The 66664-nt window shown below is 41.4% G+C and overlaps 1 protein-coding gene and 1 pseudogene across 3 annotated transcripts; one reads left to right on the top strand and one right to left on the bottom strand.

Moving 5' to 3' along the window:
• Positions 1-41206: 41206 nt before the first annotated feature.
• On the bottom strand, positions 41207-41750 carry LOC101720355 (polyadenylate-binding protein-interacting protein 2 pseudogene; annotated as a pseudogene).
• Positions 41751-43583: 1833 nt separating this feature from the next.
• On the top strand, positions 43584-61088 carry Sec11c (SEC11 homolog C, signal peptidase complex subunit). Of its 3 annotated transcripts, none has more exons than XM_004858418.3 (7): positions 43711-43893; positions 51089-51224; positions 52186-52295; positions 55676-55825; positions 58341-58460; positions 60224-60281; positions 60888-61088. In XM_004858418.3, exons 3-7 carry the CDS (start codon positions 52213-52215, stop codon positions 60939-60941), a joined length of 465 nt encoding a protein of 154 aa, XP_004858475.1. In that variant the 5' UTR covers positions 43711-43893; positions 51089-51224; positions 52186-52212; the 3' UTR covers positions 60942-61088. The 3 variants fall into 3 exon arrangements, with proteins under 3 accessions (XP_004858474.1, XP_004858475.1, XP_004858476.1); XM_004858419.3 differs by having other exon boundaries at positions 51089-51228; XM_004858417.4 differs by lacking the exon at positions 51089-51224 and having other exon boundaries at positions 43584-43893.
• Positions 61089-66664: the final 5576 nt, after the last annotated feature.

The following is a 66664-nucleotide window of genomic DNA, read 5'->3' as shown; positions in this document are numbered from 1 at the left end:
AGAGTATCATCTCAATGTGCATCCATTTAGCTATAAATGTCTCTAATTTCTCATTTTTTATGGCTGAGTAGTACTCCATTTTATAAAAAAACCATTTTCTTTATCCAGTCTCCAGTTGATGGGCAATTGGGCTGTTCCCAAGTTTTAGTTATTACAAATTGTGCTGCTATGAACATGAGTGCACAAATATAGATGTGCTATGATTCTTTCAATTTTGGGGGGAAGATACCAAGCAGGGTCAAATGAGACTTCCAATTTTAGTTCTCTGAGGTATCTCCATACTGATTTCCACAGTGGTTGCACCAGTCTACACTCCCACCAGCAGTGGAGCAGGGTTCCTCTTTTCCCACATCCCCACCAGCATTTGTTATTGGTTGATTTCATGATAGCAGCCATTCTTTCTGCAGTGAGGTGGAATCTCAGCATTGTTTTCATTTGCATCTCTCAAATGACCAGTGGATGTTGAACCAGTGGATTTTCATTTTCTCATATGTTTATTTGCTATTTCTACTTCTTTGTCTGAGAAATATCTGTTCATTTCAGATGCCCATTTTTGGATTGGGTCTTTAAATTTGGGAGGGCTGATTTTTTAAAGTTCTTTATAGATTCTAGATAATAGACCTTTGTGTGAGGAAGAGCAGGTGAAGATTTTTTCCCACATTGTGGGTTGTCTCTTCACACTCCTGGTAGTTTCTCTTGATGTGCAGAAGCCTTTTAATAAGAAGAGATCCCACTTCTTGATTGTTTGTGCTAGTTCACAGGCAACTGAGGTTTTGTTCATAAAATCTTTTCCTACACCAATGTCTTCAAGGGTTCTACCTAACCTCTCTTCCAACTGGTTCAGAGTTTCTATTTTAATATTTAGATCTTTAATCCATTTTGATTTTAGTTTAGTGCATGGTGAGAGATACAGGTCTAGTTTTAATCTTTGGCAACTTGAAGCCCAATTTTTCCAGCACCATTTATTAAAGAGGCTATCTTTCCTCCAGTGAGGGTGTTTGACTCTTTTATTGAAGATGAGATGGCTGAGTGTGTCTGGAGTTGTTTCTGCATCTTCTAATCTGTTCCATTGGTCCTCAGGTCTGTTTCTTTGCCAGTAAAGTACTGCTTTTATCACAGTAGCTTTGTAGTATGGTTTCAAGTTGGGGATTGTGATACCCCCTGCCATGTCTCTGTTACCTAGAATTGCTTTTGCTCTTCTGGGTCTCTTCTTGTTCCAAATGAATTTTTGGATTGTTTTCTCAAGGTTCATGAAGTATGCTTCTGGGATTTCAATTGGGATTGCATTGAATCTATATAGCCATTTTGGAAGTATGGCCATTTTCACTATGTTGATCCTTCCTACCCAGGAGCAGGGGATGTCTTTCCATTTTCTGATATCATCTTCAATCTCTTTTCAGAGTGCTATAGTTTTCAGAGAAGAGGTCTTTGATTTCTTTTGTTAGGTTGATTCCTAGGTATTTCAGTTTTTTGGATGCTATTGTGAAAGGAATTGTTTGCTCTATTTCTGTCTCAGTGAATCTGTTGTTCCTGTAGAGGAAAGCTATTGATTTTTGTGTGTTGAGCTTGTATCCAGGTACTGTACTGAATTTGGTTATTAAGTCTAGAAGACTTTCGGTGGAGTTCTTGGGGTCTTCTATATAGAGTATCATGTCATCTGCAAATAATGACAATTTGACTTCTTCATTTCCTATCTTTATTCCTTTTCTTTCTTTCTCTTGTCTAATTGCTGTGGCTAATGTTTCCAAAACTATATTGAACAAGAGTGGTGATAGTGGACATCCTTGTCTTGTTCCTGATTTTAGGGTGAAGGACTTCAGTTTTTGACCATTTAGTATGATATTGGCTGTTGGTTTTTCATAGATGGCTTTTATCAGATTGAGGTAGAGACCAACTATTCCAATTTTTGGTAGGGTTTTTATGATAAATGCCTATTGGATTTTGTCAAATGCTTTTTCTGCATCTATTGAGATGATCATATGGTTTTTGTCCCTGGCTCTATTGATATAGTGTATTACATTGATTGATTTGCATATGCTGACCATCCCTGCATCCTTGGGATGAATCCCACTTGGTCAGGGTGTATGATCTTCCTGATGATCTTCTGCATTCTATTTGCCAGTATCTTATTAAGGATTTTTACATCCAAGTTCATTAGTTAGATTGGCCTATAGTTCTCTTTTTCGTTTGGGTATTTCTCTGCTTTGGGGATCAAGGTGATGCTTGCTTCCAGGAATGAATTTGGGAGTATTGCTTCCCTTTCAATTTCATTGTAGTGTTTAAACTGTAGTGGCAGTAGCTCCTCTCTAAATGTCTTGTAGAATTCAGCAGTGAAGCCATCAGGATTTTTTCATTTTTTAGTTGTTAAGTTTTTAATTACATTTTCAATTTCATTGATTGATATTGGGTTGTTCAGAATTTTTAGGTCTTCTTTGTTCAACTTTGGTAATTCATATGTATCTAGGAATCTGTCCATTTCTTCTGTGTTTTCCATCTTATTGGCCCATAGATTCTCCAAGTAGGTATTGATGATCCTCTGGATTTCTGCTGGGTCCATTGTAATTTCACCCTTTTCATTCCTAATTGGATGGATTTGGGCCTTTGCTTTCCTTTTTCTGGCTAAGGATTTGTCAATTTTGTTTATTCTTTCAAAGAACTAACTCTTGGCTTCATTGATTTTTGTGTGTCATTCTCTTAGTCTGCATTGCATTGATTTCTCCTCTGATCTTTATAATTTCCTCCCTTGTATGAGCTTTGGGGTTGTCCTGTTCTTCTTTTTCTAGAAGCTTGAGGTTCAGCATCAGGTTGTTTAATTGGCCTTGCTCTGTTTTCCTAATATGAGTATTCACTGCTATGAATTTCCCTTGTAAGACTGCTTTCATTGTATCCCATAGATTCCGATATGTTGTATTGTCATTGTCATTTAATTGAAGGAACTGTCTGATTTCTTCTTTAATTTCCTCTGTGACTCATTGGTTATTCAGAAGTGTGTTGTTCAATTTCCATGTGTTTATGAAGTTTTTGTGGTTTCTTTTGCTATTGATCTCCAATTTCATCACACTATGGTCTGATAATATACAAGGGATAACTTCTATTCCTTTGCACTTACTTAAACATGTTCTATGTGTGAGTATGTGGTCTATTTTGGAGAATGGCCTGTGTGCAAGTGAAAAGAATGTGTTTTCTGATTTTGTGGGGTGGAAAACTCTGTAAACATCTGTTAAGTTCATTTGTTCAACAGTTTGATGGAGTTCTAGACTTAGCTTTTGTCTAGTTGATCTATCTATTTGTGACAGTGCGGCATTGAGGTCCCCCACTACTATTGTATCAGTGCATATGTGACTTTTCATGTCTGTTAGTATTTGTTTTATATAGTTGGGCTCACTAGTGTTTGGTGCATATATGTTTATGATTGTCATCTCTTCCTCTTGGATTGTTCCCTTTAGTAGGATGTAGTGTCCTTCTTTGTCTCTGTTAGTGTTGGTTTGAAATCCACTTGATCTTCAAAAAGGATAGCTACTCCTGCTTTTTTTGGGTTCCCGTTGCATGGTGTATTGTTTTTCACCCTTTAACTTTCAGTCTATGAGTTTCTTTTTAAATTAAGTGTGTTTCTTGTGTGCAGCATATTGTTGGATTTTGCTTCTTGACCCCTTCTGCCAGTCTATTTCTTTTGATTGGTGAATTGAGACCATTAACATTGATGGTTATAACTGATACATATTGACTTATCATTGTCATGACTTTTTCTTTTTGTTGGATTCTCCCCATTTGCATTTAATTTCTTGTCGCACTCAGTGGATTCATTCTGCTGTGCTTCCTGAGGTAGTGATCCTCATTGTCTTTTCCTAGAATATTGTCTAAAACTTTTTGGAGTGCTGGTTTGATATTCGTGAAGTTCCTAAGGTTCTCTTTTTCATGAAAGTATCTTATGTCTCCATCAATTTTGAAAGATAGTTTTGCAGAGCACATCAATCTGGGTTGGAGGGTGTTTTCCTTTAGTGCTTGGAATACATCACTCCAAGCTCTTCTTGCATTGAGAAATCTGCTGTGATTCTGAGGAGCTTTCCTTTATATGTGATTTGTTTCTTTTCTGCAACTGCTTGTAGAATTTTGTTCTTCTGCTGGGTTTCTCGAATCTTACCAATTATATGCCTATGTGTAGATTTTTTTTGATTAAGGCTAGTTGGAGTCATATATGCCTCACTTATCTGTATGTCAAGTTCTTTTCCCCTGCTTGGGAAGTTTTCTGCCATCACTTCTATGCACAGCTTTTTTATGTCATCTTCACTCTCTCCTGTTTCTTCATTGACTCCAATCAGTCTTATGTTATTCTTCTTTGCATTGTCTAGCTGCTGCTGGATTGATTTCTCATGGTCCCTTACAATTTTGAAGCAATTTTTCTTTTCCTTGTCACTAATTGCAATCTTAGCTTCTATATCTGAAATTCTGTCCTCACATTGGCTCATTCTGCTGCGTAGACTTTCATTGGAGTTTTTAATTTCCTGGAAATCTGTTTCATCTGTTTTATGAATTCCATTTGTTTCCTATGTTGAGATTTCATCATGTTCCTCAGATCCTCTATTTTTTTTATCTGTGTCCTCTCTAGATTTATTAATCATGTCTTGCACTATGGGGACAATCTCTGCTGTTATCTGAGAAACTATTTCTGATTTCATTTTTTCCAGATCCTCTTTTGTTGCCATTTCAGGGACTCCAGGTGGTTGAGTATCAGAGTGTTCCATCTCATTTCCCTTTGGGGTTGCTGTAGGTGATCTGGAAGTCTGGTTTTGAAACTTGTTTACATGTCTTCTCATTTCAACGGGTGTGGGGGGGTGCTGTTGCCTCCCATGTGGCTCACCTCCTCTGGGCTGGGAGTGGTGGAACGGCAGCCTGGAAGCCCCTTCCTCTGGGCTGGGAGTGGTGGTACAGTGCCCCAGAAGCCCCTTCCTCTATGCTGGGAGCAGTGGTATGGCACCTCGAAGTCCCTACCTCTGTGCTGGGAGCAGTGGTTCAGTACCCTGGAAGCCCCTTCCTCTGAGCTGGGAGAAGTGGTATGGTGCCCCAGAAGTCCCTGCCTCTGTGCTCAATTTCACTAGTTTCCACTCTGATGTTTATACTTTTTTTCCTTCTGTTAGTTTCAGATTTGGATTGTTCTTTTCCTTCTAGGACCTGGAGATGCATCGTTAGGTTATTTATTTAGGATCACTTTAAGTGTTAATTTATAGCTGTAACCTTCCTCCTTAGAACTGCTTTCATTGTGTACCATACATTTTGATATATTGTGTTGCCATTGTCCTTTATTATTGGTACATGGTTGTAGTACAGTATTATTATATTCATCATGGGAAGTTGGTACATACTCATGACATTTCTCAATTCCCTTTTTGGGGGGCAGGTACTGGGGATTGAACTCGGGTCCTTGCACTTGTGAGGCAGGCAGTGGAACCACTGAGCTAAATCCCCAGTCCCTCTCAATTGCTTTTTTAAAACCCCCTCTCCTTCCCTTTTTCTCCCTCCCTGCACCTCTCAGACTCCTTACATTATTCATGTTTGTAGTACATGATGATCACATTACTCCTCAGGACTTGATGCAAGTACACAGCACATCACAATCCCCTTGTATCAGTCAGTGGTTACTAGAGAAACAGATTTAATGCAAGATATACAAATACATAAGAATTTACAAGATTGGCTTATAATGGCTGCCCACATAGTCAGGCGTGGAAAAGTGCAAAAGGGCTGTCTGTATGCTAGAGATCCAAAGGATCCCATTGAAGGCCTGGAGCTCAGTGTAGTGTCCTGTGTGAGTCTCTGCCAGGAGGCCAAAGGTTCTGGGCCAGAAGGCTGAAGGGTATGTGGTGGAGACTGAAGAATCACCACTGGAAGCCAGGAGATGGCATCTAACGTGAACGTGATGATTAGAGCTCCTCTGAAGAAAAAGAAGTGAGCCTTCCTTCTTCATTTCCATTTTATTCCATTCAGGTGACCACCTATTGGTTGTCACTCACATCCAGGGTGGGTCTCTTGTCTTCAGTAATCCCTTCAGTCACACCCTGAACTATGCTGATCCAATTTAGTTCGGCATTTCTTATTCAATTTGACTCAATCAGTTAACTGTCACATCCACTTTAAAAAATTTTCTTTCCCTCCTCTCCTTCTCCCCTTCCCATTGTCCTTTGATTCTAGAAATTTTTTTATTTCTTCTGTAATCCATTGTTTAGTCAATAATGTATTACTTAGTCTCCATGTATTTTTGTAGCTTCTGTGGCTTTTACTATTAATTTCTAGCTTCATTCCACTATGATCCAATAGTACACAGGGGATTATTTCAATTCTTTTGTATTTATTTAAGCATTTTTATGGCCTAAGATATAGTTTATTTGGAAAAAGTTCTGTGTGCTGTTGATAAAAAATGTGTATTCTGTTGTTGGATGAAACACTACATGCTTGTTAAGTCCATTTGTTCAGTGGTGTGGTTTAACTCTGATGGTTCTGTGTTGATTTGTCTGGTTGACTTGTGTAATTGTGAGAATGGGAGACTGAAGTCCCCCACCATGATTGTATTGGGGTCTCTCTGTCCTTTGTTTTATGAAATTGAGTGCACTGACACACTTGGTGAATAGATATTTACAATTGTTATCTCTTCCTGTTAATTGTTCCCTTTACTAGTATATAGTGACCACTTTTGTCTCTTCTGACAAGTTCTGGCCTGGAGTCTTCTCTGTCTAAAAATAAGACAGCTACTCCTGCTTGTTTTCAGCCTCCAGTTGAATGAAGTAGCATTTTTCATCCTTTTGCTTTCAGTCTTTGTACTTCATTTTGGATAAGGTGTGTCTCCTCTAGGTTCTATATGCCTCTTGTACTTGAGTATTGAATTATTTCCCTAGATTTGGAAAACTTTCCTCTATAATTTCATTGAATAAATGTTTTATACCTTTGAGCCATCTCTTAATTTTTCTTTTATTACTATAAGTCTGAGGTTTTTTTGTTTTGTTTTGCTTTGGTACCGGGGGTCAAACTCGGGACCTTGCTCTTTTGAGGAAGGTGACAGCACCATTGAGCTAAATCCCCAGCCCTGTTTTTTTTTTTTTTTTTTAAGTCATCTAGCAGCTGTTAGATCCAGCCTGCATGGTGTCTTGTCATTTTTAGGTTAATGTTGAGTTTATTGTTTGAGTTATTGTTTTATCAGTTTGTGACCCACCTTGTCTCCTATTTCTGACACCCTGTTCTCACATTGGTCAAGTCTGCTACTCAGGATTTTCATTGAATATTTTCTACCATCTATCTTTGCTTGTTTTCTTTTTATGCTTTCTAATTCTTTTCTGAGGTGGTCATTCATGTATTGTCTTGCTTAACTCAGTTAGTTTATTGTTTATTTCTTCTTTAAGCTCCTCAAACATTTGACTGGTAAGATTCTTTAATAAAATCCTCTTTGAGCTTATTAAACATCTTATACATTTGCTTTTATGTTTCTTCTTTTATCTCTTCAAACATTTTGACCATTTGTTTTTGAGTTCTTTGCCTAGAACTTCCTCTACATCAGTGTCCATGAGGTCAGCTTTGCGGGGCCATCTTGTTGTCTTGCTTTCTCATGTTTCTAATGTTTTTGACCTGTGGGTTAAAGATCAGTTAGGGCCAAGAAACTCTGTCACTACTGTGGAGAGCTCTTTAGTTATCTGCCTCCCTGTGATTTGTCCTTGGGTTTGGTTATGTTTTGGTGTTTATTCCTCTCACCAGACTATTCAGGGTAATAGTTCAGGGTCTTCTTCTAGGGGCTTGATCCCCAGCATCACTCAGAGAGGAGAAAACAGATCACAGTAATGGTGACGACACAAAGACAAACCAGATACTCATATACAGTAAAAACCAATTAAAAGCAACAATTATGCCACCATTAACAATAGAAATTAGCAATAATAATAGAGTCAAAGACAAACTGGTAGTAACATACCATATGAACCAATAATAGCTGCAACTATACTATCCTTAAAATAGAAATCTGCAATAATAACGTAGGTACAAAGACAAAACAAGTATTGACATTCAGTAAATATCTACTAAAAGCAACAACTATACAACATTAACTATAGAAAAGAATTCAGTAATAATATCATTGTCAAATAAATAGATAAAAATTAACAAAGCTTAATAGTAATAATAAAAATGGAGGCATTGGAGGAAGGGCAAAATGAAAGAAGTAAAATTTGAAAAAGAAAGAAAAGAATGATGAGAAGGAAAGAAAAGTCAGATAAAAAAATCTTTACTCTTTTTTTTTTTGGTACTGGGGATCGAACTCAGGTCCTTGCGCTTGCACAGCAGCCTACGAAATCACTGAGCTAAATCCCTGGCCCTAAAAAATTTGATTAAAGGATAAAAGAAAGTTAAGTGAATTAGGTAAAAGTAACAAAAAGACAAATAAGAAAAAGAAAAAGAGCAAAAGACGGGGTGGGGGGAAGAAAGGGAGAAATGAATCCTCAAAACTCCTTTGCATGTTTGAGTGAGTGGTTTATTTCTAGGCCCTAACCTATTGGAATCCAACAGATATGAGTAGGGGACAGTGAGTCACAACCTGGCCCCATTTTGTTTCCATGTTCACTTTTTACTGTGTGAATACTGAGTCCTGCCCTGGCTTTCCCACTGGTCAAGGTCAGTCGATGGTGTGGAGCCTGCCTCAGGGCTACATTCACTCCAGCGGCTTCATGTTTTCGCCCTTAGGGTGGCCCAAGTCACTAGGCTCTCCAACTGCAGTATACCTTCACAAAGTCAAGCTTCAGAGTTTGTGCCCTCAGTCTTTTGTGGATTTTTCCTTAGAACCTAACTAATAATTATTCACGGAAAGACCTGCAAATTCGTGGAAACTGCAAATATCCTCTGCAACTGTTTTTTTGGTGGGAGATTTGCTAGTAGCCAATCTGAGAGTGTTATTCAGTTCTCCTTGCTGCTGATTTGCTGCTGCCCTGTAACCCATGGCAGATGCACCAGCATTCCCGCATCACAATAGGTTGCCCTCTTGACTCTCAGTTTTGTTCTTCTTGAAGCCCTAAGATCCCTAAGATGCCTCCAAAATGCCCTGTACCTTCTAAGGCTTTATTAATACAGTATTTTCTTAAATTAAATTACATAACTTTGGGAGACATAGCATATTTAGGATTTAAACTATGAAAATAGGCATTTATAGCCATTTTGGACCATGATCTGAAATTCATGGTTTTTCACAATTCATGGGTGCTTAAGGAACATAACCCCCATGAATTTTAGAAGTCCACTCTAACTTTATGATCTGTTGGCTCATGAAGTGCCTCCCTTTCTCCAGAGGCCCCTCGGTCCATTCACCCCAGGATGTGGCAACCCTTCAAGCCAAGGAATAGCCATGATCACACTGGTAGATGGGAAAACAGACCCTGAGCTCTGTGCTGAAAGTAGGCAGCAATGGGGGCCAAGCAGTCCACTGGACTTAATGTTAGCACTTTCAAACCCAGCCCCCCCAGAAAACCACATGATCAGCCTGCCTTCTCACCACAGAGAGTGGGACTGTCATGTAAGTGGATACAATCTGAGCTCGCAGAGGCTTAAACTTCTTAAGGGATCTTCGACTAGCCCATCCCCTCTCTGCTACTGTCTCTTGTAGCTGTCTCCCACACAGTCATTGGCAGGGTGTCCCCAGAGATTCTGAAGTGTAGTTGTTTTGTGACTTCTGATTCCCAGAGCAGCTCGGAATTAAACAAAAACTCTTTCCAAAGTGCATTCTGATTATTTCACTCAAATATGGCAGACAATACAGTGAACTTCTTCTCCAACTCAGGTCTGCCATGTGGAAGAGCAAAATCCAGTGTTGTATTTTCAAGCTTACGATAACCGTGGGCTAATGCTGCCACTCTGTTGTTTCTCCTTTGGGCTGCTGCCCCTTTCCAGACTTACCCTGTATTTGCAGAAATGGGTCCCCTGTCGGGGAGCTAGACTAAGCACTTGAGACTGCTTTGTTCTTTTCTCTGCATTATCTTCAGCTTCTCCAGTTGCTCTACAGTTTCTAGTTTTCCTGTTGGCTCTTGATTCCTGGAACTCTATTTCTTTTTCTTTTCCCCAAGTTGCTGTTTTGCAGGTATCTCAATTCCAGGTAGCAGAGAGGCTATATTTTGTTTTCAGTCTTTATTCTGCCTTTTTTCTATCTTTTTATTATTGATTCTGAGATATTCCTTATGTTTTCTAAAAATGAACCTTTGGTCAATGATTTGTGTTGCAAATATTTTCTGCTGGTCTGCGGCAACTTAGTACAGAAGTTTCTCATAGAGAAGTTTTACATTTTAATACAGCAAAAATACCAATCCTTTCTTTTTGCTTTGTTCTTTTTTTGGATTTTGTTCATGGACTCCATAGAAATATTTTAAAAACATTTTCTCTATGGAGAAAAATGCTCCAGTGACAACTCCTGATCTCATATTGCAGTACTTGGAGATCTTAATAATGTGGATTTTAAGGTTAGAACCATTCTCAATGGGGAAGGTGGGGAGAGAAGGATTCTATTCTTCCTATAGGAGATTTGCCAAGGTCTGAAAGCATTTTTTATTGTTCTTTACCAAGCAGAGGCCATGGGTGAGTACAGTAAAACATTTTAGTAAAACATTCTATAGTGCACAGGACAACTCACTCTCTAATCCCCAAAGAATTATTGAATCAAACAAATGTCAGTAGTATTCAGGGTGAGAAGCCAGGGTTAGAGAGTGATGGTGCTGATTGCTGTGTTCACATGAGCCAGGAATACCCAGGTGCCCAGCTCCTAGGTGAGGAAGACTTAGCTTGTGTCTGGGGCTCTCAGCACTTGGATACATAATGCTGGGCCATACTGTGGCAAATATGCCCTGGCCAAGTGTGACAAGTCTATTGGAGGAAATTTGACTGAGTTTGCCAAACAATCTAATATTTGCCCTATTCACAGTAGGAGGCGAAGGAAGAGGTGCTGTAAGGACAGTTTAATCAGACCTTATTTTCATGCTAACAAACCTACCATGTAGTATTTGTACTATATGGTATTTTGAAAGGCACAGTGTATTTTGTAGTCTCCAGAAAATTATGAGCTAACTTCCGTGATCATTAAAAATTTATGCTGTTTTTATTGATAGAGAGTAAGTGTGACTTTGTTTCCTTCTCTGTAAAAAGACAGACGTTGACGCAACGAAACCTGAAACCTTGCTGTTTATACAGGCTGGCTGCAAAAGAATCACAAGAAGAGCTTTGGAAACATCTAGGATAGACTTGTGAAGGTTTGCAGTTGAAGAGGGACTTAAGAATCTATTCTTTTTTCAAAACTTTCCAAAGGATTCCAAGGAGTAATTATGCTTCTGAGCCATTGAACTCAGAAGACAGGATATGTTCTACATCACAGAGTCTGAATTTATAACATTTAGATGCAAACAGCAACTTACCTAAGATCTTGGCTCAAAGTAAACTTTTTCATCATAAAAGAGGGTCCCTCACAGGCTCACTTTTGGAGCTACAGTTGTTGTGTCAAGCCACCAGGTCTCATGCAGCCAAATATTTCTTTCACAGTGAGTTCATCCAGGCACTCGGGACACAAGTTATCTAGAAACAGCCTTCATTTATTCATTCAGTCAGTCAGTCATTCACTTACACACATTCCTTCATATGTTCATCAAATATTTATTTGTTCCAACTGTGTGTCATATACAGTGCTAAGCTGTAGGAATATAATAGAATGTCCAATTACAGGTCTCTTTGACTTATGGTATCCTGGGTGGATAATAACAATTACACCCAAAATACCTAATTATAGGACCCGGGATTTAGCTCAGTGGCACCACGCCTGCCTTGCAAGTGTAAGGTCCTGAGTTCGATCCCTGGTACTGAACACAAAAAACAAAAAAAAACCCTAATTACAACTTGGAGGAGAACAATGACACTGGGACCCTAACTGGAAGGCCAGAGATGGAATTTCTGAGAAACTAGTCTTCAACTGAGGCTGAAAGACAATAAAGGCTACTATCTATGGAGAGCTCATCACATGCCAGATGCTGTTCTAAGCACTTTACAGAAACAAAGCCATCTAGTCCCAATACAACACTCATATCCAAGTACTATTGTCGTCCTCCTTTACACATGAAGAAACTGAGGCACAGAGACAAGTCACTTGGGCAAGGCCCCACAGCCAGATGGGGCACCAAATAGTTTGTTGCTCGAGCTGTCTCAGTCTCCATGTTTCGGCGGCTTTCTGGATGAATAGAGTTAACCAGGCAGGGAAGGAGCTTAGGAAAAATTCTTTCCAGAAGTTTGGCTGTGACAAGGAGGAAGGCGAGAGCTGGAAGCTGGAGTGTGATGTGGGCTCTGAAAATGGGACACACGGCACCTTTGCACACCTCGAGGAGTCGATGAGTTTTGATTCAGCAATATTTGAAGGGTGATGAAGATCCAGGAGGCTTAGGGAGGGCCTGCAAACCAGACCCAGAGGCCCTACAGCTCCTCCAAACGTGAGGCCTTCTCTTAGGGTCACTCGGTCTCCTAACAGCTCTCAGGAGGGACACTTGCTTCAGATGCTGCAAATATGTTTGGGGGCTTCAGGGGTGTGGAGCAGAGGCCATGGAGGACCCCTGAGGAGAATGCCTCACTGCGGGTTCCAGATCCACACTGAGAATGGCATTACCAACAAACTGCTAATGTCCTCCCCTGACACCAAACGAGGCTTATGGCCTTATAAAGCCTTCCTAGGCATGTGGAAACCCTCTCTTAGGAAGGTCTCATTTTATTACAGAGAGTGAATCCAAGACAAACATGCTTCAGGTTACATAGCGAGAAAGTGTCGGCCATGACCACCAGCACCTAAGACACACTAAGGATTTTCTTTCATTCTAGATAGATACTGGGGACTTTTTTTAAAATTTCATTTTTTTCATTACTGGAGATCGAACTTAAGACCTTGTGCTTGCCAGGCAGGCGTGGTGCCACTGAGCTAAATCCCTGGCCCAGGATTTTCTTTCATTCTACATAGATCGCCCCTATTCTCTCTAGGCTGGAGGGGAAATCTTGCCTGTGGTCTCCTGTGAGGGACAGCAGGAGCCTGTTAAGGGTCTAGATACTCTACCATTCAGTGTGCTTATGTGGGAAGCGCTGGAGAAACACTATGAAGTGGTTCACTCGAATTTAAAAATTCAAAATGATGTATTGTATCACGGTCTGAAATTTGGTTGGTGAAACCACTCCCAGCTGCAGAAAATTTATTTGCCAGTTGGTATTTGGTACTAAGCAAATAAGCTGGTTGTCATGTCTATAGTGAAAAAGATAAACAGGTTGAGCAAATATAAACAAAACTTCACCAAGGATTCAGCAAATCTAAGCAAGACTTCATCAAGGGACAGGTGGGATAGGGGTGACAGAGGGGTCAGAGAGGCGGGGAAGCCAGCAGCAGGGTCTCCCTGAGTGACTCCAAGGAGCCCAGGAAGAGGTGGGGATGAAGGGGCAGGAGGAGGCTCTCTGCACTCAGAAAATGGACTTGCAGAGGGAGCTACCTCTCCCGAATGTGCCTTCCCTGCTACCTGTCTTAAAGTTGTGTCCCCTTTCAGGATCTCTGTGGGTATCATGCCCTCCTTAGTGAGAAGGGCAGCTGCTGGCCTTTTCCGTCCTGATGACTTCTGCAGGCAGACCCTGAGGCTGTGCTCAACCAGCACCTGCTCTTTGGGAGAGCTCGATGAGATCTAAAGCTACGCCTTGCAGGAAAGGGGCTCCTGACACTAGGGAGAGGTGGCTGCAAGGGTCAATCACTAGGGAAGAGGAAGTCGGGAGACTAGAAACCTGAACTAAGAGAATAGACTACAGTTAGGGGACAGGGAGAGGTGAGAGCGCATGAAACAGAGAGGGAGAGCTCAGGTCCTTTCTTTTAAAGTCTGGGTTGTCACAAAATCGAATGAAGCTAAGAATTACTTGGGGATTTTGACAGAAAGCCGTTTCCTGATTTCTATCTATTAACAAGCATAAGCAAGACATTCTGATGGGCACATTTTACGAAATGCTGATATTAACATCAAGGGCCTGGATGTCCCGAAAAAGCACCTGGGGTACAGGATGTTAAAACAAATGACTTCAGCAAATGGGAAGGGAGCCACTCTGATGAGGGAGCTGCCATGGGCAGAAAGTTCCAGAGCAAGTGATGTGGCCAGGGCTCACTGCTTGCCTTGTTGCCACCTCTTTCTCCAGCTGCTTAGCAGGTGCTCAGCAGGGTCAGCAAGGCCAGGTGCTGGCTGTGTAGGGAGCTGGCTGATAGCCAAAGAATGAGTCCTCTTGCTCACCTGATCAAGAGACTCATATGCCATAGTGCTCTTTGGTGACAGTCACACCGCTGCAATTATTGACACACAACTTCCCCCCAGGCCTTTCCAATAATTCCTCCATTCTGACTCCTCCAAGGCCTCTAATCATCTAGCCGAATCATTATTTGCTGCCCAGGCCATAATGAAAAGCTCTATCTCACTATTCTCCTAAGAAAAATTCAAAGTTCTGCCCATTGCAAGGATTTCTCTGGCTTGCAGAGCTACCTCTAAGTGGGGCTGTGAAGTTCAGGTTTTGGCTCTTTTGCTCTTCCAGGTTATTGTGTAGAAACTTTTGTAATCTAGACTCAACATGTGTTTTATTATAAAACTATATCCTTGTTTTATTATAAAAATACTTTTGACCTTGTAGATCCCCTAAAATGCTATCGGGGACCTTCGAGGGGTACCTAGATCACACTTTGAGAATCACTGCTCTAACCCAATATGCAAATTTCCACAATGAATGACCTTAGTTTATGTCCTACCTAAAAGAGGAGTTCTGTGGTAAAGAGCAACATGAACAGCTTTTGAGCAGGGCTATATTTCATGATAATGCAAGACCAGCTAAGACGTATGGGAAAGTTTTAGGGGATCATAAAAAGAACCAAAAGCCAGAGACTAGGCAATTGAAATACCCATGACAGACTCAAAAAGAAAACTGAAACTTCCACTACATAATATTGAAAATCCCAGTGGGTCCAAAAGGAAGGCAGCCCATCAATGAGCCAAAGCTAGAGCAAAGGAGTGCTCCATTTGAGAATGAGAAAGAGAAAGAGAAGCCAGAGAGTGGGCAAAAGGGTAGCAAGGACTGTCAGCTTGGGCATGTGGCATGAGGAAGCAGAGAGGGTTTTCTCTCCTATTTTGTTTTAAGTAGAATCAGAGTCTGGAAAGGGAGAGGCTTTTACAGGTTATTCGATGGCATCATTTTACATGGAGGCAACTGAGGCCCTGGGCAAGTTCACACACCTGTTCCTTCCACTAGGCCACGTAGGTGGGTCAGTGGAGCAGAACAAGCAGCTCTTCCTGTCTCTCTCCATTTCTGTCCACTCAGGTCCTCATATGCATGCAACATACACACATGCTTATGTACATAAACTCTTTTCTTTCTTTCCAAATTTTCTCTTGACAAAGTCTAGAAAAATCTGTTACTTGCCTCGTGATTTCTCTCGCCTCTTCTGCATCTAAAACATAGATGAAGCACCAGCAATTGCTGTTTCCGGGTTGTAGGAAGCTGTGTGATGGCAAACACAGTCCTTCCTCTCTAGGGAGAAATCAAGTGCTGGGCTCTGCGCCTGTTGATTTATACAGATGAACCAATCCAGATTTAGCAGCATGTTCTCAGACAACCGCAAGAGGGCAACACCCAAGGAACCAGCAGCGGACTCCTAAGGCCTTCCAGAAAAGCACCAGAAGCTTCCCAGGAAAATGTACTAACCTGTGAGTAGAAGAGCCAAAAAATATTGATTGTGTCCTTTTAAATGACAAGCATACTAGGAAATTTAGAATGTCTGAAACCTGAAAAAGATTTGCACTTAATCCTATCATGTCTAATATACCTTATTTTCAACAGAATGTAACTTGTCTCTTTAGTGACTTACACTGTCTGCCTTCTGTAGAACTTAAAATGAAACCTTAGGTTTTATTTTTCCATTTATTTTTCAGACTTGACCTTGATGTCCCTGGATCTTTAATGTCCAGTGCATACATCAAATGTCCTGCTGTACCCTCCTGGACTAAGGGACAAGCCTGGCTTGTTGGAGGGGGAGATCCCTTCAAAAGTCTCTGGTATTCCTGGGTCAGAGGACTAACAGAAGAACTGCTCAGTCCCAGGACTTCTGATCAAATCCAATCTGGGAGCCAGCACAGCAATCTCACAAACCTAGGGAACACACATGAAACCTGCACCCACTTTTGAAAGGACCAAAGGTCAGAGTGCCCTCTGGGATGGCTTTGGGGCTAGATGCTCAGGACTTCTTGACCATTGGCATTGCTGGGCTCTCAAGTTGATATTTGTTTGTTTATTTATTTATTCATTCATTCATTTATTTATTTTTGCTACAGGGTCTTGCTGTGTAGTCCAGGCTGGCCTCAAACTCATGGAAATCCTCCTGCCTCTGCCTCCCAAACACTGGGCTTACAGGTGTGTGCTACCAGGCTCTGAAGCTTAGGTTGACTTCTGGTGTATCTTAGGGTCCTGAATGGAGTGCTGTAATGTTGATAGCAAAGGTGTCTTTGGAACCACAGGAAGATGAGAATAGAGTGATTTGGTGGCATCCACTAGGACAAAGCTCAGAGAGAGTTACTGGAGCAAGTCATTCTCTTCGGTATGGACCCCAGACCACCAGCAGCTCATCACTTGTGGAGTCATCAGAAATGCCACTTCTCCATCCCACTCTCCCAGCCCTCAGCCCCCACCCCACCCCACTCTGACCTCTGGCATGGGGAATTCTGGGCCTGGGGCCCAGCTATCTGTGTTCCCCCGAGTAATCTGGTGCTTGCTCAAGCGTGAGAATCAGCAAAGTAGCACTTGAGGGGAAGTGTGCATGGTTGAAAAGCCAAGCAATGATTGAAGTACAGAGGAAATGAGAGTGAGAATATAGAAAAGGAATAAAAACAGAGAAGAAAAATTCACAAGCAAGCACAAGAAGACTTCTGTTTAGACCTGCCTGGGTGTGAGAAGTGATAGTCATGCCTACCCTGGGGTATTAGCAGCAACTTAACATCTAACTAGAGGCTCCCACTCTGCTGCTTCAAATGTATTTGGCTAAAAACAACTCTTGTGGTAGTGACCTTTTATTCAGTAATATTACTCTCTTTGGTGCCTCCAAAGCACACAGAAGTTCTGCTAAATACCAAAGCTTTCCCAAACACTATGTACTTTTCAGAGAGAGTTTCTTTTTATTAGAATTTCAGATTATTGAAAGGTTGTCGGTCTTCTGTTCCAAGAGGGATTACAATAAAACACAAGAAAGGGGAACACACTGTGATGTGTGGCGTGTGCTTTCCTCACACAACTGGCCGGGCTCGTCTGACAGTGAGGGTAGCCACTGGGAAGGTGCCCAAGCCCTTCCAGGGAGTGTCACAGGGGCTGAGGGGCAGAAGCTGATGTGGAGGCTGAGCAGCAGCTCTTCCCAGGGTGAGGAAGTTCTCTGGCATCCTCCTGAGGATCTGATTTCTTCCATATTTCTGCAGCTCAGCTGCTGGAGGTCCATGTGACCACCTCCTGCCTTTCTGGGTAATGACATCAAGACCTTAGTACCTCAGACAGCCACGATGCCCCTTCTGTCCATCACTAGTCCTTCTGGGCTCTCTTTGGTGTTGCAAATATCTCCGCTCTTTGAATTTCTTTTCTCTTATCCATCTAATTTATGCTGTTTCATAATCTTTAGCTTTCATTTCACCCAGTGAGACAGTTGCTTGTCTTGTTTGAGTTCACCAAGTCTATCCCTTGGGGTAAAGTAGACTTGGAAGTCAGAAGATTAGATTTTGAATCTTTAAGTAAATCACTTGAGACAGCCTTAAGTTTCCCCACTGCACATGTTTACCATGTACTAGACAGGCTCATCTCATTTAATCCTCCCAGTAACTCTTAGAAATAGGTACCCAACAACCTTGTCAAGTAGACACAACTAATAGCCATATTTTAGTTGAGAGAAAAGAAGCTTAGAGAGGTGGAGTCCACAAGATCACAACGAGTAAATGGCAGTGTGACCCTCGGGCTATGCTCACAACACTTCTTAGTACTAACAGTGGCTCTTGCCTTGCAGTTTTGTTATAAGAAGGAATTGAGACAAAATCTGTAAGGACCTTTCAAAGAAGTTAAACTGCCATATAAAGGAGAGGAAGTATGCTGTATTTCTCAAGCTGTATTTTTCAGATACAAGTGCGCTTGATTTTCCACTTTCAGTCACCTCTGTCCAACTGCAGTTTCTAATCAAGGTGTCTGGGCAAGTTGTTTAACCAAAGTGAGCCAATAAGAAGGGACAAAAAACAAAAAACAAAAAACGTTAAAAAATTTGAAGAACAATTTCACAAACAGGAGTCATGAATGAGCCTGGAGCTAGTAGGAGATAGGACAGGCCTGCCTTTCCCGCTTAGTCACATATACCCGCTTCCCGAACCTGGGTAATGACTCAGGGACAGGACACAGTGCGTTGCTGGAATCCCATTGGAATCTAACTGCAGGGGTCTCAGCAAATGTCACCTTCTCTTCCACCTGTAGTTCTTGGATCTCTATTCTCATTTCTCATTCTCTCTCTCCAATTCCCCTATTCACCTTCTCTCTTTTTCTCCCCTTTGTGACAGAGACTCTCTCTCCTCTCTCAACTGTAAAATACAGCTATTAGTTGTGTCTATTTGACAAAGTTGTTTGGTACCTATTTTTAACATTCTTTTTCTTCCTTAGTAATAGGAGATTTGCACACGGTTGCCTAGCCAGGCATCATTTCCCAGCCTCTCTTGCAAGGATGAGCATGTGACCAAATCCTACCAATAGATGATGAGAAGGGATGGCAGCCACCACCCAGCCAGAAGGACAGCTAGAGTGTCAGCTTCTTGTGTTCTTTTGTTTTTCTGCAGCCTGGAACCTCCACATGGCAGAGACTTATCCCTGACTTCCATACAACAATGCTATAGAGAAGAGAGACATCTGGCAACCAATCACAGAAAGAAAAAACTCCTTTGTTCTTGAGAGCACTATTGCCAAGTTTATTTGGTATAAAGAACTACATAATTCTAAACATTATAACTTTCTCCTAGCCTTGGCCTCCTTAAACTCTTCTTTTTTTTCCCTCTTCATCCTCCAACTACATGCAAGATTCTCAATATAATTTGGCATTCACATAAACACTAGAGTGTTCCTTATTTTAATTAATAGAAGTTAGGAGAATGCGAATCTAGTTGTCTCTGTCCTAGAGGACCTATGCCAAGTATCTGTTAAAAGTGGTTTTTTTTTTCTAATTATAAAAGAAACATACTTCTAAAAAATTTTTTATTCTGTTGGTACATTTTAGGTATACAAAATGACATTCATCATTGGAAATTTGCACATGATCTCTCTTGGTTCTTTTTTTTCCCACTTCCCCTGCCCTCCCTTCAACCTCTCCATCCCTCCCTATTTACAAAGACTTTGTTTCCATTTTTTCATTTTCTCATATTAATTCCATTCCCTTCTATCCTTTCCCCTACCCCTCCCACTTCCCCTTCCCCTTTGCCCCTTTTCTTCCTATTTCACATTATCTATTATACAAAAGAAACATACTTAATTCAGGAAACTTGGGTGGTGTAATGGAAGTGAAAGGAAAAGAAAAGAACTAAAAAAATAAAATAAAATTACTTACAATTCTACGACCCAAAAGGGAGAAAGATGACTATAAACACACAGGTATAATTTCAGGATTTTTTCATGGACATATTTTTCTCCCTAAACAAATTTAAATGTCTGTTTACTTTGGATTCCAGAGTCATTTTATTACTTCATGTCCTACTATATCCATATTTTAATTGTTGATGTTGAAAATAAAAAACAAATAATTCAAACGTTTTTCTTTGATCTTTAGAAAAACATGCCTGTAAGTTTACATGGACAAGAAGAAAACAGTTCACCAGTTGCGATGGCACATGCCTGTAATCTCAGCTACTTGGGAAGCTGAGGGAGGAGGATCACAAATTTAAAGCCAGCCTGGGCAATTTAGTGTGTCCCTGCCTTAAAATTTTTTTAAAAAAAGGGCTGGGTATGTAGCTCAGTGGTGGAGTGCTTGCTTAATCCTCAGGGTCCGGTTAAAAAGAAAAAGACTCTTCAATAATAGTATAAATCTAAGAAAATTAAAGTTGATGTCTAAAAAAGGTTCTTTAATAAAGTATAGCCAAAATCCATGTCCATAATATATGCTTGGGTCCAAAGTCTTAGTATTCTCTGACTCAGCAGCGAGGCAGACTCGTTTACTCTCTGTGGTCCAGATGGAGTCTGCCTGATGCTGGCCTCCTGAGCAGAGATGAGCTCCCACCTGAAAAGGCCGGAATGCCAGCTTCCTCTGCTCTTGGCCTCTCTGCTCCTCCCAAAAGAGGTGCAATCTGGCCCTGAAGGTGAGCAGTTCCCAGGATTATCCCTCTGGTCGTCCAGCTTATTTATATTACTTCTTTTTAAAATTTATTCTTTGTGGCACTGGGGATGGACCCCAGGGCTTTGTACATGCTAGGCAAGACCTCTAACCACTACGCTGCATCTCCAACCTTACTCATGTCACCTCTGTGCCATGCTTTGTTAAAGTCTAAAAATGTGCCCTCTGCATATGCTCTCTGCCTCATTCTCTAACCATAAAGCATTGGGGACCTGCACCTGGAGAAACTTGACTTCCTTTCACCTCACCAAAAGTGAGTCTAACCTGTATCTAATCAACAGTAGTTACTAGGGTATGTTCCACAAATAAGAGAACTCCGTGTGTGTGTGTGTGTGTGTGTGAAGACAAGAGGAAGCAATACTTTTTCAGGTGAGTTTATGAATGAATTAAATGTGTACCTGATGATGTACTGATCCCTTGAGATGTATTCACTTGATTCAATCCAAAATCATATTCTTATTTCCATCATAGAGTTGAGGAAAGTGAGACTTAGAGAGCTTAAGTAACTTCCCAAGGCCATACAGCTAGTACTTAACAAAGAAGTGTTTGAACCAAAGCCAATGGATTCCCTGGCTTTTGCCCTTTCCCAGCATCCTTTAAGACCAGATATCAGTTCTGGGTAGCAGGTTGCAGGCCTGAGGACCAAGGTGCTAAAGGAAGCTTTATAAGGAGGAAACAGAGCCTGAGGCCCATTGGGCAGCACCACCTCACTTGGCTTTGTTCTCCCCTGACATTTGCCCTTGGCTGTAGGATTCAGCCCTCTCTACCTTCCCCTGAAGGGCACTCCCTGCTCATCTGTGGATCAGCATTTCCTGGAAAGGGAATCAGTGTCAGTGATTGTGGGTGACCAGACTCTGAGGCTTGTCCTGCCAGTGGACATATTGTGCGCATGTAAACTTTCCCTCCTCTGCAAGCCTCTCTAAGGAGGGCAGGAAGGACCAGGATCCTCCTGTGTGGCAGGCCCAGGGACTATCCCTCAACTTGCAGGCTGTGCCAGGAGATTTATTCCATGTTAGGGATGAACTAACAACCAAGACTGTGAACTCTGAGATTGTATTAATGATGCTACTTTTTAAAAAGGGAATGAGGGTTGCAATTTGTTTGAAACCCCAACAGCTTCATTTCTGAATGTGTATCTTATTTCTCCAGCACTGGAAAGTGAAATGTCTCACCTGAAACCTCATGCTCTACAACCTCCTCCAACCCCAGAGTCTATCCAATTCACAATATAGCAATGGACAATTTCACTTAACGGGTCCTTTATCTTCTATGTATATAGCCATGTCTTTTGAATGAGGTGTTGGAGCTGTGGTAACAAAGCATTGACCACCGGTTGCCTTGAGCAGCAATTTACTGTCTCATAGTTCTGAAAGCTAGAAGTTCAGAATCAAGGCCAGGAGATTTCTTCTGAGGGCTGTGAGGAAGAATTTGCTCCACGTCTCTCTCCTGGCTTCTGAAGGAAGATTGTTGGTAATCTGTGGTGTTCCTTGGCTCACAGATGCATCCTTCTGATCTCTGCCTTCATCTCCATATGACATCCTCAGAGTGCTTTTCTGTTTCCCAATTTTCCCCTTTTATAAGAATATCAGTCATGGGGCTGGGGATTTAGCTCAGTGGTTCCACCGCCTGCCTCGCAAGCACAAGGTCCCAGGTTTGATCCCTAGGACCAAAAAATAGAATATCAGTCATGTTTGGTATCTTACCTAATGACATCTAAAACACCATGTCCCGGGGGAAAGTAACATTCTGAGGTATTGATAGTAAGTTCTTCAAAATATGAATTTGAGCAGGACACGATTCAATCCATAACAATTCTTGAAAATTTAGGTTTCTAGAAAGGCATTTCTGGATGCTTTTTGAGACATTATTTCCCACTTTTAAAAAGGTGTATAAAAGAAACCCTTTTCTTTAAAAAAAACAATGAATCTGCCATTACAACATAGCCATCATTAAAGACATTAAAATGGAAAATTTCCCAGCCAGAACACCTTTACTTTCACCCTGCAGGGTGACCCAGCTGGGCTGGGCATTGGACCTGAACTCACTTCCATCTTTGAAGTCTATTATTTTTGCAGTGAGTTTCAAAATAAACGCTAGAGACAGCTGCTCAGATGCGAATTTCTTCCCTACTCTCAGTTGGGTTCCACTGTCAGGTCAAAGAAGCCAGAAGGAAAGCACTTTGCTCTTCCTCCGCACATGTGGGCCAATCCTTATTCTTCAGCTTGGTTGGACTAAGGGGCAGGGTGTAGCTGGCCCTGCAGGAGAGCATCTTTCTTATTTGGTCCTACAGCCTCTGCCATATGGGATGCAAAATTCTGACACAGTCTACAGTGTGAGTTGTCCTTTAAACCAGAGAGTGGCACTAGCAGACCTATGGCATGGCTTTACTGGAGGGTCACAGAGAGGCAGACTTTATGGGAAGTTCAACAATGAAAGCCAAAGCAACTCAGCTTGGAAGTGTTGCATGGCAAGTGAAGGATCATGTACAAGGGATAAGCCGACATTCTTTAGTGTTTTTAATTGGATGGGTGTTCCTTGGAGGTGGTGCTGACATTTCCTTCTGCTTGTCCTGCCTGTCATGTCACAGGGATTATGAACTTTCTTTTGCACAGTTCTTATGGCTGACATTTTCTATAAGTGGCCTTTTCTAAAAATCTAATCAGAGAGCTGGAGGAAGACAGATAATGAGGGAAATGGCTGAGCCCCAGGGATACAGAAAGGCCCTATTCTGAGCAAGGTGGAACATTCACTTGGGCCCATGAACCTGCTTCCAACGCCTGCATGTGGAATGGCTGAACCATGAGGAATGCAAGGACCAAAGTGGAGAGTGGTATCCACAACCTGCCTTATTCTTACCTTTGCCCTGTCTTCATTTTCAAGGAGGAACAAGTATCTATCACCTCTCTCCACGGTCTTGACCTTTCCCCAAGAAAGGGTTCTAGAAAAGTTCCTCTGATGAGCTAAATATTTGTATGATGGTCAAAGATTTCTTAATTTTAGCTTTCAGCATCATTTTTTTATTTGACAACAAGGCACACAATATTGCATTGAGGCTATGGCTCCACCTCTTTCTGAGGTCCTTGACTTGATTCTCCTGAGTCCTGAGGGAAGTGTGGCCTGCCTACTGCTTCTCTGGTATTGCTAATGTTTTTCAAATCCTTGAATGTCCTACCATCATCTCCAATGTCCCTGTCCTTATGTAGGGTCTATCTCTCAGCTGTCTGCCTGGTTTACCTCAAATCCCTTCATTCTCATGGAGTCCTGGCTGTGAATCCGATCTTGATCATCCCATTACTCAAGAAAGCATCTTTCTGGAATGTTGGTATCCAACAGGAATATTGAGGCACAGTGCTGATGCAGACCTGGGTAGAGGGACTAAAAGAGAGGAGAATGAGTGAGGAAGGATGGGTCAGGAAGGAATGCCCATAGTCCAGTGCAAAGTCTGAGCTGAGAAAATGGCAAAATCCTATGTGGGAGAACAACTTGAAGCCAGAGCCAGCTGGAACTGGTATGAATGTAATTAAGAAAGCATGTGTTTTGAATCCAGATGAAATGGGTAGAGAGAAGTCTGTTGGAGTTGGGTGGATTCTGAAGGCCTGAATCAGGAGGTGTGGATCAGTAGGGGTCATAACACTAGCAGTCTCTAAGCCCGGGCACTCACTGCTGAGCCACAGAGTCCCAAAGCTTCAAGTTTGGGATCCTGACTTCCTTTGATCCTGTTCCCTCCTTTCTTCTCAGTCTTCTGTCCTCTCTTCTCCCAATCCTTAGGGTTATCAAACTCCAAAATGTTGTTTAGTTTATGGTGTGGTAAAGACTCTGAAAACTAGATCTTTCCTGATACATTCATATTGATTTTGTGGCGATGTGAGGTCTAATGAATGATATATACATTATATCATTCTCTTACCCTATAAACCAGTACAAAACAATGGAGATTGTGATTGCTGGGATCAATACAACATGGAGCTGACAAATAGGAGAGAACTGGTGTGGATGTGGCCTGAATCCCTTTAATATTTCTGATCACACAGCCGGCAAGACAGCACATTGTATTCTTTTTCACATTTCATAGCGGCCTTTTACATAAGTTCTTTTGCTTGCTCTTCCCTACAGCAGAGAGGGCTGGTAGAATTATCCAATTTCCGAATGATAGCCCTGCTGTTGAAGGTCACCTGCTGGTTAGGACCTAACCAGGTTGAGATTAGACCTTGCTCTTCTTATCTCCTTTAGGACTCTGTATTGCCAAGTGCTGCTTTTCTTAGATCAGTAGTTTGTTTTGTGCATTTATTTTAGAGCAGCAGGGTCTTTTCTCTAACAGAAGTAGAACTCAGTAAATAAGACCTTTAAAGGCCAAACCGATCTAGCAACAATAGGGTAAGAATCTAGGAGTCCTGCAATTATTAGAAGAGATATTAAATGACCTTTGTGCACCAGGTACTGTGCAAAGCTATCAAACTCACAGGTGCCTATAAACAGGCACAATCTCCTGGTTTTAAGCAAGCTGAAGATCTGAGGTTGAAAAGCTCTTCACGTCACTCAAATGGTGTTATGAGTTGAACTGTATCTCCTCAAAGTTTAAATGTTGAAGTCCTAACCCCTACTACTTCAGAATTTGACTACATTAGAGATAGGATCACTGCAGATGGAATTAGTGAAGGCGAAGTCATACTGCAGCTGGGTGGGTCCCATTCCAACATGACTGTGTCCTTATACATGGGGAAAAACTGGCACGGAGACAGATAACACATATAGGGAGAACACCATACAAAGAAGAAAATAGAGATCAGTACACTTACAAGCCAAGGAATACCAGAAGGTGTCAGTAACTGTCAGGAATTAGGAGAGAGGCCCAGAAGAGATTATCAGCCCTCAGAGGGAGCCAAGCCCACCAACACCTTGACTCAGACTTTCAGCCTCCAAAAGTGAGACAATAAACAAATGTCTGATGTTCAGGCCACCCCACTGGGGACACTTTGTGATGGCAGCTCTAGTGGACCGCTATAAACTAAGTCACAGAGCCAGGAGGCAGATCCAGGTAGGGCTCCCATGTCCCTCTTCAGACTATAAGGATGGACAAGATGTGGTGTTAGTGTGCTGGTTAGGGAGGACAGAGTCCCAGACAACTCTTTGAAAAGATGTCTCAGAGGATTTTAGAAGAACAGCTGTGAAAGAGGGAGGCGATGCTAGGTTACTTGACCCTTGAGGCTTTGTTTTGTGTACCTTCTGTTCTGCTGGCACAGGTAGTGAGAAGAGGCATGAGAACGATGCACAGTGGCTGGCTGCCAAGTGTGATGATGGATGTTAAGGAGAGCAGGGGCGTGCAGGGAGAGCCCTCTAAACAAAGCACTCCATGGACACACTTGACGTGCTTTCTGGACAAACAGGTAATTGCAGACGTGATTTCCTCCCTGCCTTCCACCAGCAGGACTTTGTTTGTTGCTTGTGAAGAGCTGGTCCCTATTAACCTGCATGCTTCAGGTTGGCCTCATTCTCCTGACTGACCGCCCTTCACTAGGCTTCCTGGAGATAAGCAGACCTAGAACATGGTTGTTTTGTTTGCCAGGAAATAGCTGACAGGCTGTATTGGTACAAGGGCCTCTAGTTGGCAAAGCAAATAATGTGATAGAAAACACATTATTTTGAAAATGAAAATAAAATTCAGTTGGGTAGAGGCACTGAAGTTCTCTTCACCTATTACCAAGAAATTTGATCTCTCCTGCAGATTTAGATCTTTGCTCCAAGGACAGATAATTTTTGATCATTCAAGGAAGATGCCCCACATCAGTCAAAACATGCAGGAGAAATCTCAGAGCAAGGTGACTGTGTTATAATAAAAGGAAGTAATTCTAATGAATTCTATCTCATTCTTGTTTGGCGGACAGCAGGACACACAGTCAAAGTATAGATGGCTGTTTTTATTTTTTAATTTTTTTTTGTACCGGGGATCGAACTCTGGACCTTGCGCTTGCAAGGCAGGTGGCAGAACCACTGGGCTAAATCCTTGGCCCTAGATGGCTGTTTTTATATGCAGCTCATTTGCTAAAAACAAAACATTAACATACCCTTAAATCACTCTTGAGAGCAGAATATCTGTGTGTGTTGGGGGGCGGGCGTAGAAATAGTAATTGAGCTTGCGTTTGTTTTCCAATTCTATTTGGAATTGCCCATCTGGGAGAGAGACTTCTGATTACATATACATTGTACTTTTTGAACTTGAGTATGTGAACATGAACTTACTAAAAAAGGAAATGCAATTAAAATTAATTTGTTTTAAAATTGCCTACATATTCAAAATGCACCATTGGCTTTCTTCCCCAAACATTTTCCCTTGGAGGTTCCTTTCCACCCAACCTCTCTCTGGTTCTTGCTATTCATGTGCATAAGGGACATTCACTTTTCAGTCTGTGTTGAAGTGTGTCAGGCTGATGTGGTACAATTACTTGTGGAATAATTGCTAGGGAACCTATCCTAAAATAGATTGTATGATCAATAGGTGAGATTAGACACAACTGCTGCCTGCAGGGTTTATTGAGGCAATATTTACCGGTAGATTTAAGAATTCAAGGAATTTATGACTGTGTAATAAAGACTCAACCTTCCTCAAAGGGAGGTGATGTTTAAGCCCTTAGGTCACCATTCCCAACAGAATAATTCCCTGGGGCCTTTGGGTATCAACCAGCAGTCTTACAATGTGTCTTAGGGTGGGCACTTTGGGTAATGTAGTATCACTTGACCTCTGGAGGTGCTGGAGACTGAGCTCAACCACGTGGGCATCCAAAATGACTACATGATGGAGCCTCAATTAAAGCTCTGGGCTCCAAGGCTTGGGTGAGGTTCCCTGGCTGGCAATGCTCTGCATATGGTCACATAGAAATTAGGAATGTCATCCATGGTTACAGAATTGAGAGGGGCATGCCTGGGCCAGGGGCGAGAGATGGTTGCATGATACATGGTTGGCTGGGGTGTGTCTGTAATGGGGAGAAACCTGCACTCTATCCCCCAGGGCCCAGCTCATTTGGGGAGACAGTGGATAAACACACGATCCCATTGCAAAGCACTGGTGCTGTGGAGGTAGAGTGGATGTCTGTCTTGTCTGCCCATCCTAGGTCCCCCTACCCTTCTGCTAGTTCCCCCAGATATTTTAAGAACTGCTCCTTTTCCACTTCCAACTTGGCAGTTGCAGCAGGAGCTGCTATGTCCTTGTGCTCCTGGCCTGGGAACAGGCTTGCAGCCCAGACCCCTGCTGGGCAACTCTAAGACCCTAGCCATGGTAGGTTAACAAGGGGTAGGTGTCTGCCCCAAGTCAGGCCAACAAGAGTTTTTTCACAGCTGGCCGAACTTAAACTAAGAAAGAGGATCAGTCTTTCTGACTGGTGGTGGAGTCAGAAAATGTAAAACTTGAGAGTTCACAGCTGATATATTTGTGCCATGTGGAGTCTGAACTACACTGAGAGAAAGGGGGACATGAAGCTTCTCCTGAGAGGAAGAGAGGTGCCAGGGAGAGAGAGAGACAGAGACAGAGAGACAGGCAGAGAGAGATTGACAAAGGGAATGAATCATTCCCTGGCTTCAGTTATTTCTTTTAAAAAATTAAAATTTATTGGTACAGTTTAGATAGATACAATGATCACATTCATCATATGGAATCTGTACCTGTACATGATCTATCTGGCTTCTTCTTTTAGTCCCTTCCCCTGCCCTCCCTTCAACCCCTCTTCCCCTCCCTGTTTACAAAGGCTTTGTTTCCATTTTTTCTTTCTATTTTTTTTTCTTTTCCCTCCCTTCCTTTCCCCCTCCCCTCCCTAGTTCTCCTTCCTATTTTCCTGGAAAATTCAAAGCCATTATTATTAGATTCTAACAAAGAAGAACATTTGCTTCAAAGGAAAGATTGCTATTAAGAAGACAACTAAAACTCAAGGGATCTGTGTGAGGGGAGGGAGTGGTTGTTTAAATACCATAGAACTCAGCCAAGAGGGGAAGGAAAAGCAGTTTTCTTACTGTGTGCTGACTACCCACTGCAGAGGAGGCTGCTTTTCCTTTGGGGTAGGGTATGGGCATGAGCAGCAGGAAGTCTGGAAAGGTGTGGATTTAAGAAGGTTCTTGTTGAGCCTTCTGGGCTGAGTCATTCTTCAGTTGCAGAGGCTCCTGGAGATATGCATTCCTATGGGGCTCACTGTGGGAAATCCGGAGCCAACCTGCTAGGTCACCTGTGGTGCTCTCCAGGGCTCTCTGGGATCTTGTTCAGTTTTAACAAACATATAACCCTGATGTGCTGGCACTTCTGGCAAAAACACATTTTGGCAAATGAAAAATTGCTAATGAAATTAAGTCACATTCTGCATAGCATCTGTTTCATGACCAATTTACCAGCCTTAGAGTACATTGGCACTTGAGAATATTACTAGGCAACAGTCTTGGAGCTTAAGTGGGAATTCATATAGGAAGTGGCACAGTTCACCATTTCAATCCTTTCTTGAAGCCAGCACCCCCTTACATACGCACCATTCCAACTCAGTCCACATATACTACTGTAAGAATGTTTTGTACTGGTTAAGATTTCTTGGTAGCAAGTAATAAAACCCCCACATTATCAGCTTAAACCAAAAGGGTACTTTATTATGAAGACACCAGGGGGTCTCATGGAGTCTAGGACAGGAACCAGGTTATGCTGGGAACTAGTGGAATATGGAACTCATGTGTGATCAGGGCTCATTCCATCTCTCATCTCTGTTCCTGTGCCCCTCTGTAGGGCTCTTTCTCCCTCTTCTTCATTGTCTCTGGTGTGCTTCAAGGAGAAAATATGTTGGCTTCCATTGGAAGGACTCTCAGGTCCAAAAATGCTGTGGAAAGACTCACTGTACAAGCTGAGGCAAGTGCCTACCCCTGGATGAGGCCACACAATCCCTGGGGGTTGGCACTATGGCCACCTACTTGTGGCCAGGCATCTGTGGCTGGAGTCAAGATCCCATGACATGTGGGAGCTGATTCTACAACTATGCTGCTAGTGAGTGGAGGGCCCAGTTCCTAGGAAAAGAGGAGTAGTGGGAACATAACCAGAGATGGTCACAGCGCTGCCAGACTGGCCACACCTAGGTCTCTGCACTCTCTACTTGCTATGAATTGCTTTTCCTTAAGACTCTTCTGTGCAGATTGTCCTCAGCTTCCAACTGCTTTGGCAGACTGAGCATCTCTGAATGTAAGGATCTTTAGAGTTCATCCCAACCTACTCTTTGTTGAATGCATACATTATTCTACAGTGTCCCAGGATTTGTGCTTGTATGTTTCTATGGACCAAGAACTCATCACCATCACAAGAACTCCTGTTCTATTTTCCCACTAGACTGTTAGATCCATCTATCCTTTAAAGTGACATCTTTTGCTTATTGGTCCTGGCTCTTCCTTCTGGTGTCTAACATCTATTGTCTCCTCTATTTTAAGGTGGATCTTCCTGCCCCTTGTGCCTGTCTTCTTGTTTTTAACCTAAATGGCTTTTGTTTCTTTTTTTCGTCTGTTTCTAATGTGCAGTTGCATTTTAATCCTATTTTCAAAGCTTCTTCTCTTGATGTGCTGTAGTTTGTCAAGGATCCTCGTAAAGAGTTTTGATCAGTACTGAAAACTATCCCCTGGAGGAATAGGCTCATTGCTGCAGATACTCTGAAGCTAGCATCTCCACTCCTTACTCCCTCTTTGGGCCTCTTTCACTGCACTCATGATTACATTCAATTTTCAGTCCACAAAAACTCATTTAGCTCTACAACTTAGTCCAGGGTTTAGAGCAGGGCCAACTTCTATTTGACTTCTCCTCATAACTGTCTGTCCCAGCCTTGCAGGATCTGGAAGTCATCCCAACCAAAGCCAGGAGAAGTTCCTGTCCCAGTGATCTGGTGTCAGTTGACCCAGGGCTCCAGTTCTCAGCACTGCCTTCCGCTTTGTATCTGATATCTGGGTCTGATTCACAGTACCTAGGCTTTAGCAACTTGCTTCTTATTGTAGGAACCAGCTTAAAATCCCAGCCCCAAATTAATATCCTAAACCTCTGACAGGTGGGTGGTTTGTTTCCCTGCTGAAACACTCCTACATATGGTCATCTAAACTGTTGCATTCTCCCACTCCCACCCAGGCTCTGTCCTAGCTCTCTTGTCTGTTCCTGCCCTGAGACGTTTGCCCCCTGAAGCTGAGGGCTCCAGTACATACCTGCTGCTCCCTCCTTTCCAACATGGAGCACTGAGCTGTCTGTACTGTCTTGCACTGTCTCCCAAGACCTGCCATGGGCTCTGAGGAACTAAAGCTGCCTTGTCCAGGTAGGTAGATGTACTGTACATTCAGACACTAAATCTTCTCAAGTACACTCTGTGTCTTAAAGAGTTTCCCCAAAGGAATTCTATTAGGAAATCTAGGGCCATTTATAAAGAAAAATGGACTTAGTGCACAGGTTAAAATGTAATAATTCTCTACTGTTCTCATAACGTGGAAGAATTTGTTTTTCTATCACTTAAGTCTGTGGATTCTTTTTTCCTTATTCCTACTGCACTTCCCACTCCCAACCTGGCACCCAACCTTCTAGAGCTGTGACAGATTTCTATATGTTGTCATAGTCACTAACAATCAAATTATTCTAGATACTTAAAAACAGTGTTATAGTGAATTATAGTTCACAAACCACAAAATTCAGAGTACAAGGCACTAGCTTTTATTGTATTCACAGTGTTGCACAACCATCGACACAGCTGTAGAACATTTTCTTCACCACCAACAGGAACCATGCCTCCTTTATCTATCATCCTCCCTACCACCTTCTCATGCTTCCCAGCCCCTGCCAGTCATGTTCCCATAGAGACGTTAGTTCTCTCTGTATAGATTCTGTCCCTACAGATTCACTTTTTGGACATTTCATACAAATGGAGCTCATACAATCTGTCTTCTGTAAGCATCTATGTTGTAGCATGTGTCAATATTATATTCTTTTGTTGTCAACTAATATTTCACTGTACAGATAACCCATATTTTATTTATTCACCAGTTGATGGATATTTGGATGATTTCTACTTTTTGCTATAATGCTGCTTTAACCATACACATGGAAGTTCTTGCATGGATATATGTTTTCATTTCTCTTAGGAATAAGGAATTACTGGATCATATGGTACCTATTTATTTAACCATTTGAAGAATCACTAGACTGTTTCCCAAAGTGACTGCATCATTTTACATTTCTATGAGCAATAACACATTTTCCTGACCCCAGCAGGGCTTGTCTGAGCTTTTTTCCTGATTTCCTCTGGGGAAGCTGCTAGCTGCTGTGGTCCGACTGTCCATGTCCCTCTAAAATCCATGTTGAGACTTGATCCCCAGTGCAAGTGTTAAGAGGTGGGGCCTTTAGGAGTTGACTACGCCATGAGGGCTCTGTCTTATAAAAGGCTTGAGGGAGCCTGCCTGTCCCTTTTTGCCCCTTTTGCCATTCTGCCCCTTTCACCACGTGAAGAGACAGCAAGCAAGTGGCATCTTGGGAGCAGAGAGGGAGTCCTGACTAGACACCCAGTGCCCTGGAGCCTTCTTCTTGCTTCTCAGACTCTAGAACTGACCACATAGGCTCCATTTTTTTTTCTTTTTTGCGGTACCAGGGTTTAAACTCAGGACCTTGCGCTTGCCAGGCAGGCATGGTGTCACTGAGCTACATCCCCAGCCCAGCTAGGCTCCATTTTCTAGGCCACACTCACCTGGAGTGGAGCTTCCATCAAGCCGGGGTAGGGTGGGGATTGGGTTGTGACTCAAGTGCCATAAACTCTTGCTGTTATGCTTGAGCATGAACAGATTTTGTTGAGTAAGTGTTTGTTTGCTCTATGCCCCTTTGACAGTTTCCAGAGATTTTAAATGGTCTTTAAATGATGAAATGGTTTTACTTTTTTCACTAGGGAATGGGCCTATAGAGCTCTCCATGCCACCATCGCATTATCATAGGCTCTAACTCCCAGTAGATGACACAGTTTTAAAAGTCAGGGGTTTTCATTCTAAGAATCAGAAGCCCATGTACACCTGTAATCCTAGCACTTGGGAGACTGAGGCAGGGGGACTGCACGTTTGAGAGCATCCTTGGAAACTCTGTGAGATCCTGTCTCAAAATTTTAAAAAGGGCTGGATGGGCTGGGGATTTATCTCAGTGGTTCTGCTGCCTGCCTTGCAAGCACAAGGACCCGAGTTTGATCCCTGGTACTAAAAAATTTAAAATTAATTAATTAATTTTAAAAAATTAAAAAGGGCTGGTAGTGTAGTGCTCCCTGGCTTCAATCCCCAGCACCAAAACAGAACAAACAACAACAACAAAAGGATCAGAACCCATAAGAAAAATGCCCCCCTCCAATATTCCCAAAAGCCTTGGTATGAAAAGCAAGTACCAAATAATCTGGGGACTGTTACCTTTCCCATCTGTGTTTCTGTTTGCTTTATACCTGCTAAGGTGCACTGAAAATTTGTGCATGTGTGTGTTCATATGTATTTAACATGCTGTACCTTGAATGTTATTATTTGTATGTTTCCATTCCTTTCTTGATCATAGGCTCTTTTTTTTTGCAGTGCTGGGGATGGAACCAAGGCTTTATACATGCTAGGCAAACGCTCTGCTACTGAACTGCATCCCTGACCCTAGTTCATGGGCTTTTTGAGGGTCAAGATCATGATTTATAAAAATTCTGTAGCCCTTACAGCTCTCCATAAGTGCTTATAGGATGAATGAATACATAACTGAATAAATGATGCAAATAAGCATATCACTAAATGATATTCTGGTTGTCTTTACTTTCCCATACCCTTCCCTGAATATAACTGCCTTCTGGGGAGAAAAGGGTGGGGAGAAGAGGGAGTTATAAAACATCTTGAATTGACCTAGTTTTTAAACTGAAAGTGATTCTGTTGCTGCTACCAAGATAGAAGAGGCTCTTTAGTGTAACTTTTCTACAGTACAGAAAAATAAACTTAACATTTTTGTTCCCCACAGGTCATGAATGTGAAACTTCGCAGAGAAGATTAGAGCCTAAAACTTTGCCTCTACAGATGACAAAACTGAAGCTCAGTGAGTAAAATAGGTAATTCAAGGTGGTTCCACTCAGTATGAACACAGCCTGGAGGACAGTCCAGATGTCCCGTGCCTTGTTCCAGGGTGTTTCACAGTGTTATCTTCCTGTGCCTATCAAATTCATGCAAAGTATTGAGCCTCACCAATATATTATGCCTAAGAAAACACTTCCATAACATTTTTAAAAACAGAGCATTCAGTTAAACTTTGAAGCCAAATTTTAAGAGCTCTTGACCATTTCATGACAATCAAGAAGCATGCAAAATAAAATGAGCACCTTTTGTTAAAAATGTCATCTTCCTTTATAACCCCTTTACCGCTTACTATTTCGGACTCTTTTCTAAGCATAAAACTCCTTGTGACTGGTGGTAACTACAAGAAAAAGGGAGGTAATCAGAATAGTGAGTTGGGGTAGATTTGCAAAATGGTTTATTTTTGGCAGGGGGGCTGGTACCAGAGATTGAACTCGGGTCCTTGTGCTTGCACAGCAGGTGGTGAAACCACTGAGCTAAATCCCTGGCCCAAAATGGTTTATTTTGACAAGAACATTTAGGCAACAGAGTGGGAAGATTGTAGAGGAGGGGGAGGAGCCCAAATTTCCACCCTTGATTATGACATCCCTGGGTAACAGTACAGTTCTGAAGCACATCCTGCCACAGACGCAAAAGACGGAGAAGGCAGGTGGTGACTCAGAAAGCCGGTGTCTGGCATCATTAGCCAGGTGTTTCTGACTCAGATCTGAGATGACTCCTTCCTACCCAGGCAGCTCCAGTGTTCTGCTCGTACTGACCCAAGTCCAAGTCATTCATCAGATGTCTTCCTGTTCGTGCCCCACTTAAGAATGAGTCTTACCTCTTTCCATCAAGCATGAGCAGGCCAGGATCCCCAAGATTCTGCACTACTCATGATTTGGAGCTGCTGCTGCTTTCCTCCACCATCAGCCTGTAGAAAATAACTTGAACCTGTAAACCCAAAGTTGACACCCACCTGAGGCTATGTCTGTTCATGCCTGCAAAGACAGAAGAGGATTTAGCAGATGACAGTGATTTGGAGTTGGCAGGCTTGAATTCAAGTGTCATCTTTTAGCTCTGAGATGTTGCGAAAGTTGCTTATCATCTCTGAGAATTGTTTATTTCCTAGAAAATAGATGTTTCTTAAGAGTAAAGGTGATAATAAATACAAAGATGCACATAAGTGAAAGAGAATAAACATGTAAATAATGGTAGCTGGCATTGCCTTGGTAGCAATTACCCATCCACTCATAAAGGTCACACTGATGTGCTAAGGGGCTCTAAACTAGAGTGCATACTCTGATTGTGGCCTTTCTAGTTCACCTGTCCCACCATCAGTGCCATAACAGCTTCAGCTGCATCTTTGGACTATCTTTTCCAGCTCTGAATTCTTGGTGCTGATTGGAGCATTAATTTAATACATAAGGGAGTCGTCCAAATGTTGTATGGAAGATTTTTCTTTTTTTTTTTGGTACCAGGGATTGAACTCAGGTCCTTGCACTTGTGCAACAGGCAGCGAAACCACTGAGCTAAATCCCCAGCCCAATGGAAGATTTCTTAAAATTCTATTTCTGATTATTTGACCTGAGGTCAGTGAAAGCGCCTGGAAATTATTAAGAGAATGTAGGTGGTGTCATACCATATTCACAGAATTTTTAAAGGAAAATTCATGTTTATTTCTGCATGGAAAATGAGAAATAATGAAATACTATACCTTGGTTTAAAATAGGTAAGTCACAGAAAAATATTCTAAGAGGATCTATACAAATATAGATTTTTTTTTGTGATATGGGCCTGTCCATATGCTAGACACGTGCTCTACCACTGAGCTACATTACCAGCCAGAGGGATGCTTGATTTCTAATGCTAATAAACTAGTTCTCCCCTGATACTGGCAGGAGAGCCAATAATAATTTAATTCTGCTCCTTGTCAAAGATCTTTGGAGGAAACAGACCCACAGAGTGAGGACCCTGCATTTGATATTATAGCATACTTGGAGATGGAGAAATGAAGAGCTTAGGAACACAGAACAGAGCCAGAGAGAAGCTGAACCCCAGAACAGGGTGGGGTAGAGACTTATCAGGTGTTTTATGGTATTTTGAGATCTCACTTGACTCCAACGACTGCCTTTGTAAGAACAAATCAAACCAACTCATGAGAGGGCCCAGCAGAAACAAAAATTGGTCTTGGGGGGTCTTCAATATCACATCTGTCCCTGCCACATTGCTGAGTGTACCTTGCCCTGGAAGGATGGGTGCCTGGGCATCACTACTTCTGCTTCTTTGCCTTCATCAAATATGCTCTTTCTCTTTTTGTAGATGCCTACTATTATTAGGAGGTGCAATTTGAATAGTGTCTAGTATAATTTTTGATAAGTGGTTAGCCCCTGAACTATCTGCACTAGAAAAATTTGGAACTGTTCAAAAACATTTCAATAGGGGCTTTATGATTGCCTAAGCTTTCAGAGGAGATGCCAGCTGTGGGTAGAAACTTGACCCAGATGGATTCTAAATCCCTTTGAAGTATTAGATGTGACAATCCTAACTAGAGCAGTTGGCCAATAGGTGGGTGACAAGCTTCAAAATCACCATGGCTGAAACGCATAGATTATTGTTTGAAATGCAGCACTACTGGAAGTGTCACATCAAGAATCATCTCAGTTCTCCACTCTCTTTTTATAGGACTCAAATATCTAATCATTATTTTAAATGTAATTCCTTCAAACCTGGCCCCAAAATTTAAGTTTCTCTTGGCTGTGTGACACAGGTTTGGCCGTGTCACACCAAAAAGTCATTCTCTCTCAGAACCTCAGGTTCACCACTAACAAGGTCAAGAAGTTCTAACTGTGAGATATTTATAGTTTCTTCCAATTTTGACATCTCATAATGTCAAATCTCTACTGTATAGGATTATAAATTAATTTAGCATATCTGGAGGAACATCAAATTTTAAATGTTCATGCTCTTTGGCTCACTAAATCAATTTCTAGGAATTTTATCATACAGAACCACCAACATTACAGTCACATACCATGTGCATGCACACACACACACACACACACACACACACACACGTTCATTGAGACATTGTTTCCAAATCAAAAAACTGGAAAGAAATTAGTTTGAGGGGAGAGGCTAGGAATGAAAGGATACACATCAAGCTTCCAAATAGGAAGTGACTGGGATTGCATTGAGAGTTGAGTGGGATGAAGGGAAATTTCATTTGTGTGTAATTTGGGCTTTCAATGGGATTGCTTATGTGTTGTTTGTGTAATTAAAAAAGTAACGGCAACAATAAACCTTATTAAGCCAGATACTGTGTTTGTTGATTGGAATAGCTTCCCTCCTGATTGATTACTTATACTATTCAAAGTTCAGTCAAAAGATATATCACAACTGTAATTTCAAAAGGGAAAAAAATTAACAAACCTAGCAACTAGTAACTGTGGATTAACTACAAAAGGATAAAAGAACTAAAGAATATAGAAACAGTAGATACAGAGAGTAGGAACTACTAATAGAACTGAGGCAGAACACGCAAGCAAAGAGCAAACTTGGGAGAGGCGTTGCCTCCTGATAGCCAAGGTTTAGATTTACAGGATGTGGTGTGGTCCACAGAGTAGCAAAGTTCTCTGAGGTGTAACTGGCTGGGATGATGAGAGGAGGTCCACTGAGGGGCCACTGAGAAGCCATTTATATTGTTGATAAAACTCAATAGTGGCCAGTCCCTGGGGTGCCATGGAAACATGCCGGTGTGGAGCATGGGGAGTCTTAGGTGCCAATGACATCTACATAGGATAGGTTTGAGAAGGAAAAAAAGCACAAGGAATGCAGGAAAAGGCCCTCCTTTCTCCAATGTCCCCTGAGTTCCATCTACAAAGCTTAACAATGTGCCATCCGGTTTACAAGGTTTAGCTTTGTATCACAAAGCAGGGCAAAGAAGGGCAGATTTAGAGAGAGGTCATAAATTGATAACTGGCAGAGGTCCTGGTTTAGCTACTCAACTTCAATGCATCCCTCTACACACACTGGAACTTCTAGACAACAAGAAAAAAAACAACTCTTTATTTCTAACTAATGAGAATCAATTAGGTAATCTTTGTATAAGTGAATTAGTTCTCACTTCCTCCAAAAGAAAGAGGTCCCAAAGCATGCAGTCCTAGTGATTATATCCTCACTGACTATATTAATTATTTTTCAAATTTAGTCTCAGTCCCACTGGATGTTCTGTTGCCTAGAGACTAAACTGGGAAATTAACCTCCAACAATTTCATGTAAATTAATAACAGGGGAAAAAAGGGAGAAGAAAAGAGTTATATTACAGAAATTAAAATGTACAACAGCCAAAGAGAAAATATGCAACTCTAACATGGTCCTCATTTCTATACCTGGTGACAGGTTAAGCTGATATGACTTTCTTCTTCCACTACTCATTCTATATAGTTCCTTTATTTTCATATCTGAACGTTGGCTGATGAAGGTTATTTATATGGTGGATTAACAAAAATCTTTATTTCTTAAGTATCTGAGTCCTTAGTAGTTTGCAGTAATTTTTTTGGTTGTTGTAGTTTTCTATTATTCTTTTGCATTGATCCTGGAAGAATGAAAATCATTTCAGAGGATCTACAGGATTCTAGAAATTGTCATCTCTGGCCTCATTAGGTAGCAGTAATCTAATTTCTTTTGATAATTAGGATTAATTATTCCAGCCATTTTTATGCTTTCTGGTTCAGTGGTATAAGGAATCACAGGGGACGAGAGGGTCATTTCATCTGCCAATTTGATGCCTCCATTGCTGGGTCCCCTGGTGGGAGTATTCCTCTTTGGGGAATAAGACCTCCAATTTATCACTTCAAGTTGCCAAGATGGGAAGCAAAACTTGTTATCAGGTGTAATAACGAGAGGAACTATTCTTGCTTCCACTCCTTGATTTCTGGGCCTATATATTCTGGCTATAGATACAGTACCATATAATAGTCATCAATTTGAAGTGTATACTGCATTCTGTAAGCTAATTAAAATCTTTCAGTGTTGTCTCTAAATCAGTGCCACTATCAAGTCTTTGGTATGTTGTCCTACTTTTCAATCAGGTCAGCTACTCATGCATGATGAAGTATATAGTTAAAGCAGTTATTCCATATGCATAAGCCAATTTCAGTATGTTCTTTGCTAAGAGCTTTATTCCTTAATCAGAAGCAATAGCGATGCTGTGAGTCCACAGATGATGATGCTGGCAGAAGCATTAGCGGTAGAGAAGGCATGTCCATATGTAGAATATGTGTCTACAGTAGTGACCGTATATCTCTACTCTCCCTAGGACAAGAAGATACCAATGTAATCAATCCGGGACTAGGTGGCTAGCTGGGCCAACCAAGGAACTGTGCATATTGGGGCTCAATGATGATCTCTCCTATTTTCAGCACAGGCAATCAGCAGTAGCATCATTCAGGTCAGCCTTGGGAAGGGAAAATCCATGTTGTTGGCCTATGCACAACCTCTTATTGGCACCACACCCACTTATGTTTTGGGCACACTGAACAAGTGTTGGAATGACCAGAGAAAGAGGCTCATACTGTAATTCTGTCCACTTCGTTATTAAGAGCCCTCTTTGTAGGAGATGTAGGCATTCACTTGGGATACAAATATCTTCCCTGTTTGTACAAAGGTGTCTACCCACATACAGTTTTCAAAGATATTCTATCACCAACTTTCCAATCCTATTCCTTTCACATCTCTGATGATCCAATCAAATCTTTGGCAAAATTCTACAAATCACTGTAGACCCATACTTCTGGCCAACTCTCAACCCAGTGTACTACTTGTAGTTCTATCCACTGGGAAGATTTCTCTGTAGGATTACCTCTATGTTGGATTGTATGTTGTGAAACTGTCTACTTGCAAGTAGTACTGGGATATCATACAGATCCATTTTTTTTTTTTTGGTACCAAGGATCGAACTTGGATCCTTGAGCTTGCAAGGCAGGCGGTGGAACCACTGAGCTAAATCCCCAGCCCATACAGATCCAATTTTAAAGGAGGCTTGAGATTCTTTTTCTTTCTCAATTAACTGCACATAAGGTAATCCCCAGAAGGGGACTAAAGGTTTCTATTGAAGGAGACAATCCAATAGTGTTGAAGGAGTCTGAGCCACCAGCTTGTTTAGGTTACCAATTCCTTCTAGATCTGCCTGAGCAAAGCACACACACACACACACACACACACACACTTACTTCACACATACATCTTATATACCATTAACACATGGTAATAAATTCCTGCTGGTTCTATCCATCCTAATAACTAGGCGGATCATAAAACAGTACAGTACCCGATAGGAAGCTTGGGCCACATGGTCATCTGAGATCCCACAGTTGGGCTTTCAGGCTCTTCCAAGAGCCAATGGAAAAATAGCTGTTTATCAAAAAGAGTATAGTTGTCTATGACAAAGGGCATAAATTTCCTCCAAAATCCCTCAAATCTGCTGTTTCTCATTTAGTGCTTGCCAGAGCTTTCCTACAGCTTTTGTACTCAGCAGCAACACTTGGAGTTACTATTTTTTTTCAGTTCTACTATTATTTTTTTTTAATATTTTTGAAAAAATATAATTTTTTACAATATTTTCAACTTAAACATTATTCACACTGAACATGTATGGCAGCTTAACCTACCCAAATATGAAGTTTAGGAAGCCAAAACTGTTCTAGCTTTGTTAAAAAGAAAAGTTGTGCTGGAGACTACTGTCATGATGGTTAACAAAGCAAGGAAAAGCACCATTCAAATCATGTAACAATCTCTTCGTTCAACTGGATTACAGGCTGGTGTTTGTCCCAAATTAGACTTCACACAGATATGGCTGTGATGAGGTGAATCCTCAGAAGACACAATTCTCAAATCACATATTCCTCAAATGTATCATTAGAAGAATTCAGTATTTCTTTTTCTTTTTCTGCTACCAGGGATAGAACTCAGGACTTTGCGCTTGTGAGGCAGGCTCCGGAACCACTAAGCTAAATCCCTGGCCCTGAATTCAGTATTTCTAACACAATAACATACCAGAAAAGCCAGCACTAGCTCTTATCTATCATTACCTTGTTACCTCAGTCACCAACGGCACAGAGTTATTTCAAATTATCAGGTATTTTTCAGAAAAATTTTTTTTGTTTTGTGTTTTTGAGACAGGGTCTTGCTATATATAGTTTAAGCTGGACTTGAACTCACTATGTAGCTGTGGCTGGCCTCCAACACACAGCAATCCTCCTGCCTCAAGGAGATTCTTCTTATAAGGACAAATGGAACTGAGAAATGTGTAATTTAAATTTACTCATTTCTACAAAGTGTAGACATTAACAAGTGTTAGTTAATCCTAAGGGACCAGTTTAGTCTCAAAGATGATAATTTAGTAAGATTTAGAGTTTGTTTAATTTGGTGCTTTGTCACAACTTGACTGGTGTTTCTTTCCTCACTGTCTTTACATTGGCTATGGGGCCATTTCTATTTTCAGTAAATGTTTGACAGCTTTTTACTTAACAAGTCTCAGCACTTTTATTAAGCATGCAAGACTAACAAAAACTTTGGCAATGCACAAGTGTAACACAGTGACGAGAGAGCTTTTACAATCAAGTCTTCTAATACTGCCTTCACAGTGTGGAAATTGTGCTACATCCACCAAAAGAGGGCCCCGTCTACTCAAATATTTTAGTACTTCACCCCAGGAACAAACTCCTTTGCATTTGGATTCAGGTTGCTCTTGACCACAAGATCTTCCAGAGAAGAGCCATCACTGATAACAAGGTCATTAAATTGGTCTTGGAGTTGGTCCATAGTTTGTGGGAGATCTCGAACTGGAATAAACCACTCCTGTTCTTCTTCCTCTTCCAGCATTTCTTGGAAACAGGGTTCAATAAATTCTTCTTCCCACAACTCCTCTTCTATTTGTCTGTTGGATTCCTCTTCATTTTCCATCCACATGTACTCTGCAAATGGATTGTCATCTTCGTGAGAATGACCGTTAATAATTACATCTTCATTGATGATGCTTGGACTAGTACTGCTCCGACTTGGATCTTTCATCGTTTGTTGTCGTTTTTAACCCAGTGCAAGGCAGCGGGGACGACAGACAGCCAACGAATCCTGTTGGCCTCCGCGGATTGCACCGCTCCCGGGCTCGACGTGCGCTCCCCCTGATCGACGTGCGCTTCGCCTGCCGCCTCCCTTCTACTTGGAGTTATTATTACACCTACTGCATCATGAGACCTAAATGTGTGGAATTTGCACAGGAGCTGGATTTTTGCAGAACCTTTTCTTGTTATGGTCATCTCTTAAAACTGGCAGCCTCATGAATCACTTGTAGATGGGTTAAGGTAACACAAAGTGGTGCATGTTGTCTCCAAATTCCAAAACCGTGTACCTTATGCCTTTTTCCCCAGAGAGAAGGTTGCAGGAGAAGCAGCATTGGTTTACCAAATAAGCCCTGCGTATAATCAAACGTTAGCGACTCGAATTTTCTAAGTGAGTCACCAGCCTGGATCCCTGCAGCTTCTAACCCGCAAGGTCTCCCAGGCAGCCAGGGGCTGCTGTGGCCCGACCTCTTCTCCAGGCCTTCGCAGCATGCCCTTCTCCCCACCCATGGGGGAGGTGGAGGACGGAAGAGGTAGGAGTCGGCGAGGTGCTGTTCCACACCAACGGCCGGCCTGGGCACGCTGAGCTCATGAGGTCAAGAACGGAAAGCTTCTCCCAGGATGGAAGAGCTAAGGCCAGGCCTGAAGCGGGAGCAGCGGGCCCTCTGAAGGCTCAGCCAGGCATGTGTCAGGGTAAGGGTGGGTACTGATGTTCCCTTTTCCACCCCCTCCCCTCCCCCTTGCAGTGGGGACACAGACTAGTTTCTGAATCTGTACATTTTAAACCTTGTTTCTTTCCTACCCATATACTTCTGAGGCTGGATGCTGTAGGAACCCTCAGATCAGATATCACTTCTAGTGCAACTTCCTGTTATGACATCAGGTGAACTGGTCCAGAGGGTGGCAATATTCCTAGAAGACATTGTTCCTATACCAGGATGGCAGGAAATGACCATGAGCCACATAAATGTATCCACTCAATCCAAGCTAAATGTATTTCCAGCTCAAATTCTCTTTAGCTGGATCCTCAAAATGCTCCTTATCCTCCCTAATAACAGAAGTGATGGAGGGGAAGATAGAATGCAAAGAAACAGAACTCTTAGCCAGTAAAAATTCAAATACCGTATAAGAATCATTTTGTAGGACTTACGAACGTTCTCCTGGAATAGAACTCGTTTTGTAAGTCGAGGACTTACTACCTTGCTTTGGAAAATTTTACAAAAGTCTAGGGCAATGCTTCTTCCAGGCTTTGGAAAGAGCCTTGGCAACAGTAGGGTTCAAAAGCTTACCTTTCACTAGCTTTACGGCAAGTCGGTTGCTGGAATATTTTAAATTGCAACATGCTCTCTCTTCTTCCAGAGTTTCCCATCCCACTTCTCTGTTTTTCTTCTTTTCACTGCACCATCACCTTTTAGGTACTGTAGAATTTATTTACCTATTATGCTTGCCCCATGTAAGCTTCAGGAGGAAGAGGACTTTTGCTTGTTTCTTCACGGATGTTTCTCAAAATGCCTAGAACAGGATCAGGTGCATACTATGCGTTTTGTAAAGGTTTGTGACGGTCACTGAGATTAAGAGATGCTCCCTCGCATTCAAATCCAACTCTTTCAGAGCGGGAACCCGACAGCTTCAAAAGTCCCGCCTCGCCCAAGGCCCGCCCTCATTTTAGGCACCACCCGGATTGTGCACATTCCGCCTTCAAGGTAGAAGCCCCACCTTCCCTTACCAGAGCTATCCAATAGCCAAGATACACGACTAGGTGGCTGCGAGGGAGCCTTAGGTGTCCTTTCGGCGCCTGAGCAGAGTCTTGGGAATTCCGTTCCTCTTAAGAAGTCACTTTCTCGAGTTGCTCCTGAGACGTGCTTGAACATCCACTGGCCCACATTCCCTCAGAAGGGGAGGACAAGGATCCTGAGCCCCTTCGCTGCCCTGCCGAGGAGGCCTGGGTCTTCACTGGCTGAGGCTCTCGCCCCGCGGCATTGTGGGAGAAGTAGTTTTTCCTTCTCTCGGGCCGAATGCTGCCCAAGACTCGTGGGACTACGATTCCCAGAAGCCTAAGCGACCGTCGGGTCAGGAGGCTCGGAAGGATGAGAGCTAGTGGGCGGGGCCGGCCGGAGCTCCGCAGCTGTGTGTGACACCTGCAGCCGGCTGGCCACTGGGGCCCCCAGAGACCCCAACATGGTGCGCGCGGGCGCGGTGGGGACGCATCTCCCCTCATTCGGCCTGGACATATTCGGGGACCTGAGGAAGATGAACAAGCGCCAGGTAATGGAGGCCGGGGTTGGGGGCGCGCCCCGGGGCCGGGACCGCCTTGGATGCGGGGATTCTGGGCTTCCCCTGGAGGGCTCTGGCAAAGGCACCTCCGGGTGACTGTGGCCGGGCGGCGACCTGAAGTTCCCCTGCTGGGCTCTCAGCGGCCCTGGGTTCAAATCCTCCCAAACCCACGTGTGGGCAAATGTGTGCGCTTTCTTTCACCGACAAGAGCACATTAGGGGAGGGCTGGGTAGGAAGGGGAAGAGAACCCTGTACAATGGCTATCAGATGCGCTTGGGCAAGCGAGGCTAGATGATTAGAGCGCGAGTGACAGCTGTCAGCGTGTATCCTAAGGGCCGCGGAGTGAAGAGGGAGCAGCTGTCCCTGTGGCGCTGGAGGCCTGGCAGCGCGCGCGCGGGGGGGGGGTAGTGGCAGAGAGGCGGAAAGGAAGAACTTTTTCACAAATGGGAGCTGTCCAGCGATACCTCCCAAAGGATTCTACCCCACCCCCACCCCCCGCCCCCCATTGCTTTTTTCTGGCATATGCGTTGGGACTCAGTAATGCTCCTTGTATCTAGAGAGCTCATAAGTGGTGCTCAGTCACTGTGGACTGACCCAGTGTTCCAATCGGGATTCCAGAAGCCTTCTCGAATTTCCTTCTCTGATTCCATCATTTTTGCTGCACTATAAGTCAGGAAGCCATTAACTTGGGGATCTTTGGGCAGCTGGAGTTGATTTCTCACTCCCGAGACAGGATCTCAGAGGAAAACTTCCCTTTTGCTCTCTCCTCTTAGCCAGGTGTTGGCCATCATCCTTGTCTTTGGGTCATTGTCTCTTCAGTATAAAGTGAAAGTGAGTAGGGATTGGAAATCCTCACTGCCAGGAATATGTGACTGAGTTTCTAGCCTATTGTGGACAGATATCATGACGGATGTTACTGCTATTGCTACGAATAATAAATAGTGGCAAGAAAAAAATAGAACCTTTTTACCAGAGGGTTTTAGTGAAAATGCTGTTAATTCTTATTATTTCTATGACATCCCGTTTCATTTGTTCCAGTATACAGAATTGAGTTGCAGCGATGCCAATGGTAGGCCACTACTTACTTCTTTGGGCACCTCCCTCCCTCCTTCCCTCCCTTTTCTTCCTTCTTGCCTTTTCTTTCTTCCTTCTGCCCTCCTTCCCTCCTTCCCTCCTTCCTTCTTCCCTCCTTCTTCCCCTCCCTTTTTTTCCTTCCCTTCCTCCCTCCCTCTCCTTTCCTTCTTCCATCCATCCAGCCTTCCTTCCTTCCATAGAATTTCAGACTAGTGCAGCAGTGTGGAAGCTTGATGACTTGGAGTTCATGAACTGTGTTTAGGATCTGGTCATGTCTAGGATCTGCATAGCTGATCAACTCCTGTGATTGTGATGAGGTATTGTAGAGAATAGCACTAGCTTAAAACACCAATAGCTAATGAACTGAGCACTGATGTTGTTCACAGGAAGGTTCTTCCAGAAAGAGAGCTTTATTTTAAAATCTAGATTACCGATTAGATTTTTTAAACGTCTCTCAAAGTGATACTGATTACTAATGGTTATAATTGCAGACTATCAAAGAAAGCCTAACCTAGTTTGCCCTTTGGAAGATCCATGTGTTCCCATTCTTAATGATAAGCCTTTCAGTAGCTGGTTACATGGCCCATTTTGCTAGTCTTCTAGTTAAAATTCAGAAGCTCAAATCTGTCCTTTGGTATTTTTTTTTTTAAAGTTTTGTCATTTTGCTTGTTTCTTTTTCTTCTCAAAATAGCATCCTGTGACACCTTGTCAGGCCTGTACGCTGCACCAGTCTTGGCAGCAGGAACTCCTTTCTTTACTGCTCCTCTTTGCTAAGATGAGAGCCACATGCAAGACAAGGGCTCTTTGTTTCAGTACTGAGGAAGAGAGGAAGAAATATAGTTACTGGTGTTTCTGCTGTTCTGTAGCCAGAATATGTGGTATGAAATGTTTGCTTAAAGCCCTTAGAAAGTGGTTATTTTTGTTTTGGTTGACAAGAACTGAGTGTGGGCCTACTTCCAAACTCTGCTGGGGTAGTTGAGTGCTGAGAGTACAAATTTGATAGCCAAAGATAAACAACAGAAGGCACCAGTGAGAATTGTGGTTTATGTTTTAGAGTCCATTCAGCTTGTCAGTAGTTTGGTCAAATTTTATGTTTCTAGATTCCTGGATGTCAAACCTATACTCAGATTCATAGATACCTTACAGGTGGGATGTTGGAAGTCTGATCTATGGTTTTGCACTTAGGTTTTTGTGTATTTTGCCATTTTTTAAGAATTGATTTTATTCCTCTTGAATTTTTCAAGCATAGAAAACCATTCTGGAAAATGTTTTTCGTACAAGATCTCTAGTAGATAAGTGGCAAAAATTTATAATTTTCTTTCATTAGGGCAGAACCTGACGTTTTGAAAAGAAAAAAAAACAATCTAAAATGGGAGACTTTGTTTAAAATCACACTGGAGCTTTCCTAATCAGATCTGAAATTCATAATGAAACAACGGTTGTTTATCAAGTCATTTAAGCAGAGCAGGTGGGAAAGGTTTTGAATGTGAACTCCAATAAATGACTTCCGGTGTGAGTTGCCCAAAGCTGATTTTACTTAAGAAGCAATGGTTTAACAGTGTCCATTTAGCACTTCAGTTTCCTTTTTTGTTCTCCTAGGAATATAATGCTAGGTTTATAATTTGCTATTAACACAGTAGCCAAGTAGTTAAAAAACTGTGTGTAGCTGTGAAGTTGAATTATAATATTTGTATTTTCATTAATTGCACTGAAATACCTTAGCAGTTATTTTAATTTTCTTTTCATGTCCTCACTTTCAATTGTATCCTTCGAAACTGCCTCAAACTACATAATTTCACATAGTTGTAATATTGGCAAGGGACCTCTTTTTTTGTTGTTTTTTTGAGACAGGGTCTTGCTGTGTAGTTCAGGCTGGCCTTGAACTCACTATGTATCATAGTTTGGCCTCGAACTCACAGTGATCCTCTTGCCTCAGCCTCCCAAGTGCTGGGATTACAGGTGTGCACCACTACCCGGCAAGGGAGATTTTTAAAACTCGGCTTTTCCTTTATCATATCAGAAAATGTTTTCATGTTTTGTACATTCTTCAAAAATCATTATTTTAATGGCTCCAAAATTCTTTCAAATTGCACTTCCTTTAAACAGTTTTTCCCTGAGGTTTCATAATTAGTGCATGCTCAAAAAATTTTAAAGACCAGAGAATACTTTAAAAAAGAAAATTCAATGATTCATAATTCTGCCATCCTAAAATCACCTATGGTAATGTGCATCTCCTTGGGTTTGTTGAGCTCCTACTGCAGCTGATATTTTTTACTTAACGTGTTTTGAGTGTTTGATCAAATCATTAAAGTTCTTTGTGTATTAATTTGAAATAATGGAGTAATCTGCCATTTTCTACTCAGTCATTTCCTTATTGTTGGTCATTTACAGTATTTCCTTTTCCACATTATTAGAAATATGACTGTTAAATATCTTTGGGCCATAATTCCCTATTGCCTTATTTTAGACTGAATTTCTAGAGGTAGAACTATTGAGCCAAGAACAGCCCCTTGATTCTAATGCCAAATTGCTTTCAGAATTATTATATCAACTAATGTTGAGTCTTAGTATTAAAAAACAAAACAAACCTTTAAGTTTCCTAGGGGTGAGAAAACAAAAAGCAGAGATAGGATGGAGAGTGGAGGTAGGATTATTGGTTTGAACATTTGAAATGTTTATTTGATGCTTGTAGTTTCTCTTTGGAAAATTATAGTTTTACGTTTTTATCTTTTTGTTGGAATTTTAATGTTTTTCTTAATGCTAATTTGTTTGCACTCACCATGTGTCATAGTTACTTTACTCATTGCTGGTACAAAATACCCAACACCCACAAGTTAAGGGAGGAAACTAGCTCACAGTTTATAGAGATTTCAATCCATAGTTGGCTGGCTCCAAGGCAGGACAGCATGGCAGAGGGACATCAGAGAGGAGAAATAGTCTGTGGCAGAGCTGGCGGGAGGCAGTGGAGTGAAGCAAGCCTCCCTTCCTCCTTTATCCCATCCGGGCTACAAGCCTTTTGGGTGGTGCCACCCATACCCAGAGTGAGACTTCCCATTATGTACACCCAGAACTATGCTAATCCAGTTTAGTTATCATACATCCTAGATCCAGCCACCTCTGAAAAGCCCTACCCATGAGTGCATGAAACTGTGGTGGACATCTAGATACAAGCCATAACACCATGTATGTATTGAAGACATTTGTTCTATCACTATTTACTTGAACAAATGGAGTACCTTTTGCCAGACCTGTGTTGAATATTGAGGATACAGTTCTGAACAAGGCTGAAATGATCCCTGCCTTCATGGAACTTACAGCATAATATGAAAGACATATTATGTATTATTATAATGGTGAAGGATGTTATAAAGAGGTATAGAATGCAGTGAGAATATATAACAAGAAGACCTAGGGCTGGCCTACAGCAAAGGTAGCAAACTCCAGTGTTTCATCTGTTTTTAGAAATAATATTTTATTGGAGCATAGTCATGTTCATTCTTTTACATATTGTCTATGGCTGATTTCCTGCTAAGTCGCAGAGTTAAGTGGTTTTGACAGATATTGGTAGCCTGTAAACCTAAAATATATATTACCTGGCTCTTTAAACAAAAAGTTTGCTGACTCCTGGTCCGGTAAATTGAGAAAGGCTTCCCTTGGGAACTGATTTTAAAGTGAGACTTAAAGATGAATGAGTATTTGGTGTGCCAGGCAGTTCAGGGAATGAGCCTTCTGGGTAGAGGAAATATCTGGGTAAGGTCTGGGAGTGGAAAGAGGATACACTGTTTAAAGCATTGACAGATACCACAGGTACGGTGAGCTTCAGTGAAGGTCTCCATGTCAGACAGGGCCTTGGTGGCCGTTAAGATTTGCTTTTTGTCCTCAGAGTAGTGGAATACAATTGAAGGGCTCTAAGTGGGACAAAGATGTGACCAGAGGAGCAGATGTACATTTCAAAGCAAGTACTGAATGTAGAATGGTTTGGTGTGTGACTTCAGGAGACCTGTAGGAGGCTCTTGTAGTGGCCCAGGGGGTTGTTTTGGTGACTTGGATGAGAGTGGCAGCAGTGGGAATAGAGAGAACTGAATACAGTTTGGAAATGTATAAAATGGATGGGTAGTGGGTGGCTACGAACAATGGGGTGAATGGCAATGCCATTTCCTGAGATAAATATCACTAGCACTGAAAACATTGGGGGGAAGATAAGTTTTGATATGTAGAGTTTGAGTTACCTTTAAAGACATCCGAGTGGAAATGTCAGGCATGTGACTGTTAGTCTAGAAGTGGGAGTACATGGCATGGTGGTACTGATGCCAACATTTGGAGGTTCTGGTGACGGAGGAAGAACTGGCAAAAGAAGAAAGTGGTCAGAGTGGACTCAGATTTCTACCTAGGGATAGAAGCTCTTTTGAGAAGTTTGACTGTGAAAGAGAGGAATGTAAAAGGTGGAGGGAGGAAGATTTCATGTAGAGGAAGGGGTCAAGATAGAGCAATTTATGCTAAAGGGAAGGAAGAGGTATAGTACCGTGGATCTACCCTCCCTGTGCATCAGAATTATTTAGCAGGCTCTTTATGAAAACAGGATGCCAACCTCCCACTGATTCAGTTGGTCTGAGGTCGAAACTGTGTCTCCTACCTCCCAAAGACTTCCTCACATTATTCTAGTGTGCAGCCGAGATTTAGAATCAATGCCATAGAACAGTGGCCCTCAAACTGTGGCACCAGACCAGCAGCTTCAGCAATACCTGAGAACTTGTGTGAAATGCAGTTTTTTTTGCCCACCAGGTGATTTCTAGTGCATGCTGATGTTTGAAAGTCACTGCTACAAAGGACCGACTACACACTCAGAAGTCATCACCCTACAAAGCCACCTGGCACATCCTATTAGACTTTCCTGGGTGTCTAGCCACATTTCTCCAGGCCCTGTGCATTTTTTAAAAAACTATATTTTAAACTATTTAGCGTTTTATTTTTACTTGACAAATAGTAATTATATGATTTATGGGGTACAATGTGATGCTTTGACCTGTAAGCATTGTATAATATTCAAATCAGGATAATTAGGATGTCTATCATGTCAGACTTTCGTCACTTCTTTGTGGTTAAACATTTATAATCTTCCCTAGTGGCCTTGAAATAGTATGTTCTACTGCACACTGGGACTCCTGCACTTACTCTTAAACTATACTCAGTAGGGCCAGGGATTTACCTCAGTGATTCTACCGCCTGCCTCGCAAGCGCAAGGTCCCTAGTTAGATCCTGGTACCAAAAAATACTATATTCAGAACTCAAAAAGAATCTATGCCTCCACATTCTATTTCTGTTCAAATTAAGTCTAGATATTTGAGGAGACAGTGTTCAGTGTTACATGATCAAGATCCTAATTCCAAACTCCTTTCAAAAGGATTTTCTGGAGAGCAGTAGGTAGCTAAGATGGGATGGGATCTAACTTACCTAATTTCACTTTGAAACACCACTGAAACAACAGTAAGGAGAATTTTTTTTTTTTTTTGGTACTGGGAATCAAACTGAGGACCTTGCGCTTGCCAGGCAGGCACAGTGCTGCTGAGCTAAATCCTCAGCCCAAGGAAATTTAAGTCACATTTTTCTAAGATAAGGAGTCCAGACAAGAAAACAAGATAAACCAAATACTGGTGGCTAGGAGTCATATGGAAGAAAGGTAACTGACATAACCGGAGGAAGTCAAAATGCTGAGTGGCCCTAGGGGAAGCTGAGGGACAACCTTCACTATTTGTGTTGCAGAATCCTCAAAGACTCAAGACTTGGTGGTAGTAGATATCTCTGAAACTTAAGGTGAAAGGGAAGTGGGGCTGAAATAAATTAGATTGGGTGAAAAAGCCAAGAAGTGTGAGATCTCTTGTTATCCTCCCACCCCGCTCAGAGGCCTTCCCCTCCAAGGTGAAGTTCAGGTCAGTGGTGGTGAGCCAAGTAGCCCCAGCAGCTAAGCATCAGATAACAGTTGTTTTTTCTAAACCAATAGCTCAGTATTCAGGTTTAATTGCAGTGTTGGCACTTTATTTATCATAAATTGCAGGTTGGGTACTTGGTCTCTAAAAGGTTTGCCTTCACTGATGGAGGTGTTTATTTCCCGAAGGGATAAACAGAAGATCTCTGGAGTAAGGGACCTGATGGAGGATGTGGAGACCACTGTGAGAACTTGCATGCTGCATGCTGAGGGTGGAAAGCAGAAGTGAGGGCCAGAGGTCCTGAAAGAACAGGAGTCCTAACATGTAGGTGAGCCCGTGGTGCCAGGAGAATTAGAGATGTGGGCTTGCAGCAGTTTCCATTCTAGGGTGTGTTCCAAGGAGTGGATGGCTCCAAGGCAGGGAGGAAAGAAGGTCACTGGAGATGAGGAGGTCCAGAAGTTGAGTTTGGAAAGGGCTTTGCTAGCGTAGGGCGAGGCAGGTACCAGTCAAGTGCTTTCCTTCGGGGCAGGAAGGAACAGGCCCTGAAGGCTTACCTTTTGAGGAGTCAGACACTGTGGCTTTAGTTCCTGTAGTCTCTTGGAAGATGGTGGGCAATTGGCTGACAATTTAACCACAGCTTAAAGGATGTTGGTATATGTGTAGGTGTTGCTTTGCCATACCCAAGGGTTGGCATGCAGCTATAGTGAGGAAGAACCTGGGCTTTAGCGTGTGTGGACTGGGAGGGGAAGGAAGGCCATCCCTGTGGGTCATAATGAAGTGGTGGGAGGTGGGGTGGGGGCAGTTTAAACCTCTTTCTAACAACTAGCCATTATGTTGACTTCTGAGTTCTTAAATATTTGCTGATCATGTTTATGGAACAATTCAACATGCTGGTATTTAATGTTTTTGTTCCCTTTTAACTGGTAATTTTCAGATGCAGAGGCCTAGTCGCTAATCTGTGTCATATTGTAAGGCTTCCATCTGAGACCAGCTTTGATTGTGGTGCTAAAGGATTCCCACTAGATCCTCACTGGGGCTTTAACAAAGCACACCCCATAGATTACTCTCCCTCCACTCCTTTCCCTGAAGGAGAGACGGTATTTGGAAGGCTTTTTCTTTGGAAAGAAAATTAAAACACTCCCTAATTTTTTACCTTGTGCAAATTAGTTTCATGTCCTAAAATCACATTGTTTTTTGTTTTATTTTAGAAGCTCATCTCTGGCTTTGGGTTGGTGAATATTACGCCAGTGGGTTTTCACTCTGGGTTTGGCCTTTTTCATTCCAGCTGTACTACCAGGTTTTAAACTTTGCCATGATCGTGTCTTCTGCACTCATGATATGGAAAGGCTTGATTGTCCTCACAGGCAGCGAGAGCCCCATCGTGGTGGTGCTGAGGTAAGTCCACAAGCCAGCCCCGTCCCCTGTCATGCTGGGGCAGAGGGGTGGAGCGGACGGACCTTGAGTGAGATCTATGTGACAACCACTACTCAAGATTTGAATTGGATAAACTATTAGAATCTTCTTTATTGATAATTGTTTTGACATTGTCCCATTTTTTTGTGGTATTGGCGGAAAATCTTATCTTTTTCAATTGACATTTTAGAGATTTAATTATATTGATACTAGTACATTTAATCCACGTATAAATGACAGTTTAACAATCTTATAATTTGTTGTGCAAATTTATTTTTAAATAACTAAGTTAAAAATGTCACTTTGTTTTCTTTGTACCTAACAGGCAGAGTGCCCTGTGCCTAGCAAGTGCCTGGTACTTTTTCAGTCTTGTTCAATGATACTGTTGTAGATAGCTGCTGTCTTTTAGAGACTTTTGTGCTTATGAGAGTACAGCATGTTTATTTTAGAAGAATAAATGCCAAAGTCAACTTCATGCAGCCATGAAGTCACCCGAGGGGAAAAACTTAAGTCGATTTAGAATCAAATGACCTTGTTTGGAAGCTGGTAGGTGCTTCAGGATGCTCTCTGTCCAGCATGTTTCAGATGATTGGATCTTACTGTTGCTGGGGAGATAACCCCTTTGTTGTACCATCGTGAGGCTGCAGCCATGTGCACACTTCTCCAGGCCACCCTTGTGCGACTGGCCAAAGGGCACACTTTTACAGACAGTTTTCATAAATGTACCTGCCTAAGGATAGCATAGCTCACAGCAGAGCTGAGGGGACCCTGACTCACTGGTGTTTACACTGTGCTCCAGGAGTCTCTTGGGTTCTGATGGATAGATAGGAAGGAGATGTTGTGCCCAGATCGCGGGGTCCCCAAAGACCACCAAGGAACCGATTCCGATGCAAGCACACGAGGGTCATTTACTCAAGCTCGAGCAGGGACTCTCAACTGTCACCGAAGCAGCGGGTCAAGATTGAGAGCCCTGACTCTAAAACACCAGGGGTTTTTATAGAGGTTACAGCAAGGCGCGGGGTTTCAAATCACACGCAAATCACACAATTGGCTAGCATTTAGCAAGTTTTGAAAGTTTAAACCTAATTGGCTGGGCCTTGCGCGCTGAACTGCAAATGGCTGCTCAAGTCATCGAAAAGAACATCTGGGATACTGGGGTATTGGGGTAACTACTGATTAGCTGTTGCAGGCCATCGAGAAGAGCATCTGGGACATTGAGGCAGCTACCGATTAGCTGTCGCTAGGCTAGTTGCTAGGGGACTGCTGGACATTATCACAGGCAGGTGGCCAAAGTGCATCTTGTGGTTTTTCTCGGAACTAGAATTTATGTCCAGGGCACCTTTACTCTAAAATGGGGCCAAAACTTTAAAATGGAGTCACTCAGGTCTCACAGAGAAAGGTACCAGGCTCCTGGACCCTTGACACCTTGGCCTTGCTTCAGGTGCAGTAGTTCCACTTTTATGTATTTTATGTGGCTATATTACCTGGGCGGGTTTCATTTGAAGGAAGGATTTTAAGGCTTTTTAAAAGGGGGGTAAGAGATGGAGTTCAGTGGTAGAGTACTTGCCTAGCATGCACAGGGTTCTAGGTTCAATCCCAAGTGTGTGCATGGTCTCATGTATGTGTGTGCGCGCACACACACACAAAACCAAAAAAATGAAAAAGAAATTAAAAACCTCAAATTAAGATGATCCAGTTTACGTAACAGATTAGGAACCTGAGGCTCCGGGAGGCTATGTTACAAGCATCTCACAATTGCTTTTGGTAGAGCAATGCCAACTCTGAGGACACCTGGCTCTCCTCCTCAAATCACATAGACATATTTGTACAAAGAGATAATTGTGAAATTGCAGTGCATAGGAACTTTTAAAAAAGCATCCTTTATAATTCTAAAGCAATTTTTGTTTGACAAAATAAAACATTGACCTCCCTGAGGGCTGTGTGACCCTGGGGGAATCCCTGGCTCAGGAGAAAAGCAAATGTAAGTAGATATTAGGGAAACACTTAAAAGAACTGCTTTCCTGTTGGGACAGATCATATCCCTCAATGCCAAACTTCAGTGCATCCTTCTTCCCATTGACACTTGTACAGGGAGTTCTCTCCTCTCTGCAATCCTGTTATCATGGACTAAGACAGTTTTCTAGAAACATCTTCTGTGTTTTGTTGAAGAAGTAAACATGAAGCCATGGTTGAAGAAATTATCTTAAGCGTTTTAGCAATTGTTCTTTAAAAGAGAACACAACTCTGAAGCAATTATATTTCATGTTTGAAAGACAAAATGAATTCCATGTTGAGAAACAATAAAGCCCTAAATTTATTTTATTCCTATGTTTTCTCTTTCTTTTCCTTTTGGTCATTTCTATTGCAAATCCCTTGTCCCCTTTTAATTTAGATTTCTTGGTTTTGAGCACCAGATCTGTTACAATCCTTAGTGCACTGGTTTTACTTTAACATAAACCTCCCAGCTGGTGCTTAGTGACTGGCCAGTCCCACTGCATGTCTACTTACTGCATTCTGATTATGCTGGGAAGTTTGGAGGATACCAGGGCTGGGCAATTGGAAAGGAGGGCCAGTTTGGTGAGCTGCTGTTTCCTGTAAAGGTCTGCATGGCTTCCATAGCCTGGCTCTCTCTTTCTTCCCTCCTGCTGAACAGACATTACTCATTCATCCTTGTTGCACAGCCCCTATCAAGTCATATTTTTAGGCCTTGTTCTTTTCTCATGTATTAAAACAAAGCATTTGTGTATATACAATGAATTTTGGGTTTTTAACCTGACCTCCCAGTAGATTGTAGTTCACTTTCAATCCACTAAAAAATTCACCATAGGGCTTTTGTAGAATATGGTCAAAATGATGATATCCCAGGAGGCAAGACCAGGGTTCACATTTTGTCCCCAGTTCCAGTGTGGCTATAGTTTATTGAAACTTATCGTGCTCCCAGTTTATTAATTCACTGTCTGCTTCTCATTCCATGAATAAGTATTTCAATATCTTAGGTGTTGGAGATATGCTGTGAAACCAGAGTTGCCCTAACTGTAAGAGGCTGCAGTTCTGAATGAAAATAGTGATATATTTGTATAAGTGCAGCTTGTTTTAAGACTAAAAATTGACAGCTTTTACTTCAAAGAGTCCATATTATTCTTGCTCCTTGTCCTACCTACTGCAAAGTGCACAAGCCTTACTAATGCCCTTTTCATTCTTCAGTCTAAGTAGAAATCAATTCCTCTCTCACATTTCATTATCACTTGAACTGAAGGAACCACAGTGATTATTGATGAGTATTTCAACTCTGACTGGTAAGTTTATTATCATCATCTTTTGGATGCTGGGCAGTGCTGATACTGACTTTATGTTTCTTTCAGTGGCAGTATGGAACCAGCCTTTCACAGGGGAGACCTTCTGTTCCTCACAAACTTCCGGGAAGACCCTATTCGAGCTGGTGAAATAGTTGTTTTTAAAGTTGAAGGACGAGACATTCCAATAGTTCACAGAGTAATCAAAGTTCATGAAAAGTAAAGAGACTTTTTGTTTTTGTAAATTTGGGGAGATGGTTTTAATGGTTAATTAAATAGTAGTAAAAGCATGAGATTAGGCAGGGATTTAGCTCAGTGGCACCACACCTGCCTCGAAAGTGCAAGGTCCTGAGTCTGATATTCAGTACTGGGTGCGGGGGGAGCACGTGATTATGTTCTTAGTTCTGCCATTTACTAACTGGGTGATTTTGAAGTAGCTACCTCACTCCATAAAATGGAAGTGATAATATTTTACACATAATAACTCATAGGGTGATTATGAACAAATATAATAAAATTAAAAGAACAACTGTGTACTGTGCACTTAAAACTTAAATTGCTGCAACAGTTGAAGGTAGAGTGTATTGTATTAGTTACTGAAGGAGTTGTAAAGAAAACCAAATCACATTAATAAAGGATTACTTTAATAGAGAATTATTATTTTTTAAATTTATAATTTGCAATTACAATTATTACAATTTACAGTTTACAATTATTTTAAAGCTAGATAAGCATTTGTTATTGCCATTATTTTTTACATGGTGCATTTACTATACATTTTTGTTATCTTTTTTCCTACATTGTGTTGAATAGAACAGATTCTCTGGCTAATTTAAAAGTTATGCGTTGTTATTTAGTTTTATTGCGAATGCCTTAAGTTTATTTTTACTAGTACATGATATGAGAATTATTTTTTGAAAAGTGTAAAAATGCTGTTTCTCTATGTCACTTTGGCCAAATGGTATTTTCAGCATAATATTAGCCCTATGTGGATAAAAATTCTTTTCCCTAACTCATCTCATGATTTGGTCCTGGCATATCCTGCATTAATTTTCCCCCTCATAGATAGCCTTGCCTTTCCCTTAAATGCCAGATGACTTATTAAGATCTTAACAAGGTCTGGTCTCTTTTTTTAGAACCAAAACATTTACCTCTATCTCAAGTATAGAAAGTTTCCATGAGAGAGTGAAAATGTTATACAGTATTGCATAAACTTGAGTTATTCATTTACCTTTATACAGCTTACTGTAGCATTTTTACTTACATGATTTATAGAATTAAATTTAGGGATGTATACTTGCATTTTTAAATAATGGAGGATTTCTTGTGTGGTGTGTGCACACGTGCATGTTAGATAACTGTACATGAATGGTATTAGATTCTCATTCCATTCATTGCTCCTGGGTGTTCCCTAAATATATTGACAATTAAAATATTTGCTTCATTCTGTGCTAAGATTGACAATCCAGTTTCAGTTTGCATTGATATACTGGTACTATTCTAATGGTTACCTGATGTCTACTTGTTAACTCACTGAGAAAGAAGCATGCATGTTCAGTCATGATGTGACTCTCACCTGACTTTAAAATAATTTCTAAATATGAAAAATTGTTCAGAGTTGAGCAAATGATGATTATTTGTTGTAACTTGCATGAATTGTGACAGAGTGCCAAGAGTTTTATCTTCTTGATTTCCTCATTAACCATGACTGCAAATTAGTGTACTCTTTTTGAGATGGTTTCAGATTTTCATGGGCTTTAAATATTTTACCTCAGTATAATGGTATTTTTTTTTAGTTTGTCTTATTGAAAGACCACCCTCTTTGTAAGTGTATAATGCTACAATTTTGTGTTTCTAGCATCAAGGCTATCTTAGCACCAGGTTAGAATACTTAATATTAATCCCACATGTCTCTTTAATGTACTGGCTTTATGCCATTTGAGATTCTTATTTCCTTGCAAACAAAATTTTTCACCATTGTGCTCAATGGTGGAGGAAGTAAAGCATTAACACATTTCACATTAGGCAAGGAAAAGTTTGAGGACACCTAGGAGCACAGTTGCATTTAAACATCTTGTGCTCAAGTCTGTCATCTGGAACCAAGTTTGTGTCTAGAGTGAAGAGGAGCATAATTCATGCTAACACATGGGTTCTGGCCCATGGGTTCTGGAAAGGAATGAAAACAGTTCAAGTTCAACACAGATTGTTAAATCAGCCTCATAGCCTGCCTTTTGATTTGAGGTGAATGACAGGTAAGCCTGGAAAAGCTCACTGTCAGCAACATTTGGCTGGGTCATGAATCTGGATATGATTCTGCACAGGTGCTGTTCACCTGATTTTATCCACTGATGAGTGACACTGATACACATATTTTCATATTAAAAATAATTTAAGATGCTAGCTTTTTCTTCAAGGAGTGAAGTCATGGAGTAAAAAGAAGATCTGTATTTCATGTGAATCATTGCCTTCCTGGTGCCCTGGTGCCTTGCCATGGTTTCTGTTTGTCAGGGTTATTTAAGTGTTTTAGAATTTAAGACTATGAAATTGTCATTAGATTTGTGCTTCAGCTGAGTGATTATCTGTAAGCAGTCCTCTTAGACCAAAGGAAGGTCAAGTGTTCTTTGATTGGTTTCTAAATGCTCATGTCTGACCATAATGTCTTAGGTAAACTAATATTTTTTTAATGGTGCTGTGCTGAAAATAACTTTTGAGAGGACATTATTTTGCTTTCCAGAGATAATGGAGACATCAAATTTCTGACTAAAGGAGATAATAATGAAGTCGATGATAGAGGCTTGTACAAAGAAGGCCAGAACTGGCTGGAAAAGAAAGACGTGGTGGGAAGAGCACGAGGGTGAGGATGAACTTTTGAGTTATGTAGACAGTTAAGAAGCCAGGGAAATATATTTAAAAACAGAAACTAAATTTATAGAACAACAGAATCATAATAATATATGTTAGGAGCACTTTAATTAGTTCTAGTTTATTCTGTGACGACTAAAGAAAACTTACTGTCTAAGGACCTAAAACCTAAAAGTAAATCCAAGCATATGCTGTATATCATAGGTTTAATTCCATTTCAAAATAAATCCTCAGAGATTTGTTATTTGTGGATTATAAATAACAATTACAAGAAATCCTCTCGGAGATGACCTTTTGGTGAACGTTCTGGGTACTCTCTGTGGCCAATAGATGTGTGTATATGCACATATAATATACAGTGTTACCATGAAGATTTGGACTTTTTTCACCCAACAGGAAGTGTGAAATATTTATTTGTCAAGTCTCTACTACCTTTATCTTTTAAAATGGCTACATGCCATTCTAATAATCAACATCACTTTTGTATTCAAACATCTTTTGGTAGACTCTTTGTCATGATAAATATTTAGATTATCTTCTTTTCACAGCTAAAAAAAGTTTTGTGATAAATCTTTTGATATTAATTTGCATGATTGTTCCAGCAATGAGTTCTGCTTCTGAGCTTATCTTCTTATTAAAAAAGCAGCCAGTCATGGTGGTACACACCTGTAATCCCAGCACTTGGGAGGCTGAGGCAGCAGGATTGTCTTGAGTTCCAGGCCAGCCTGGGCTACATAGTGAGTCAAGGCTAGGCTGAACTACTAAGGAAGACCCTATCTCAAAACAACACAACACAACACCAAAACTTAAAACCAAAAACGGATTTCTTTCAGATACGTTGCTAATATTTAACTCTTGTGAAATGTCTTCTTGTTATCTTAATCTGAATTTCACCAGTGATATAAGGTTGGAGAGACTGGCTACCATTGTCTAAGATTTAGCTTTAATCATCAGATTGTAGCGTAAGGCCTCTTGCTACCCCTCTCCAACCATTTTTCTAAACTGTTGGGTTTCCTCTTGAATATCTGCAGGGAGACAAGGAGTGCTTCCCACTAGTCAGTCTTGTTTCTAACACTGGGGAAAGGCTGTGGACAGGAGAGGGGTGGGAGCTACTGATTGTTGGCTGGGGGACACTGTGGGTGTGTTACCTAGTTTGAATTAGCAGAGATGGCAAGATGGGTCAAACTAGTGACGTATTGATATTAATACTGTCAGCATAATCATTGGCTCTGAACCTTCTTTCTCTGGCATCTTAATCACATTTGACTACAGGTTATGAGATTGTTGTGTATTTACGGCCTAATAAATGTATTTGTTACACCTGAAAAGCACCACAAAATGAAAATGATAATGATTCTTCAAATTACAAACTAATTATCTGTGTGCTTTAAAGCTTTAATTAATAGCAAGTTTTATATGGGCCATTTGAAAATTTTCTCCTAAAAAAATAAGCAATAGATTTGTGAAAGGTGTCTATTCTCTTTGTACAAATGACTCAATGTGTGATTATAATTGTGGTAAATGAAGACAAGCAGCATTGCTACCTCAAATCATGTGCCTGCTTAAAAAAAATTAACCTCACTGTTAGCTCTGATGCTTTTTACTCATAAAGCCCTTTGAGACGGGGTAAATATTGTCCTTACAAGCACAGTCAGTGGTAATCATGGAAGATTTGTTTCTTAAAGCTGATTTATAGTGTGTCAAGTATTATCATAAGCAATTATATATTTCTTGCTTTTTATTCCCACAACTTAGGTTTTTGCCATATGTTGGTATGGTCACCATAATAATGAATGACTATCCAAAATTCAAGGTAGGAATTTATATATGTGTATTTATTTATTTTTTAAAATATTGGAGCTTTTATTTGTACAACTGTAAAGAGGGAATCTTCTTAAAATATTTTGCCATTAATTTTTCTGCAGGGTATATATAGTTAACTACAAATTAACATAGCATTTAGATTGACATTTAAATTACTTAAAATACCATTTTTCATCTTTTATGTTCTAAAATGGTACTTATGTAGTTGTTGCTCATTATTATGGAAATTTTCAAATACACAGAAAAGCAGTACAATAAACCCAGTAATGTTTGTCTACAAGCTTCAATTGAAATAGTATGACTATTTTTGGGAAAAAAAAAAACACTTGAAAAATAATAGGAAACCTACATAGGAATAAGCACTGCACTAGCTGTTTGTCAGGTGTTTGCTCCTTAGTCCATTGATATATTTTTGGGTCTTTAACCACAGTATGGTATTGAACAGCTAATTTGGAGAACAAGGCATGGGGGAGAGGTCATCTTTTGATTCTGTCCTCAGTGCAGTATTGAACAGACTTCATCTGAATACAGTACATTTATAAGCCAAATTTATTTGTAAAACTTACAGTAATTTTCCATTGTGTTTTCTTTACAGTATGCACTTTTGGCTATAATGGGTGCATATGTGTTACTAAAACGTGAATCCTAACATGAGAAGTGGTTCCTGGGACCAGACTGAAGTGAATTCTGTTGAAAAAGAGAAAAAGTAATATATTTGAAATGTTCCACTTTCTGTATAAAAGGAAACTGTGTGGAGACGTTTTTGTCTTGTCCAAATAAATGATTCATCAGTGAAGATTGTTTTCTTTTGTGAGCTCTGATTGGAATCCGCCCAGTCTGTCTGCTGCTTTGCTAGTCACTGACCAAGTCTGAGGGTTTGTACTACTTCACAAACAGGTGAGCAGTGTAGGGGCCTGGCCTGCTAGTGGGGACAAGGCATAGCCCGTGTGCTAGGGTTGTAATGCCTGCATTTCAAAAATAAAACTCACTTAACAGTGGGATTTCTTGGGACAAACAGGCTCTTTAAAGGACATGGATTTTTAGAAAATTTATTAAAGTATAATCTGATAAATTAATAAAGCCTAAAACCCTTTAGAAGGAAGGGATGCAATCTGCTTTGTTTTCATAGTGTGCTATATCTTGAGGTGGTTTGTTCAGTTATTTGAAAAGTGTTTAATAAATTATAAAACAGTACACACATCCTTGAAAACTGCAGATAAATATGGAGTGGTGAAAGGGACATGTTCCTTCCCTCAGTCCCCCTTTTCTATTTCCCAGGGATCTCTGCTGTGCTCTAGATAGTCCTACATCTAAAATCGTTTCTCATTCAAATATTTGTCAAGCACTTCTATCCCAACCACTGCCTTAGGTGCTGGAAATACAAAGTCCCAGTCCGGATGGAGGTTACAGTGTACTGAGTGGAAGAGATAATAAATCTGTAATTTCAGGTTTAATTGCCATGAAGAAAGATTAAGCAAGGTAAACAGAAAGAGGGTGACAGAAGATACTGCTTCTCATATAGAGCTCAGAGATGTCCAAGGAGGTGGGTGACACTAAGAAGAGTTAAATGAAATGAGAGAGCATGAGGCATGTCAAGCCTGGGGAATAGCATTCCAGCCAGCAGAAACAGTAAGTCCCAAAGCTCTGAGAAGGGCAGGTGGTGGCAGGCTGGAGCGTTGCTCTCACGGTTTCCTCCAGAGCGTGCAGATCACCCAGCTTTACTTAAACAGATTCTGACCAAGAGGTCTAGGGTGGGGCCAGGATTTCTAATATGCTCCTGGGGGATGCTCAGGCTGCTGGTGCCCAGACCACGCTTTGTTAGAGGTATAAAAGGAAGGCCAGGGATATTTAAAATCCACTTTTCAGTTTTACAAAAGTGTTTTGTTTTCAATTGAAGAATATGACATTGATATTCAGTCAGAACTCACAGATCTTCCTCATTCTTTTAGGTTTGTCCAATCTAAGAATTTAGAAACCCTAAAAGTCCCTTCAGCTCCTGTGTGGCCTAAGCAAATTACTTAACGTCCCTCAGCCTAAATGGAGGCTGAGAACTGTATTTACCACATTGACTGTCATGAGTAATAAGTAGATAATAACACTGAATGCTTTCACCACAGCACTGCACATGTACCCAGTGCGCACTCAATAAAGATTACCCTGTGGTACTTTCTTCCTCTTCAGGGTAAGCCTGTGCCACATCACTCACCTGCGCAGCTCCTCTCTGAGCAAGCTCCTGACTTGGGAAAGACCAGCAGGAGCACTCTGTTGGGGGCAGCTTGCCCTCTAATCCTTTCTCTCTACTAAATAGGCTATTGCAACAATAATGGACCTCATCCTTTTGAAATCAGCATAGTGAAAAAAAAATTACAGAATACTTTCTAAAAATGTTTTCTTGTGCCCTTTAATAAACTGTTTTCTTAAGAAAAGTGGATTTTTTTCTTCCTTTAACTTAAAATAGAATTTTTAAATCTTGGGTCAAAACTTCATTATAGTGAGTCCCCAACTCACAAACATTCAAGTTGAGAACTTTCACAGATACGAATGGACCTCGCATTATGAACAAATCACAGAAGTAGCTAATGTGTCTGCTGTGTTTATTTACAGTATTTATGTGTGCTTGGCTTTTTTATGCTTTACATTGTATATTTCTGTTAAGGGTATAAGACTTTGTTGGATTTAAGAACGAATCAGACTTATGAATGTTTTCCTGGAATGGAGCTCCTTCAGAAGTGAGGGACTTACTGATTTCATCACCTTCTTGGGTTCTGTAGTTGGTTAATATAGCCTTTAAAAAGGTGTTTAACATGGCTGAGCTTTGGGTAATTTTTGAACATGCCTAGCACTCTGATGTGAACTTTGCAAAGACACCGAAGAGACCTAATGTGGCTCAGCCAATGCCTTTTAATTATGGTTGGTGAAAAAGATCTTTTTGGCCTTATAGATACTGTCAGTCCTTCCTTTGTGGGAAGTGATGAAAGTTAATTCTGGATTGAATTTCTTTTATCTTAGGCTCTCTGTTGTAGCCTCAATATCTGAAACACACCCAAAACTAGAACTGTATTTTTTACATGGTTAAACAACTTTTCTACTTCCTAAGAGTTTAGAAGAATCAAAGTAGAATGTGCCTACCAAATAAGTAATACCAACTAAGGTGAAACCTAAACTGATGCAAGGACTTCAGGACACTACATGGCATAGGGACAACCCAGCAAATCCTCATTGTGTTCTAAAGGGATGCATATTTTTATGGCTTGTATCTACATGTTCCCCCAAAGACTCATGCACTCATAGGTGGGGCTTTCCGGAGCTAGCTGGATCTAAGATGTGTGACCCTGGGATTAAGGGTGTGTGGTACTAAATCCACTGACTGGAATTAGCATAGTTCTCTGTGTGGCTAAATTGATTTACTAAAGATGAAAGCCCCACCTTGGGTGTGAGTGGCATCAGCCAAAAGGTTTGTAGCCTGTTTGGGATAAAAGGGAAAGGTGGGCTTGCTTCTGCTGCTTGCTGCCTTCTGCCTGCCATGCCATGGACTATTTTCTGTGATGGCCCTCTGCCATGGCACCCTGTCTTGGAGCCAGCCAACTATGGACAAACCTCTACAAACTGTGAGCCAAAATAAACCTTTCCTCCTTTAACTTGTGGGTGTTGGGTATTTTGTCTCAGCAATGAGACATATGATGATCACATATGATGAAATTCGGTGGTTGCTACACTGCTTATGATCAATTTAGATTTCTATCAAAACTGCCAAGTTTCTACTTTGGGGTAAGCTTCACTTATTTCAAGAGGTGAGTAGTAGAGCCTTTGAGTTCCTAACCCACTGCCCTTCCAACCCTTCCCTTTCGGCAACCATTGTGTTAATATTATGGAAATACTAGACAAACAGCTCCAAGTATGCATGCATATACCCACAACAAGATTGCAGACTCTTAGCTGGCTCCTTTATTAAAAAGTTGGACCTGCCACTGTCCCCACAAAGCTGAGCTGATGAAGGATGAAGGATGTTGTAAAGAAGAGGAAATCTGACCTTCCTAAGTAAGCAAGGTGAGATTCTTTAAACGGGAAGCAAGCCTGAGCATCTGCAATTCTCTAGATGACTGATGTGAAGGCAGAATTGAGAAGCACCAAGAAACAGACATCTGCACAAATTAGTTGGGAATAAATGTGATTAGGATGCTTGGTTGTTCCTATCTTCCTTCTTGTCTTCATGAAGTCATTTTCAGATTGCATGATGGGCAAAGGAACAAATGCAGTCATGTACATGCCACCTGAAACAGAGCTAACCTTTGTATTAGTGATCATCTGGTTCCTGTTTGAACATCACATCTCACAGAGTAGCCTTTGGCCCAGGTCCCTGAACAATCAGTTTAGTCTTATCCTGAAATTCTGGGCAGAGATCCATCCATCACCATTCTTTGGGCTCAGCAGGCTCCTTCCATTTCAAATGAGAGGAACAGGGTAGAGTAGGGTTGGATAGAAAGAGAGGTTTGCAGTCACACCATGGGTAAGGCCCTGCCTCTGTCTACTTCCTAAACACTGTTAACTAGCTTGGACTCAAGTTTCTTTCTCTCTAGAATTAATATCAAGGCAGAGCAGGAATTGGTTTGATGCCTGTATTTGAATAAAGGTTTATGCTCCTCCAGATTCTCTTCAGCATTCTTTCCTATCATTTTTGCCTATAAAATTCCACCTCTACTTTCTTTGAACTTTTAATGTCTGTCCACACTGTTGCAAACATATGCTAGGGCAGGGATATTGTACCCAGAGCCTCTGCTTTTAACTGTATGAAGCTTTAGTGTAGCAGACATCCCTGCCCAGTACTAGTGGGCTGTGAGTGGCACATACTTCTTTGCTCCCTTAATTTGGCTATATTGTTTTATATCAGGAGTCAGACCAAAGCCCTATGTAACTCAAATGGGCATGTCAGGTAGCAGAGTTGGGCTAGTACTGCCCCTTTGCTAATGGCTGTCACCACGGCCTAAGACCTGGTCTGTGAAGTGGCAGGGCTCTGCTAAGTTAGGTGTAGCTGAGGTCAGTATGACCCCAAATAAAATCCTTTCCCCTGAATTTTGGCTTCTCACTGACTTGATGGGTTGCTTCCTAATTGCACCTGGTCCCAGTACTGGTTTGTTCTATCCCAGCAAGATAAGCAATGCTTACTCCCTAATAGCCCTGCCTGGTGCCATCATGCCAGGTGTTCAGCAGTATTTCACTAGATGCCTTCAAAGCATACCTGGTTCCCTTTTCCTTCCCATGATTGTATTCAATAAATACTGGACATAATTGGGGGCCTTTGTCTTTGCTGCCATTAGCAGCTCTGTTTGTGCCCAGCTTCTTCACTCTAAGTCTCGTTTCCTGTCTATTCTTTAATTCACCTTGTGCCGTAGTGGCTCACAGGAGGCCAGGACCCAAGGCAGAGGTTCCAGCAACATCCCCTTCCTTGTTCCCTACACTTTAGGATAATGTAAGAGAGTAGAAACTCTCTTTACACTGCATCTTGCTTCTACACAAGTTCAACACCAGTATGGGAATGAAAGGTTTCCCATGTCCTCTGTGAGACCATGCCTCCTATTCAATCACCACACACGCTCTCTACCATATGCCTTAATGTTTACTATCTTGCCTATAAGTGTTTGGCTTTTTCTATACAGCAGGATTTTGCTTTGTTTTCTTGACATACTTTATTTTTTAGAGCAGTTTTAGGTTCATAGCAAACTGAGTGGAAAAGACAGAGTTTGTTTCCTGGCTCTACACGTGCATGTGGCTCACATTGCCAATGTGCCCCATGAGCATGATGCATTTATCACAGCTGATGAACTTGCATAACACAATTCATCATCTAAAGTCCATAGTTAACATTAGGGTTCATTCTTAGTGTTAGATATTCTGTGGGTTTTGACACATGTATAATGACACCTACTCAGCACTGTAGTATCATACAGAGTAGTTTCACTGCTTGAAAAATGTGTTCCACCTATTCATCTCTCCAAATCTCCCATCCCTGGCAATGATTGATCACTATTGTCTCCACAGTTTTGCCCTTCCCTGGATGTTACATAGTTGAAATTGTATAGTGTACAGACTTTTCGGACTGGCTTCTTTAACTTAGAAATATGCATTCATGTTTCCCTAATGTCCTCATGGCTTGAAAGCTCATTTCTTTTTAGTACTGAATAATATTCCATTGTCTGGAGGCATCATGATTTATCCATATCTTGAGGGACATCTTGGTTGCTTACAAGTAAAGTTTGGCGATTACAAATAAAGCTGCTTTTGGGCCAGGGATTTAGCTCAGTGGTTCTGGTGCCTGCCCCGAAAGCGCAAGGTCCTGAGTTCGATCCCCGTTACCAAAAAAACCAAACAAATAAA

This window comes from Heterocephalus glaber, unplaced genomic scaffold, assembly GCF_053883595.1.
Source record: "Heterocephalus glaber isolate CG9 unplaced genomic scaffold, H.glaber_assembly_v1.0 deba00000331, whole genome shotgun sequence".
Lineage (NCBI taxonomy): Eukaryota > Metazoa > Chordata > Mammalia > Rodentia > Bathyergidae > Heterocephalus > Heterocephalus glaber.
Note: the sequence above shows the minus strand (reverse complement) of the source record. Positions and strands in the feature narration are given on the sequence as shown.

Bases quoted from the DNA above. Each gene is read 5' to 3' on its own strand.
- Sec11c (XM_004858417.4), top strand. From the start codon at position 43,807: ATGGTGCGCGCGGGCGCGGTGGGGACGCATCTCCCCTCATTCGGCCTG. The intron at 55,826-58,340 runs GTAAAGAGACTT...TTTGCTTTCCAG, and splicing joins GTAATCAAAGTTCATGAAAA to AGATAATGGAGACATCAAAT. The intron at 58,461-60,223 runs GTGAGGATGAAC...CCCACAACTTAG, and splicing joins GTGGTGGGAAGAGCACGAGG to GTTTTTGCCATATGTTGGTA.